At 48.6% G+C, this 57,829-nt stretch overlaps 6 protein-coding genes and 1 non-coding gene across 13 annotated transcripts; 3 read left to right on the top strand and 4 right to left on the bottom strand.

The window, feature by feature from the left end:
- Positions 1–1,041: 1,041 nt before the first annotated feature.
- On the bottom strand, positions 1,042–1,114 carry TRNAR-UCG. The gene has a single exon. It is a non-coding gene; the product is annotated as a tRNA-Arg (tRNA).
- A 2,113-nt stretch (positions 1,115–3,227) lies between these two features.
- On the top strand, positions 3,228–5,602 carry SEPHS2 (selenophosphate synthetase 2). The gene has a single exon (XM_043455366.1). The coding sequence runs from the start codon at positions 3,532–3,534 to the stop codon at positions 4,885–4,887; it is 1,356 nt and encodes a 451-aa protein (XP_043311301.1). The 5' UTR covers positions 3,228–3,531; the 3' UTR covers positions 4,888–5,602.
- A 2,127-nt stretch (positions 5,603–7,729) lies between these two features.
- Positions 7,730–19,202, top strand: DCTPP1 (dCTP pyrophosphatase 1). Of its 2 annotated transcripts, XM_043455370.1 has the most exons (5): positions 7,730–7,813; positions 15,626–15,691; positions 15,802–15,974; positions 16,656–16,766; positions 18,710–19,202. In XM_043455370.1, the coding sequence occupies exons 3-5, from the start codon at positions 15,877–15,879 to the stop codon at positions 19,008–19,010; spliced, it is 510 nt and encodes a 169-aa protein (XP_043311305.1). In that variant the 5' UTR covers positions 7,730–7,813; positions 15,626–15,691; positions 15,802–15,876; the 3' UTR covers positions 19,011–19,202. The 2 variants fall into 2 exon arrangements, with proteins under 2 accessions (XP_043311305.1, XP_043311304.1); XM_043455369.1 differs by lacking the exons at positions 7,730–7,813; positions 15,626–15,691 and having other exon boundaries at positions 15,786–15,974.
- Positions 19,203–22,599: 3,397 nt separating this feature from the next.
- ZNF771 (zinc finger protein 771) lies at positions 22,600–31,037 on the bottom strand. 2 transcript variants are annotated; one of them, XM_043455367.1, is made up of 3 exons: positions 30,944–31,037; positions 30,140–30,289; positions 22,600–23,659 (listed from the first exon to the last, which is right to left on the bottom strand). In XM_043455367.1, the coding sequence occupies exons 2-3, from the start codon at positions 30,278–30,280 to the stop codon at positions 22,856–22,858; spliced, it is 945 nt and encodes a 314-aa protein (XP_043311302.1). In that variant the 5' UTR covers positions 30,281–30,289; positions 30,944–31,037; the 3' UTR covers positions 22,600–22,855. The 2 variants fall into 2 exon arrangements, with proteins under 2 accessions (XP_043311302.1, XP_043311303.1); XM_043455368.1 differs by having other exon boundaries at positions 30,645–31,014.
- A 4,101-nt stretch (positions 31,038–35,138) lies between these two features.
- ZNF48 (zinc finger protein 48) lies at positions 35,139–40,347 on the bottom strand. 5 transcript variants are annotated; one of them, XM_043455361.1, is made up of 3 exons: positions 39,697–40,347; positions 39,021–39,147; positions 35,139–37,730 (listed from the first exon to the last, which is right to left on the bottom strand). In XM_043455361.1, the coding sequence occupies exons 2-3, from the start codon at positions 39,130–39,132 to the stop codon at positions 35,929–35,931; spliced, it is 1,914 nt and encodes a 637-aa protein (XP_043311296.1). In that variant the 5' UTR covers positions 39,133–39,147; positions 39,697–40,347; the 3' UTR covers positions 35,139–35,928. The 5 variants fall into 5 exon arrangements, with proteins under 5 accessions (XP_043311296.1, XP_043311295.1, XP_043311298.1 ...); XM_043455360.1 differs by having other exon boundaries at positions 39,316–40,346; XM_043455363.1 differs by having other exon boundaries at positions 39,054–39,147; positions 39,316–40,346.
- Positions 40,348–49,313: 8,966 nt separating this feature from the next.
- Positions 49,314–53,070, top strand: SEPTIN1 (septin 1). The gene is made up of 11 exons (XM_043454922.1): positions 49,314–49,558; positions 49,732–49,822; positions 49,915–50,001; positions 50,256–50,379; positions 50,681–50,815; positions 50,923–51,040; positions 51,674–51,775; positions 51,899–51,998; positions 52,181–52,346; positions 52,583–52,673; positions 52,768–53,070. Exons 1-11 carry the CDS (start codon positions 49,355–49,357, stop codon positions 52,852–52,854), a joined length of 1,305 nt encoding a protein of 434 aa, XP_043310857.1. The 5' UTR covers positions 49,314–49,354; the 3' UTR covers positions 52,855–53,070.
- Positions 53,071–53,257: 187 nt separating this feature from the next.
- On the bottom strand, positions 53,258–55,824 carry MYLPF (myosin light chain, phosphorylatable, fast skeletal muscle). The gene is made up of 7 exons (XM_043454927.1): positions 55,670–55,824; positions 54,961–55,056; positions 54,633–54,708; positions 54,305–54,409; positions 54,106–54,184; positions 53,548–53,596; positions 53,258–53,457 (listed from the first exon to the last, which is right to left on the bottom strand). Exons 1-7 carry the CDS (start codon positions 55,670–55,672, stop codon positions 53,353–53,355), a joined length of 513 nt encoding a protein of 170 aa, XP_043310862.1. The 5' UTR covers positions 55,673–55,824; the 3' UTR covers positions 53,258–53,352.
- Positions 55,825–57,829: the final 2,005 nt, after the last annotated feature.

The following is a 57,829-nucleotide window of genomic DNA, read 5'->3' as shown; positions in this document are numbered from 1 at the left end:
AAATTCTGAAATATAGCCTATTTTCTTCTTTTGAAAATGTTGAAATATATAGTTTATTTACAAAAAAGCATGGGAAAATAAATATATGTGCATGATTTAAAGAAAACCTATGTAACTACTACTCAATCCAAGGAACAGAATTTAACATAGCCCAAAAGTTCTTTCATTTATCCTTCCCCAGAAATAATTCTTATGCTAATCTTTTAATAACTCCTTTGTTAATCATTCATTCTTTTACCTTTTAAGAGTCTTTATCAAGTATGCATCTCAACAATATTATTGCTTGTTATTAATAAAATATTAATATTTATTAATAATAAAATATTATTGCTTGTTTATAAATGGTAGCCTAGTTTATGTTTTCTTCTATAACTTGCTTCTTCTTCTCAATATTCTGTTTTTGAGATTATTCATATTGATGATGCCTATACCTCATTTTTAAAGATAAATAATATTCCATTGTATGGTTACACCACAGCTTATTTGTGCACTCTTAGGTTAATAAGAACTTGGATCATTTCCATGTTTTTCTGTTACAGCTCTTCTTTTTCCTTTGAAAGATGCATGAATTTATTTTTGTAAAAAACTCTGGAAGATGTTATAAGATTTGTGAATTTAAATTTCAGTACCTACAACAACAATATCAGTACTATATGATAAAAGTTCTATCATTTATTTTGAGTTTACCATCAGCCAGGAACTTTACACACATTAAAAAATTTTAATTCTCTTAACATTCCTATTTGATATGTATTATTATCTTTTAGGCAGTGAAACTGAGGCTCCTGGAGGTCAGACAATTCGTACTGTGCTAAGTCACTTCATTCATGTATGATTCTTTGTGATTCCGTGGACAGTAGGCCACCAGGCTCCTCTGTCCATGGGATTCTCCAGGCAAGAATACTGGAGTGGGTTACCATTTCCTCCTCCAGGGGGTAACCCAGGGATCGAACCTGCATTTCCTGTGGCTCCTGCATTGCAGGTGGATTCTTTACAGCTTGAGCCACCCAGGAAGCCCTCAAAAAGCAACCCATCCCCTTGCGACTGTGGCAGGACTCGAACCTGCAATCTTCTGATCCGAAGTCAGACGCCTTATCCATTAGGCCACACAGCCACCTACTAGACAACTCAGCTAAGGCTATTAGGAGAGCCAAGATGACAGCGCAGACTAAATCTAACATTCTGGTTCCTTCTAATTCACTCCAGGACTTCATACTGTACTATGCAGTAATGAAAACTAAACGTAACGGTGGACTGTAAAATCTATAAGTATCTACTATATTTTTTATATTTGTGACTGTGGTAAAACACACATAACAGGGGATTCCCTGGCGATCCAGTGGTTAGGACACTGTGCTTCCATTGTAGGGCATTCGGTCCCTGGTCAGGGAACTAAGATCCCACATGCCTCTCAGCTCAGCCAAACAAACAAACAAACCAAAACACCACACACACGCATAACATAAAATTATCATCTTAACTACTTTTTTTCATCTGAAGTACTTTTAAGTTCAGTAGTGTTAAGTACATTCACACTGTTGTACAATCCTCTCCAGACCTCTTACAGTCATTCTTGTATATATCATCTGGGGCACAAGGGCAGTATTTTTCTCTAGGGCATGTCCTTGGGTGGAATCACATGGTTTGCATATGTCCGACTTTATCAGTTAAGGTCAGGCTCTTTTTCAAAATGTTTGCACCAATTTATACTCCCATAGGCATTTACTTTTAAGTATTACATTCAAATGTTAAATTTTATTTTTAAGTTCCAACACAAAAAGATAAAAAAGACAATACAATGAAAAAATCTCTGTCCCCTAATCATCTTATTGTCTCCCCAGAGATAATCAAAATTACGTTTCTGGTGATCATCCTTCCAGAAGTATTTTTTTGCATATATTTACTTGTAGCATTCTATACATACTTATCTGAAGTCTGTTTGTTTCTCTTAACAAACATTATAGGCAATATAATTTGGTGGTCTCTGGAGCAGATTGCCTGGATTCATATCCAGCTTCATGCTAAACTGGTGGTGATTTTGATTAGGTCATTTAATCTCTCTGTGTCTTATATTATTTATCTTTAAAATCTGGAAGGAATCCTAACTTTATGAGAATTAAATTAGTTAATTTATGTAGAGCATTTAGAATCCTGCCTATTAGAACTGTAACTATTGTCAGCATAATCATATCAATGCTTTCTCATTCTTTTTTATGGCTGTCTTATAGTCCATCATATAAATGTATCACAATTTATTTTAATCATAATTGATAAACATTTAAGTTGTTCAGGTATGTTTATAGCACAGCAATAAACAACTATCATTTCCCACTCACACAGGTGAGTATATCTAAAAGATAAAGTCCTAGAATGGAACTGCTGGGTCAAAGGTATTTAGTGCAGCTATCATTTTAACGGATATTGACAAGCTTTCCTTCATGAATACACCACACACTCTCATATATGTTAACTTAAAGGGATATAAAACATTTAGACTAGAAGAACCCTAGGTAAAGCTACTTTACTGTTCAGATGAGTCAGCTGATGCCAAGAGAGAGGAAGTGACTGGCACAGGCTTACTGGTGGAAATAGCACCAAAACCCTCGCAGGTGTCTGGATTTAAGAGTCCTAAAAAGACTTCCTTCGTGGCTCAGACGGTAAAGCATCTGCCTACAATGCGGGAGACCCGGGTTCAATCCCTGGGGTGGGAAGATCTCCTGGAGAAGGAAATGGCAACCCACTCCAGTATTCTTGCCTGGAAAATCCCATGGACAGAGGAGCCTGGTGGGCTACAGTCCATGGGGTCGCAAAGAGTCGGACACGACTGAGCGACTTCACCTTCAAAACGCTTTAAAGTCCTTGTTCAGTCGTTGTGCTTAGTTGCTCAGTCGTGTCCGACTAAGTCCTCGTTTAACATTTCATTATGTTGATGCTGCAGTTTGCTTACATAGTGGTAGTAACTTAATATCTAATTTCTCAATATTCTTTCCGATTTTTCCCCTGGGCTATTTTTCTACCCTGGATTGATCAGGTGCGCAACCAAGTGACCCTTGGACAAATCTGACCGGCTTGAGGTTGACCAAGTGACCGATCTGCCCTCGTCTTTGAGAATGCTGGACTTGGTAAACTGTCTCTAGGGAATCAGAGCTCCGCCAACCACTCCTAAGAGATCATTTAAATTACATCAAGGGAAGTGAACCAAAGGATTTGCTCAGTAATCTTGCCGAGACCAATTTCGTAAGCTGGTGGTTGATTTGTAGTATTTCTTTTAGACCAAAGGAAGCCCGCCCCTCGGTGGCGAAGCCGTCATTGGCTGGTACGGCTGTCAATCACCAGCGAGGTAAATACGGAGAGGCCGGCGGCTCCTCCCTCAGGACGTCCTGGAGCGCGTGGTGTGGCGGCAGTTGGGCTGCGCGAGTCGTGCCAGAGAATCTCTGCGGTAACGTCGTTACGCCTTACTAACTGGAGTGGAAAGTAAAAGGGACCTCTCCTCCTCCATCCTCTTTTCCCCCTCCTTGCCGGGCAGGCGTAATGGCGGAAGTCGCGGCGACTGGCGCGGGCGGAGAGGCTATGGCGGCAGTGGCGGCCGGGGAAGGCTCCTCGGGCCCGGTGTGCTCGCCTCTAGGCCGGGGCTTCTCGAACTACCGGCCCTTCGAGCCCCAGGCGTTGGGTCTCAGCCCGAGCTGGCGTCTCACCGGCTTCTCTGGCATGAAGGGCTGAGGCTGCAAGGTCCCCCAGGAGACGCTGCTCAAACTCCTGGCGGGACTGACGCGACCGGAGGTGCTGCCCGCGCCGGGCCGGGGCCTGGTCGGAGGCCTTGAAGAGACGGCCCAGGAAGCCGGTCTACCGATGAGGTCGGAACCCAGCCCTCCTTTCCCCACCCTGGGCATTGGGATGGACTCCTGCGTCATACCTCTGAGACACGGGGGCCTGTCCCTGGTGCAGACCACCGACTTCTTTTACCCCCTGGTGGAAGATCCCTACATGATGGGGCGCATCGCGTGCGCCAACGTGCTGAGTGACCTCTACGCCATGGGCGTTACTGAGTGTGACAACATGTTGATGCTACTCAGCGTCAGCCAGAGTATGCCTGAGGAGGAGCGAGAAAAGATAACGCCACTCATGATTAAAGGTTTTCGGGATGCTGCCGAGGAAGGAGGGACTGCAGTGACTGGTGGGCAAACAGTGGTAAACCCTTGGATTATCATCGGTGGAGTTGCCACTGTGGTATGTCAACCAAATGAATTCATCCTGCCTGACAGCGCCGTTGTTGGGGATGTGCTCGTGTTAACCAAACCCTTAGGAACCCAGGTTGCCGTCAATGCCCACCAATGGCTGGATAATCCTGAACGATGGAATAAGATAAAGATGGTGGTCTCCAGAGAAGAGGTAGAGCTGGGTTATCAGGAAGCCATGTTCAACATGGCTACACTCAATAGAATTGCTGCCGGACTGATGCACACGTTTAATGCCCACGCAGCCACAGATATCACCGGCTTTGGCATTCTGGGTCACTCTCAGAACCTTGCAAAACAACAAAGAAATGAGGTCTCCTTTGTCATTCATAACCTGCCCATCATTGCCAAGATGGCTGCCATCAGCAAGGCCAGTGGGCGCTTCGGTCTCCTGCAAGGAACCTCAGCAGAAACTTCTGGGGGGCTACTGATTTGTCTGCCAAGAGAACAGGCAGCTCGCTTTTGTTCAGAAATCAAATCTTCAAAATATGGAGAGGGCCATCAAGCGTGGATCGTCGGTATTGTGGAAAAGGGAAACCGGACAGCCCGGATCATTGACAAGCCTCGCGTTATTGAGGTCCTGCCTCGTGGGGCCACTGCTACTCCTCTTGCTCCTGAGAACTCCAGTGCCTCCTCTGAGCCTAGCTTGTGAGATGGAACAACAGAAGTTGTTTGGACTGTACAGCCTTTATACACAAGCATGGACCATTCGCTAGAGTTAATTTTAGGAAGAAATTTCCAAAGAAGGCTGCCTGCATAGTAGTTCCAGCTGCTCTTCCTAGGTAATTTGAATCAGCCCATCAAAAGCTGCACATTCCAAGGCCAGAAGTAACATTTTGGACTTCGGGGGGTCGGGGGTGTATATTTGGTCATCTCTTGAGTGGAAAAAGCGGAAAACCCCTTGTTTCCTCTTTCCAAGAGCAAGAGGAGATTACTCAGGTTTGAGATATATTTCTTGGCACGGGGTTAGTTGATTTCTGCACAGGGATTGAGATTATTTATTAAAATTACACCAAAAATCCAAAATGAAAAACACTTAGATCAGAAATAAGTTTGGACCAATATTGTTGATAAATTGAAATTGTTATGAGAGATTTAAATGCAATGTCAAATTCTTAGATTACTCTGAAACACTGGCTCTTTCCTACTCTGGACAAGAATTGAGCAGCTTGTCCAATGACTGGGAAAGGAGGACCTCCAACCACCTTACTTGGTCTCTGTTAATGACGTCTCTCTCTAAACCCCTTTAAGGACTGGGAGAGGCAGACCAAACCCCAGAGCCCAGGCCTTGGTGGACATTAAGATGTTAAATCTTGTGTTGAAAATTCCTGGTGATTTCATCAATAAAGCGATTTCTAGTGAAATAATTTTGTTGAAAATTCTTCTGGCAAATGTTTGTATCTTTGGAATTATTCACCTTTTACAGTTTTATAAAATGAACCAACTGTTAACATTTGATGTTGAGAGCAAAGGATCATGAACAGTCAAATCCCAAGGCCTAGAGGGTGGGAGAGGAAATGGCAAAGGAAAGGTGTCAGCCATTCTTGGAAGATGGAAAGTGGGTGTAAGAGGGGTAATTAACTTAGAACACAGGAGGCCAAAGTATAAATGCTTTCAGAGGGACTTTCCTGGTGGTCCAATGGTTAGACTCCAAACTTCCACTGCAGGGGGCATGGGTTCCATCCCTGCTTGGGGAACTTAGACCCCACATGCCGTGAGGTGTTAAGTTCAACTGCTCAGTCATGTCTGACTCTTTGCAACTCCATGGACTGCCGCATGCCAGGCTTCCCTGTCCATCACCAACTCCCAGAGCTTGCTCAAACTCCTGTCCATCGAGTCGGTGATGCCATCCAACCATCTCATCCTCTGTCGTCCCCTTCTCCCGCCTTCAATGTTTCCCAGCATCAGGGTCTTTTCCAATGAGTCTGTTCTTCATATCAGGTCGCCAAAGTATTGGAGCTTCAGTTTCAGCGTCAGTCCGTCCAATGAATATTCAGCACTGATTTCCTTTAGGATTGATTGGTTTGATCTCCTTGCAGTTCAAGGGACTCAACAGTCTTCTCCAACACCACAGTTCAAAAGTTGCAAGGTGTAGCCCCCCTAAAAAAATGCCTTCAGAGTTGGGGAACACTTAACAAGAAGCAAAGAGATAGGTTCCAAATACACCAAGGAAGATGGGGTCAAAGATACTGGTTAAAACTTTATGCATAGGATAATTAGATCTTCACAGTTCTCAAACTTCTCCCCGTACCGTGTCATACAGCCACATGACTGCCTCTCATCTCTGCCCTCAAAGGGCAGTTTGGTCTCTGGAAAATGTGAATTTAAAAAATACTATAAAGTCAGGGGCAATTAGCAGAGCAGAGGACAGGGAGCCTCACGAAAAGCAAGAATAAAGACAAAAATGAGATTGTCCAGCCCACTCTCTCAGCTAAGCTATTAGAAACACTGGGAAGCTTATATTGCCCCTGCCTGGCACAGGTGGAAGGTACTTCTCTGGAGAAAATACATCTGCTCAGGGGGAAAAAAAACCTATAAATACAAACATTTAGGGAACCCCCAGTGAAAATCCCTGTACCAGGAAGCTTCCCAGTTGGAAAGCTTCACTTAAAAACATTCTTTTTAATGCCTCATTGTCAAATAGGAGCAGTCAAGGATCACCAGACGTTTGAGGCAAGTCCCAACTGGAAAGAAGTCAAAGCAAAGAAGCAAAAAAAAAAAAAAAGACTCTTTAAAAAGGCTATACAGGGAGCAAAAGAAAAAAGCAGGAATAAAAGAAGAAAAAGCAGCCATTGAAAGATAATAAGAGAGCAAAGCACTTAGAATATAAAAATACAGCTAAAAATCTTTAAATTCAGAAGTTTTTGTTGTCATTTATTTGACTGCACCATAAGACATAAGGGATCTTAGTTCCCCCATCAAGGATTGGAAGCTTGGAGTCTTAACCACTGGACCACCAGGGAAGTCCTCAGTAGAAGATTTAGAAGGTAAAGCTGACATTTATCAGAAAGGAGAACAAAACAAAAAGATGCACAATGAAGGGGGAAAACAGGAAAATCAGAGATGGGCCAGGAGGTTTAACATATAAGAGTTCTAGAAAGAGGTAATAAAGCATATAAAAGGAAGAAAACAAAGAATTATACAAGAAAGTTTTCTGAAATTTAAAAGTTGTGTCTGTTAACATGCCTTTTGAGTTCCCCGCACAGGGAGTGGAAAAAGGCCTACATTCATTTTATTATTAACTATTGTGAAAATACCATGGATTAAAAGACCATAATAAAAACAATAGCAAATGCTTATGTAATACTCTTTGCCAGGCACTGTTTAACTTCTGTAAACTTCCAACAACCCCATTTTGCAAATGAGGAAGCTGAGGTGCAAGGAGATTGAGAAATTTGGTCAAGGTTGCATTGGCAGTCTACTAACTAAACAGCCTGGTTCTAAAGTCCTTGCTTCCAATCATGGTGAGCTCCTAAAGCTTCCGGGAGGAGAGGAGATCACAAAGGTCTGGTATCAGACTTCTCAGCAGTGAACTGGAAGCTAAAAGACAATGACAAAGTGCTTCCAAAATTCTGAGGGTAAGTGATTTTTCTCTGTAATTCTATAGCCACGTTTTTGTTTTTTTTTTTTAACAAATAGCCTAAAGATATTTTTAAGACATGCAAGGTATTGAAGTGTTTTCACACTCTTTCTCAAGAAACTGCTGGAAGATGTGCTCCAGCAAAACAAAGGAGCAAACGGAGAAAGAGGAAAAACACAGGGTCCAGGAAATACAATCCAGCACAGGTGAAAGGTGAAGGGAGCTCTCAAGGTAAGAGCTGTCCACCAGGCACAGAGAAGAACCAGCTCATGCTGGAGCAGAAGCTTGGAAGGCTTCTAGGAATAGGAAAATCGAAGTGATAGAGTGTTGATATGTTTAATTGTGTGAAAAATTGTATTGGAAGGTAATCGGAAGATGTAAAAAGAATTAATGACAATTAATAGGAAATTGGGGCTTCTCCAGTGGCTCAGCAGTAAAGAATCCATCTGCAATGCAGGCAACGCAGGTTCAATCCCTGACTTGGGAAGATCGCCTGGAGAAGGACATGGCAACTCACTCCAGTACTGTAGCCTGGAGAGTCCCATGGACAGAGGCGCCTGTCAGGCTGCAGTCCATGGGGTCGCAAAAGAGTCAGGCTCAACTGAGCAACTAAACTCCAGCAACAACAACATAGAAAATTAGCAAATTTTTTAAAAAATGAGGCAGTTATCCACTCTAGCCAAAAATAAAATGTATGTAATCTAACAATAAATAGATAAATTCAATCAGGTTTTCTCAGAGCTCAAAGCTCTCAAATTACTTTCCATAAAACCCCTGCTTCATCTCAAGGCACTTCATCTCAGCATACTCACTGCCTTTCTCACTGAACTCTAGCCCATTAGCCTTTCTGTGGTGCTTCAAACAAATTGAGATCCTTTGTTCTCTATCTCTCTATCCAACTGGCTAACTCTCAGTCCTAGCTCAGCTAGAATAAAACCTCTTCATAAAAGCCCTCTCTGAAAAAAAAAAAAAAAAAAGCCCTCTCTGACCTCAGCCAACACCCAGCAACTCTCCAACTCATCATCCTATTTATTAGCTTTCGCGTGTCTGCACGCTCGGTTGCTTCAGTCATGTCCAACTCTTTGTGACCCAATGGATTGTAGCCCACCAGATTCCTAAGTCCATGGGATTCTCCCAGGAAGAATACTAGAGTGGGTTGCCATACCTTCTTTCAGGGGATCTTCCTGACCCAGGGATCAAAACCAGGTCTCCTGCATTGCAGGCGGCTTCTCTACTGCTGAGTCACCAGAGAAGCCCTTTCTTGGCTTCTTAGATATTTTGTTTTTTTATTTGGCCATGCCAGGTCTTAGTTTGAGGTATGTGGGATCTAGTTACCCAACCAGGGATCAAACTTAGGGCCCCTGCATTTGGAGTTCGGAGTCTCATCCACTGGATTATCAGGAAAGTTCCTTCTTAGTTTACTTTTTAATTGTCCTTTTCTGCAAGTGTGTAAGCTCCAAGATGGCAGAGGATGTTCTATATCCCCAGGACCTGTAACAGTGTCTGGCCCACAGTAAATGCTCAGGATATACTGAATCAATGAGTGAGTGAGTGAGACACACCAGGGAGTCCTGCACTGTCTGTTTTCATACTTTCCTTGCTCTTAGTGTCTCCTAGTGGTGGAAGTTGGTACCACCAATCTCTCAAGACAAGGCTTTGGATAAGAAATTTGGGCCTTGGTTCTGCTTATCAATGAACACAACTCTCTAACTGGTTTATTTTCTTGCTTGGGCTGGACAGTAGAAAAGGGCAGGAAAACGATTGGATGCTTCCCTGGCCTTGGTCCTCTTAGTTAACCTAGGAAGGGTTAGGGGGTTGGAAGCGAGGTAGGCATCCAACTATTCCTTGAAGAGGGCCTGGGCAGCAAAGTGGAAGTAGCAGGTAATGGGAGGTGACAGGCCTGGGGTGGAAATCAGAACAGAATCACAGGTATAAATAGAGGTGTAACAAAGGTGAAGGAGGATGTCCCTGGTGGTCCAGTGGTTAAGAATCCTCCTGCCAATGCAGGGGGACACGGGTTTGATCCCTGATCTGGGAAGATTTCACATGCCACAGGGCAACTAAGCCCATGGGACACAACTGCTGAGAATGCATACCCTAGAGCCGATGCTCCACAACTAGAGAAACCACAGCAATGAGAAGCCTGCACGCTGCAACTGGAGAATAGCCCCTGATCACTGCAACTGGAGAAGGCCTGAGGGTAGCAATGAAGACCCAGCACAGCCAAAAATAAATAATAATAAAGAAAAAGAAAAAAAAGTTTTTCTTAAAGGGTGATGGAGAGAAAGAAAGAGGAAGAAAAAGGGAGCCAAAGAAAGAAAATAAAAAGGAGAGGAAATTGAAAGTAGAGAGAGATGAAGATGAAGAGTGACAGAAAGAAGGACAGAAGGAAAGGAGTGCCAGGTGACCTCAGCAGATACTCAGGCACATGTGAGCTGCCTCCTTTACTCCTTGCTGAAGAGCACTGGGGAATTCTGGGGAGCTTCAGCCTCCACCCTTCTGGATGATCTCAGATGAGTCTCCAGACCTCTCTGGGTCTCAGTTTCCTCGTTTGTAAAATAGACACAGCCATACTCACCTATGGCAGGCAAGTCATGGAGAGGATCCCATGAGATACCCTCCTCTAAATTAGTATGTATAGATCAACTCAAGTACCAGGTCCTGGGAAACAAAAGCCTGACACTGCTTTTGTTCTCCAGGAGACTGGACTGAGGGTGGATCTAGAACAGGGTCACCAATCTCCCCCAAATTAAAGTAAGAAGTGATAAGTGCCATGGCAATAAGAGTGAAGGAAGTACTATATAACACCAAATTCTGTCCTTTTGGAGGAAGTTTCAGAAGGCTTCCTAGAGGAGGCTTTGAAGCAGGGCTCTACAGGATGGGTGGAATTTGGATTTGGATATGCAGAGAACAGGGATGGGCATTCCAGAAGAAGGGAAGTGGGTGAGCAAAGGCAGGGAGAGTGGATTTCAGCCTGTGTGTAGGGGGATATGGCCAGATAAATAGGTTGGCGAAGGACTTCTGAGGGTGTTGGGGACTCTCTGGCCTGACAGGGCTAGGCTGGAGTTTCTGAAAAGGCTCTGTTATGACTGCCCCTGAAAAATTTACATGCGTGCATGCTCAATCACTCAGTTGTGTCTGACTCTTTGCGACCCCATGTACTATAGCCTGCCAGAATCCTCTGTCCATGAGATTCTCCAGGCAAGAATACTGGAGCAGGTTGCCATTTCCTCCTTCAGGGGATCTTCTTGACCCAGGGATTGAACCCATGTCTCTTGCACTGCAGGCAGATTCTTTACCACTGCACCAACTGGGAAGCCCATTTTAATTATAGCTTCCACCCCCAAGTTCAAAACCAATAAGGCCTATGGATCTACTTCCAATAAGAACAGCCCTGGGAATTCCCTGGCAATCCAGTGGTTAGGACTCTCTAAGTTTTTATTGCCAAGGGCCCAGGTTCCCTGGTCAGCGGACTAAGATACCACAAACTGCTTAGCGAGGCAAAAAAAGAAAAGAAAACAGAACTGAAGTAGATTATTGGGACCCAGCCATGGACAAAATACATATTGTCCTGGTCCTCCTAGCACACATATGAAGTGTCCTTGGAGGCCACCTAGGCCAGATCCCCATTATATAGATAGGGAAATCAAGGCTCAAAGATGAGAAACGGTCTTCTCAAGGCCATTGGCAGATAGGTTCCCAATCAATCACCTGAGTCCTAGTTTCCCATCTCTCTCTGAAGTCTCTGGGAGCTCTGACTGGCCCAGGTTCCCCTACCCTGACACCACCTTCGCAGTTTGCAGGCCTCTGCTGCTTTGTTCTCTGCTGCAGCCACTTCCACTCCAAGGTTCCCCAAAGAGCCTTACTGAGACCAGTTGCACCTGTTTGGCTCTAGTGGGGAAGGTGGCCAAACTCTTGAGTGGTTCAAGGGTGTATGTGTACATCTACATGTTTGCATGTTCCAGCAAAAACAAAGTTCTGTCCACTCTGCCATTACACATTTATTAGCTGGCAATGGAGAAACACCTTTGTTTGTTTGTTTTAGCTGCGCTGCCCAGCACACAGTGTCTTAATTTCCTAACCAGGGGTGAACCCAGGCCCCCTGCAGTGGAAGCAGTCTTAACCACTGGACTGCTAGAGAAGTCCCGGTTGGTCTTTAGAGGATGATGTCGTGGGAGCAAAGAACTTGGATGTCCCTGCAGGATGCTTTGGAAGAGCTTTACAGCTCTGCCAGGGAACCTCCTGGCGTGGGGGTGGGTGATGGGCAGAGGCAGTCTCAGGGAGAGTTCCTCCTCCTTCAGATCAGTCTCCAAGGACCATTTGTGAACTCTAGAAGTCCTGAAAACCTGACTCTTAAAAAATCTGCGATGTAGAGGACTCTTGAGAAAGTTGCTCTCCAAGTGGTGTTTTATATTCCAGTAAGAGTTTGTCTTCTGGTCTAGAGAAGCTGGGCTTCCCAGGTGGCACTAGTGATAAAGAATCCACCTGCTAGTGGAGAAGACACAAGAGATGTGGGTTCGACCTTGGGGTCAGGGAAGATCCCCTGAGTAGGAAATGGCAGTCCACTCCAGTATTCTTGCCTGGAGAATTCCATGGGCAGAGGAGCCTGGCAGGCTACAGTCCATGGGGCAGTAAAGTCAGATGCGATTGAACACACACACAACTGGAGAAGCTTAGTAAACACCAAGGAAGGTGCTAGGGGTGGTACTTGGCTCCTGAAACTTTCAGTACCCAGATCCATAGGGCAGCTCAATGCTTCAAACTTCAGACCTGTATATCCACCTACCTGCTGGACATTGCCTGGATGTTTTGCCTAGATCTCAGACTCAATCTGTCCCAAAGCAAATTCAGTATCTTCCCTCCTACCACAACTTCCAGGTCTTCTATGTCCTCATTTCAGCAAATAACAAAACTATTTATCTATTTACTCAAGCCAGAAACCTAGGAGTTACCCAGGACTCCCTCCTATCTCCCACCTCCCATATCTAAATTCCATGTTGCCTAATCCAGTAGCAAATTCTGTGCTTTCATTTTACCCAGGTGCTCAGCTGCATCATATGTCCACTCACTCTGGAACACTTTCCTCTCTTAGTGTCCATAACTTCACACTCTGTCAATTTTCCTCCTACCTCACCTTCTCTTCTCTTGTTGTTAAGTCGCTTGGTCATGTCTGACTGTGCAACCCCATGGACTATAGCCCGCCAGGCTCCTCTGTCCATGAGATTTCCCAGGCAAGGATATTGGAGCAGGTTGCTACTTCCTCTTCCAGGAGATCTTCCCGACCCAGGAATCGATCCTTTGTCTCCCGCATTGGCAAGTGGACTCTTTACCAATGAGTCACCATGGAAGCCCTTTTCTTCTTTTTGGCTCAACTGCTAAACATCGGAGTACCCCAAATCTTAGACTTACCTACTTAGATTCTTGTACTAGTTATTCTTCTTGAATTCCCTAACTTCAAGTAGTGTTTAATGACAGAGACTACCAAATCTGAATCTCTAGCCCTGATCTTGCTTCTAACCCTTAGGCTCATAAATCCACCTGCCAACTTGATATGGGTCTTCACCTTGCTTTGTCTTAAACCACACTTCTGATGCCTCTTGTGTTCAATCCTGCACCTCATCTTCCTCATCCCAGTATTAGTCACCATCCATCCACCAAGCTGCTCAACACTCAAAACCTGCAAGCCATGCTTGATTCTACCCTTTCTCCCATCTCACTAGTTCAAAACCAACAAAGTCTATAGGTCTGTCTCTAGGATATGCATCTACCTCTTTTCATCTTCACCCACCATCAGCCCAGGCCAACTCACCAACATTTCTTGCTGAAAAACTGCAGTACCTCATCTCCCTGCTTCTTACTCTTGCCCTCCTCCGGTTCATTCTTTTTAAAAGTATTTGCTTATTTATTTTTGGCTGCACTGAATCTTTGTGAGGGCTTTCTCTAGTTGTGGCGAGTGGGGGCTACTCCTTAGTTGCCGAATGAGAGCTTCTCCCTGCGGTGGCTCCTCTTGTTGTGGGGCGTGGTCTCCAGGGCATGTGGGCTTCAGCAGTTGCAGCACAGACTCAGCAGTCGTGGTGCACTGGCTTAGTTGTTACCCGACATGTGGAATCTTCCTGGACCAGGGATCGACCTCATGTCTCCTGCATTGGCAGATGGACACCACCTTATCTTCTTATCCACAGCACCACCAGGCAAGTCCCTCCTCCAGTTCATTCTTAATACAGCAGTAAGAGGGTTCAGAAATACAAAATATGATCATATGGCTCCCCTGCCTAAAATCCTTCAAAAGTTTCCCACATATTTAAAATATGAAATAAAATAAAATATGAAATAAAATCGATGGTTGATTGATCTGATCTCACCTCTTTTTAGTTCTTCAACACCACATCCCACCATTCTCCCCCTTGTTTGTTCACTGCATTCCTGCCACACTGGAACTCTTTTTGCATTTAGAACATGCCAAGCCTTCCCTGCTTTAAGCACTGGTGTTCTCTCTACCTAGTACTCTATTCCCCTTGATTTTTCTTTAACGTTTTTAAAAAAATATTTATTTGGCTGTGCCGGGACTTAGTTGCAACATGCAGGATCTTTGACTGTCATTGCAGCATTTGGGATATTTAATTGCAGCATGTGGGATCTACTTCCCTAACCAGGGATGGAACCTGGGCCCCCTGCATTGGGTGTGCAGAGTCTTAGCCACTGGACCACCAGGGAAGTCCCCTAGTCCCCTTGATTTATTAATAATTACTCAGGTTAAATGTCCAATTTCTCAAAGACAAGTAACAAAAACAAAACCCTAAAAGTGGTTTGACCAATAAAGGGATTTATTATCTTATACAACCAGAGTTTTAAATCAGGGCATCTCTGTAACCTGTTTAAAAATAAGTGGTTCAGCAGTATTATCAAGGATCCAGGTCCTTTCTATCTTGCTATCTACCATAGTACTTATCACCATTTGAGACAATATAGTGTAGGAGTTAATCCAGATTCAGAAGCCAAACTGCCTAAATTTGTAACCTGGCTACCACTTTACTAACTGTATTGTTAAATTACTCAATCCCTCAGTTTCTGTGTCTGTACAATGGAGATGATGATTATAATATTAACTACCTCAGAGGGCTGATTTGAGGACTGAATGAATAGCTGTGAGGATTAAATATGTAAAATTGAAACAGCTTCCCTAGTTCCCCTAGAGGATGATATGGTTGCATGGCATCATCGACTCAATGGACGTGTGTGTGTGTGTGTGTGTGTGTGTGTGTGTTAGTGGCTCAGCCGTGTCCAACTCTTTGCGACCCCACAGGCTGCAGCCCACCAGGCTTCTGTCCATGGGATTCTCCAGACAAGAATACTGGAGTGGATTGCCATTTCCTTCTCCAAAGGATCTTCCCGACCCAAGGATCGAACCCTCGTCTCCGGCATTGCAGGCAGATTCTTTACCTTTTAGGTTATAGAGAAGTCCTCAATGGACACGAGTTTGAGCAAACTCCGAGAGATAGTGAAGGACAGGGAAGCCTGGCATGGGGAAGTCTAGGGGGTCGCAGAGTCGGTCACGACTGACGGACTGAACAACAACCCTAGTTCTAGTTCATTCCTCAGGCTCAGTTTTACCCTGGAGACATTCTTGTATCGTTTTAACAAACTCCCCTATTTTAAACCACTCATTTCTGGGGTTCGCCACGAGGCTCCCCGCTCTGTCATTTCGCTTTGGCGCCATCTGGCGTCCCAAAGGGAAAGTGACGCGCCTGCGCTCTCCACCCTCTGCCCTTTGTCTCTTCCCCTGGTCCAAACTGGTACCTATATCTTTAAGGTTCTCGGTCAAGACTCAAGACTTCAGGGGCGGAAGCCAAGGAACGCCCGCTTGAAGTCCTCTCAGGTTGGTCCAGTCCGGGTAAGGGGAGGGATTTAGCGAACTCCACATAAATAATTGGTCTTTCCTTTGGCTCCGCCTCTGTGAAGCAATCACAAACGCCTGTGATTGGTCAGGGGCTGTGGAGGCGGGGGCTCCGAGCTTGACTCCTGGTTCTCCCGGACCATCCCGGCTGCAGCTCGGTGGGCGGCATGTCCGCGAGTGAAGAGACGCGTGGAGGTGCCAGAGGAGAGAGCATTACTGCTCCCGGCTCCTTCAGCTTCAGCTCGGAACCAACGCTCGAGGACATGTAAGCCGTCCTTGCCCAGCCTGAGCTGGGGAGATCGCCCTTACTGCCTCCTTTCGGGGAGGGTCCCTCCACGTGTTCGGAAAAAAAGGCTAGTAGCTGTGCTCAGGTTCTAGTTCGGGGGGTTGACCCCAGGCGAAACTTCTAACCTTCTCCTCTGCAAAATGGGCTTAACTATACACATCTGAGGCAGGGACATACCGGAGTACGGTGATGCTTCTGCCCTGCCTCAGTCCTCCAGGAGCGGGAGGTAGGATGGGAGCAGATGTAGTGTTGAGACGTCGAAGACATTTCTTTCTGGAGGAAATCCAGGAGGGCTTCTTGGGGGAAGTGTCCTGGGGCTGCATTCTGTAAAATCAATAGGATTTAGATATGCAGAGACAGGGTTATTCCGGGTGGAGGAAAACTGCAGAAGCAGCAACAAGAAGTGGAATAATGAAAATGGGGATATTATTAGATTTCGATAGTTTCGGGTCTGTAAGGATGCACCCATTTTACAGATGAGAAAACCAAATCCTCTAAAAAAGAGATGACTTGTTTAGGCCAGCCAAAGAATTAGTTGCAGAATCCTCTCTGACTTGCATGCTCCCATTGCATCTCACTGAGTACCTGCCAGGGCCTTACATCTCCTCCCCCATCCCCTAACCTTGGGACCTGGGCTTCTACCCCTTTCTCCCATTCCAGCCGCCGTCTCCATGCTGAGTTCGCTGCTGAACGAGACTGGGAGCAATTCCATCAGCCTCGGAACCTCCTCCTGGCCTTGGTGGGGGAAGTGGGGGAGCTGGCAGAGCTCTTGTGAGTAGATGACAGGCTTTCTGGAAGAGTCTGTGTTGAGGAGGGGAGGGGAGGGGAGGATTCATTTGACCATCAAATATCCATGGATCCAGTTTCTGCTCCTCACTACCAGGCTCTTCTGTACCTGGTTGCTGGGCATTCAGAGAGATGACTTATGGGTCTGCTGCCCTCTAGGGGCTCCCAGTCTCCTGGGGGAGAAAGGTGTAAAAACAGCAAGGCAGACCCAGGTCTGAGAAGGGGTGGTGGGAACCTTCCTTTACCTCTGCCTCTGGGGTAGAAAGGCTGGTCTTCTATAGAAGGCATTCCAGAGAGGGGGAACCACATTTGCACAGGTAGTGAGATGGAAAAGGGCAAGTTAAATTCAGTGAGAATGTAGGATTTCAGTGATTATGTAAGATTCCTTTAGTGTAAGTTTCTTGACAAAGGGCAAGGATTTTGTATCTGTCTTGTTCTCTGGTGTGTCCCAAGTACCTGACACATTAAGTACTCAATACATATATCTCTTGTGGCTGCGGAGGAGATGGGTAGGATAGGAACACAGAATGGTAGGATTTGGCTGGGAAGTAATGGAGTTCTGGACAGAACACCTGACCCGATTTGAGTTGTAGAAAGATCACTGTACCTGCCGAGTGGATTTGATCCCCTAGGAGAATTGTGTCAGGGGAGATCAGTGAGGAGACTGGTGTAGATGAGGCAAAAGGTGGTGAGGATCAAACCAGGGTAGTCTCAGGGGCATGGAGAAATGAGGGCACAGATGTGTGGGAGGGCAATCCATTCATTCATTACAAGTCCATGAGCACCTTCTGGGTGCTAGGTCATCTAGAATCAAGATATGGCCTTGAACAAGATGGATACCCTCACAGTGCAAAGAGACTGACAATAAATAAGTGAACTAACTTTAAAAGATATGGAACTGTGACAAGTTCTAGGAGGCAAATAACACGAGGTGTTGAGAAAGAAGGAGAGAGAAGAAAAAGAGGGAGAAGGCTGTTCTGAGGAGGTAACATTTGAGCTGAGACCTGCTGGGAAGCATGGATGGAGGAAGAGCATTCAAGGTTGAGGGAGCAGTAAGTGCAAAGGCCCTGTGACAATTTGGCCTGTTTGCAAGACAGAAGAGGCTAGAATGAGTGGCTTTAAGGCGGGGTGAGAGGGAGCGTGGTGGATAATGACATTGGCAGAGACAGGAGTCATTTCATGCAGAACCTGGAGGGCGTGGTAGGAGTTTGGATTTTATTCCAAGCACAGTTGGAGGAGTATCATTTTTATTTTTGATTGTGCTGGGTGTTTGTTGCTGCATGTGAGCTTCCCTAGTTGCGTGAGTAGGGTCTACTCTGTAGGGGTGGTGGCTTGTCTTGTTGCAGAGCAGGGACTCTAGGGCGCTCGAGCTTCACTAGTTGCAGTGCATGGGCTCAGTAGTTGTGGCACACGGGCTTAGCTGCCCCTATGGCATGTGGAATCTTCCCGGACCAGGGATCGAACCCGTGTCCCCTGCACTGGCAGGCGGATTCTTAACCACTGGACCACCAGAGAAGTCCAGTTGGGGGAGTTTTAAGTAGGGGAGGGATGAACTGTAATTTGTTCTTTTAAAAGATGGTAGGGTAAGAAGAGAAGATGAATTAGCAGACTTTTGCAGTGGTCCAGGTCTAAGGTTTAGTCTGGGGTAGAAGTAGCTGGGGGTTGGCAGGTAGGACTGGGTCCCAAAAAGTGAAATGTCCTCTCCTTGGCTTAGGTAGGGACACAGAGGTCTGGATGAATCATCTGATGAGGTCTCTTCCCCACCATAAGGAGTCCAGGGCCCAGATGAGTTGACTTGTCCTGGAAGAAACTTCCTAGGAGGTGGGAGTTCACTGCTTCAAGGTGTGGGCTGCTCCTAAGAGAGGTGGAACCCACTGTCCTAGCTAGCATCTATGTGTGTGTGCCTGTCTTATGTGTTCTGTCCCCAGTCAGTGGAAGCCCGATGAGGAGCCTGGGCCCCAAGCCTGGTCCCCCAGGGAACGAGCAGCCCTTCAAGAGGAGCTCAGTGATGTCCTCATCTACCTGGTAGCATTGGCAGCCCGCTGCCGTGTAGACCTGCCCCAAGCAGTGCTCTCCAAGATGGATATCAACCGGCGACGCTACCCAGCGCATCTATCCCGTGGCTCTGCCTGCAAGTATACAGACTTGCCCCACGGGGCCACCTCTGAAAACCAGGCCATGGGGCCTACAGACCCTGCCTCTGAGTCCACAGGTCAGGTCTCAACCTAGAAACATGGGCACAGAACCTGCAGCTCAGCATGGCCTCTGAGGAGCAGAGGGTGCCTGGCCAAGGTACCTCTTTCTAGTTCTTTCCTAAGAGATCACAGACCTGGGGGCTACACTTCTTGAGGTCTAAGGGCCCAGAACCTCCAGAAGATAGCCTCCTGTTTTTTTCTCCCTCAATAAAACTTTCGGTTACCAGCTTCTAGACTCTTCCTGGGGCAGCCAGGGAGGCTCTGTCTCAGTCCATGCTGGAGAGGGGCACCCAGAATGCCTGTGAGCCCAACTCCCATGTTTTTCTATTGTACCTCCCACCTGCAGAGCAGAGAGATCTGATTTCTAGAAAGTTCCCTGTCTGATCTCATGTAAGTCCCTTCCCCTTCTCTAAATAAGATCAGAGGCTTTATGTAGTGTTGGATAGGAGCCCAGATTCTGGGGCCAGGCTATCTGGGCTCAGATGCCATCTTTGGTACTAGATGATGTTCATTATGGGGCTTCTCAGGTAGTGTTAGTGGTAAAGAACCCGCCTCCCGATGCAGGAGACATAAGACACACAGCTTTGATCCCTGGGTGGGGAAGATCCCCTGGAGGAGGGCATGGCAATCCACTCCAATATTCTTATCTGGAGAATCCCATGGACAGAGGAGCCTGATGGGCTACAGTCCATAGGGTTGCAAAGAGTTGGACACAACTGAAGCAACTTAGCATGCAACACGATGTGCATTATATTTTTATCTCTCTGTACCTCCATTTCCTCATCTAAAATGAAAATAATGGTATCTACTTAGTAGGGTTGTAAGGTTTAAGTAAGCTATTATAGAGTGCTGGACTTCCCGGGTGGTCCAATGGTTAAGACCCCACACTTCCAATGCAAGGGGCCTGGGTTTGATCCCTGGTCGCGGAACCAAGATCCCACATGCCACGCAGTCAAAAAAAAAAAAAATGTAGAGTGTTTAGGACAGTGTCTGGTGCATAGTAGGTAGTTGTTAAGTTTGCAGTTGTTGTTATCAGTTTGCTTTTCAACTCAAAACTTTCAGGGGCCCAGGGCAGGAAATATGTTAAGGCCGGCCTGGGCCTGAGTTCCAGGCCCCAGTCTTGTCCATCAGACCCCAGAGCTGTGAGAGCCCTCTGCCCCTCTCCCTTGGCCCCCAACACAGATCAGGGTCAGGTCTGTCTGGTGTGGAGCAGAACAAGGCTTATTTTCTTTTGGACCTTGGAATACCTAACACTTCCCATCCCACCCCCCCACCCCCACCCCGTCACAGCCTTCCTTCCCAAGGCAAATTTGTTTGTTCCACTTCTATCTAAAGATATTGTGGGGAATGTATGATTCACACGTTGTGTGACCTCAGGCACATCACTTCCTTTTCAGAGATAACCTGTGGCCTGCCTCCTTCACCCTGTTTCCACATCAGTGAAATGAAGCTTTCCACTTTACTGGCCTCAGTCCTCTTATTAACGGCCTCACTCCCTCTTAACCAGTGACCTCTCTTACTTCCCTGGTAAGAGAATCCATCAGGTTGGAACTGCTTTAAGTTCCAAACCTTCCCGTCAGTGATAGCAAGAGCTTTATCTTATTGATCTCTTATTTCATCCTGTCTCCTTGATCAATTATCTCCTCTCTCCTCTATATAATTAAGGTCTCTTCCTTTCCATTAGCCCTTCCCACCAGCCCATAAAGCATAATCAAGCCTCTTCCCTATTGATAAGGCAAAATCAACAAAACTCCAGCTACTTCCATCATGATTTTCACAGCCAAGCCACCCACTCTGCTTCCTTATTCTCTCATTTCTGCCCTAACCCACTCAAGGTTGGCTTTCACCCCCACCCCTTCCCTGGAGGGGTTTCCCTGTTGGCTCAGGGGTAAAGAATCCACCTGTGATACAGGAGGCGCGGGTTCAATCCCTGGGTCAGGAAGATCCTGTGGAGGAGGAAATGGCAATCCACTCCAGTACTCTTGCCTGGAGAATTCCACAAAGAGAGGAGCCTGGCGGGCTACAGTCCATGGGGTCGCAAAGAGTCAGACACAACACGACTGAGCATGCACACACCTCAACTGAAACTGTTCTCTTTGCTTTCCCTGAATTCATACACACACACTGGTCACCAGAGCAGCATCTGACAGCTAAATTTCCTCTGTGAAACACTTTCCTCTAGATTTCCCAGACACTTCGGTTTTCTTTCTACCTCTGGCTGTTTATTCACAGATTCAAGTTCTTGAGTACCCTCTCTGGATGTGGTGCCATAGCTTCCAGACCTGACACCCCTGAGCTGTTACTTCTATCACCTCCCTGATGCCCCCACATTTTTGTGTCCAGACTGGGCTGCAACAATGGCTGCCACTTAACTCCCCTCCTGCTCCTCATCCTGTGTCCCCATCTCAGGGACACTGCCTGCAGTCCCCCAAGCTAAGAAGTGAAATCAGCCCAGCTCTCCTGTGTCCCAGGTCCACTTTAACTCCTATGAAGTCTAGTTCTATAATATGTCAGATCCCTCCCTCCCCTCTAATCCCCCAAGGCTTCTGTGTGGCCTCTAAACCATTCACCTGGCTTTCAGTGTCCTTAGTGGTCTGTCTCCTGCCAACCTCCTTGCTTCTTGTCTCTACATTCCACCCCCGGGGATGTCTGCAAGCTCTAACAAGTCTGCCATGCAGGTTCTGGGGCTCTCTTCATACCTCCCCAACCCCAACTCTCTTGATTTTAAGACTAGCTCAAATGTCACCTCTGAGGGAATTTCCCTGGCAGTCCAGTAGTTAAGACTCCACGCTTCTTCCAATGGAGGAGGGTGCAGGTTCGATCCCTGGTCAGGGAACTAAGATCCTTGCAGGGCACAGCTAAAAAAAATGTCACCTCTGAGAAGAGCTTCTCTAAACTCCAAGATTGCACTGAGGATCTCTCCTATCCAATAGCTCCACCATCATTGTCCCAGTGACAAGGGACTGCTGTCAGTCCCCCAAGGGACTACTGACTGGCTGTCAGTACCTATCTGCTTATCTGCAGAAATAGAGGTAAAGTGAGTTACCTAACTTTGGAATGCTTTGAGGATGAAAATGAGCTAGTAATAATGTAGCACTGAAGGCCTTTAAACTCAGGTGGTGCAGCGGTAAAGAATCCGCCTACCAATGCAGGCAAGTCAAGAGACATGAGTTCAATTACTGGGTTGGGAAGATTCCGAAGGAAATAGCAACCTGCTCCAGTACTCTTCCTGGGAAATTACATAGCCAGAGGGGCCTGGTGGGCTACCATTGACAGAGAGACATGACTGAGCATACACCTGCACACAAAGTTGCCACTATTGCTTCTCTGCTAGACTGAGTTGCATGATGTTCATGCCCACTCACCAAAGTTCTGCAAAATGCATTACCCGTTGATCACGAATGTCACAAATTTATGAACCTTTCTAGATCTGAGTTCATGAAGACATAGCCAAGGAGCAAGTGTAGAATGACTCCACACCCACAAACCCAGTTCCTGGAACTTCCCTTTTGGGCTTATAGCCCCACTTGAATCCATGCCGATTCACTTAATTCACCTAAGCCTAGGGAGACCCCCAACTCCCCGCCTCTCCCCGCCCACCTCATTCACAGGCACGGATGGGGTGAGGATATAATACTTTATTCACTCTAACATGGGCCGAGGGGATGTAATGAGGGGGAAGTGGGCACGTTTCCAGGGATCCCGGTAGGGGAATCCTGTCTCCCAGTTCCAGGGCAGCCAGACCTGCCAGTCCCATCCTATTCAAGACGCTGGTGGTGGGGCGGGGAGTTGTCCAGGTTAACGCAGCCCCAGGTTGGAATCCCAGAGTGCCCCTCCCCAGCTAGAGGCTCGCACCCCGCGGAGAAAAGAGACGGCGGCTCAGCTGCCCTCACAATCTGGGCAGCGCTCGGTGGCAGTGGCTCCAGCTGGTAGCTTGAAGTCCCGGCCGCAGCCGGCGCAGATATAGAGACGGCGCCGCATATGCGCGCGACGGTGGCGGATGAAGTGCGAGCTGAGGCGGAAGCGCCGGCCGCACTCGGAGCAGGGATAGGGCCGCTCGCCGGTGTGCGTGCGCGCATGCTCCGCCAGGTTGGAGCGGTGGCCGAAGCCGCGGCCGCACACGGGGCAGCGGTGCGGCTTCTCGCCCGTGTGCACGCGCCGGTGCTTGGCCAGCGCCGAGCTCTGGGCGAAGCGCGTGCCGCAGTCGGCGCAGGCGTACGGCCGCTCGCCCGTGTGCGTGCGTCGGTGGCGCGCCAGGCATGAACTGCCGCCGAAGGCGCGTCCGCAGTCCGGGCACGCGTACGGCTTCTCGCCCGTGTGCACGCGCAGATGCTGTGCGTAGTTGGAGCTCTGCGCGAAGCGGCGGCCGCATTGTGCGCATGCGTACGGCTTCTCGCCCGTGTGGCGCCGCCGGTGCTGCCGCAGATTCGAGGCGGCGGAGAAGCGCTTGTCGCACTCCGGGCACTCGTAAGGCCGTTCGCCCGTGTGGGTGCGGCTGTGTTTGGTCAGCGCCGACTTCTGCGAGAAGCGCCGGCCGCATTCGGTGCACGCAAAGGGCCGCTCGCCCGTGTGTATGCGGACGTGCTTGGCCAGTGTGGAGCGGCGTGCAAAGGCGCGGCCGCAGTCCCGGCACGCGTGTGGGCGCGCCGGGTCTGCCGACGGCGCTGGCGCCTCGCTCGGGACCTGTGGGGAGAGGGGGGACAGGTCAGCCCTGACGGAGAGACCTGGGAGCCAGAGACCTGGGGCTCCGCCAGCTGCAGCCTCCCCGTCCCCAGTTTGTACAGTAGTTAAAGCCAAGGGGTGCACCTCTCAGTACTGTTGTGTGCGTCTAATGAGAGAATTAACGCACATATCACAATGCCTGGTGTCGTTCCAGCTATTCTTTATTAATTCAACCAAAATTTATTGAGCGCGTAATGTGCCAGACTCTGTTCTAGGAACTGGGGATTCAGCATTAAATTTTTTTTAAACTCATAATTTCAGGAAGAATGGATAAAAGGGGTGCTGGTACTGGGGGGATGGTGTAAATTTAAATAGGGTTAAGAAACCTCACTGATGTCATCTGAGCCTTTACCTAAAGGAGGTGAAAGAGCAGCTTCCGGAAGGGAAAAGGGGAAAACAAGGTCCTGAGGCAGGAGTTTTTCCGTTCCGGGAATGGCAAGAAAAAGTGCCTAGGGCAGAACACAGTAGGGGAGGAGTAATCCATGGAGTGGTCCTTAAGGCGCGTTATCTTAGCATAGATCCTTGAATGAGAATCTGATGAGGAACCAGTAGAGGAGATGTCGGAAGGTTCTGAGCAATGAGGGACAGATAAGACTCATATTTTAAAAGGTTCCACAGAATGAGGGAGGGGAAGGGGCAGAAACCCACCGAGGAGGCCCCTGTACTGCAGGCCAGAGAAGACAATGGCTTGGACCCAGGTGACAGAGGTGGAAAGTGAAAGTGGTGAGAAGTGGTCTGCTTCTGGATATATTCTGCAATTGGAGACAGCCAACCTGATGATAGATTATACATGAGATACAAAGAAAGAGAGGCGTCAAGATGACTCCAAGGATTTTGAGCTTAGCAACTGCAAAGGCAGAGTTGTCATCTACAGAATGGTGGGGGGAGGGGGGGCGTGTTGCGGGGGGAACAACGAGTTGGTACCTGTGGTCTGTTTCTGATCCTACCCACAGTTGTCCTGGACACATCTGGAGCTCAGGGGAGAGGCCCAGGCTGGAGATGTAAACTGGGAAGACATCAGCCTGCAGGGGATTTTTAAAGCCTTGAGACTGGATGAGTTCAGGGACTAGAGAGAACTGGGAGGCAAGATGTGAAGCAGCCAGCAAAGGAGATTGAGCAGCCAGTGAGATCAGAGACCCAGGAGAGCATGGTGTCTTAGAGCCAGGCTACAATCAAGTTTAGACTCTTTAATAAACTTTTAAGAGCAAGCACCTATCATTTTTTAAAGCTGCACAAAAGGCAGCAAGCATGAAACCCAAATACTCTGAGGCCTGAAATGAAAAAAATTGGAGAATATGTCAGTTTCATGAGGTCTGGGTCTCTAGAGATAAAATCAGAAAAAGAAATGCTTTATAAGAGGCAGATGAAGGGAAAACAGTTTGCACTAACAGTCAAGAGGAGTACTGAGGACACACTGCTTCCTTCATAGAAAAGAGAAGGCTCATCCTAGCAAAAGTGATGTTGAATCTCTACTATGGACTAAGCAGGGCTTCCCTGGTGGCTCAGATGGTAAAGTGCCTGTCTGCAATGCGGGAACACGGGTTCGATCCCTGGGTTGGGAAGATACCCTGGAGAAGAAAATGGCAGCCCACTCCAGTACTCTTGCCTGGAAAATCCCATGGACAGAGGAGCCTGGTATGCTACAGTCCATGGGGTACTTCACTTTCACTTTCATGGACTAAGCAAATAGAATATTAATTCATGACCAAGTGAAAAACCAGGCGTGTATTAAGGATAAGACAGCATTAGCTTCTGTCTCCCCATATTCCTTCTCTACCAAATAATTATCATTATTCTTTTATAGATAAAGAAACAGTTTAAGAGAGGTGACAATTAGGGAGTATTAAGGCCTTTTTCTGAAGTTGTAAGGAGAGCAGCTTCAGGGCCTTCAAGATCCTTTGTTAAAGACAGTAGCTTAAAAAAAAAAAAAAAAAAGACAGTAGCTTTTTGGGACTCCCCTGGTGGTTCAGTGGCTAAGCCTCCATGCTCCCAGTGCAGGGGGCCCAGGTTCAATCCCTAGTCAGGGAACTAGATCCTACATCCCACAACTAAGACCTGGCACAGCCAAAATAATTAATTAATTTTTAAAAGACAGCAGCTTTTTGTTAACCACCTCAGAAATGTGGGGCTTCCCTTGTGGCTCAGCTGGTCAAGAAACTGCCTGCCATGTGGGAGACCTGGGTTCGATCCCTGAGTTGGGAAGATCCCCTGTAGAAGGGAAAGGCTACCCACTCCAGTATTCTGGCCTGGAGAATTCCATGGACTGTATATAGTCCAAGGGGTCGCAAAGAGTCGGACATGACTGAGTGACTTTCACTTTCACTTTTTCAGAAATGTGGAAACAAAGCAGTTTGAAAAATTAGTCACCAAGCAAGGCAACCCTGGCTACAACAGTTTATACAATGATATTAGTGATAACAACATTAGAGTGTAAGATTTGACAGTGTTGTTATGTATAATACATTATTGTATTAAATCTTCCTGTCACCCCTCTTCCCCCACCCCTACCCCCAGGATCAGGCATTATCTTTTGGAAACTGAGAAAACTGAACTGAGAGAGATTAAATTGATATAGCCCATGGGAGTCAGGACTGACTTTATAGAGTTCTCATCCTTCAGCAGTAGGCTACACTGCTTCCCTGCACTCAGAGTGCCAAGATGTGCCAGCGGCTGGATTCCAAGTGCCTGGCACTCTCCAAGAGGGATTCAAGGTTAAAATACAACTTGATACTTTAAATTGAGAAACTCCCCACAGCAATTTGGCACAGTCTGAATTCAAGGTCACACTTTCCAGTCTTGCCCTGGTTTTAACAACTATGGGGTTTATATCGTGGAAAGAATTTTTCTCATTATATCTATATTTTTCTGGCCCCTTTTTTTTCTTTGGCACCCTTCTTTTAGGTGACCGACCAGCCTGAGGACTTTCTTAACCCTGGATTCACTAATTTGGGAAAAAGAAATTCTTCACACAAGTACCCTTGAAATCTCCAACTCCAGGAGGAGAGGCCTTGGGTGCCCCAGGAAGAATCTTGGTGAGGGGTTGAGTCTAGCTCATTAAGACCCCAGGCAAGTCCCTCCCTCCCCCTGCCTCACTGAACCAAGGAGGGCAAGGTAGGCTAGGTAACATTAAGTATTTCCCGACTTGAAGTATGCACATCACAGAATGCAAAAGGCTTCTAAGTATTATGTAGGCTTACTTTTATCATCATGATCATCATGTATTTATCTTCATGGTTATTAGAAAAACAACAGATCACATGAAACCCACAGTTTTATCAGCATTATTGTTCAGATGAAGGTAAATTTATTTATCAAAACAACGTGAATCTATTTGAAGGCAACTAAATAAATGAGCACAACAGGTGAGCAATAGACACGTGAATGAAGTTTGGCAAATACCAGACTTACATGTCTTTTCAATTCTATGACTGTCAGATTTTAAAATTAGAATAATGGGTATCTGCACTCTTAACATGAGAGCACTAGGGGGATATGATGTAGTTTAATAATGTGATAATCCAAGTATTTAAAGTTAGTGATTTTTGCCTTTCTGCTTAAGTTTAAAAAAAGAGCAAACGTTCCAGTTTCTTCTTCAACCATTACTTTTCTAATTAATAAATAACTACCATTTACTAAGCACTCACTATGTGCCAGGAACTGCAATAAATACTTTTCACCCATGTTCTTGTTTTAAATTCTCACAACCCTTTGGGTTAGGTTGTATTAGCTCTATTTTAAAATAAGGATAGAAGACTCAGAAGTAAGTGACCATCAAGGCCCTACAGCTGATCCATCAGCAGGGCCAGGGTTTACACTGGAAGGCTGTCATTGTCCAAAATGCCTTTTCTCTCAGCCATGATGCAATCCTATCTCACTGACAAGTTTGAGGTCACCTCCGCAGCTTGTCTCCCTCCCCTGGATTCTTTTAGCTGTCCAAATCTCCCTTCTTTGGAGTACAGAGTATATAATACAATCCTGACCTGAGTCCCTCACTCATTGCAACAAGAAGGGTGGTCCATAGACCAGCAGCGTCACTGGCAACTTGTTAGAAATGCAGAATCTCAAATCCCACTCCAAACCTACTGAATCAGAATCTTCACTTTAGCAAGATCCCCAAGTGGAATGTATGCATGTTAAAAATGAAAACTGATCTAGAAGAGAGGCGCACTACTCCCAGAGAAAGCAGATGGGAAAAGTAAAGAGCATTTTACAGGCTAAATGACCACACGGGCAAAGTCTTCGAGGTCAGGTGTACTTGAAACTGGGGCATGGGAAGGATGCTGACCGACTAGAGATGAAGCCATGAGGTTGAAGGATGAAGAGTTTGGAATGCCAGGCGTGGGAGCTTAGGGAAACAAAACCACTCAAGGTTCGATTTTAAGCAGGAAAAGACAGAATTGGATGCACATAGAGCCCTCTGGGAAAATCTTTCTATTAATTAAAGATAGTTTGGATTTTGATAGGAGGTGAGACACTGCTCTAATCCCTGTGTGCACCATAATTAGGGCCTGTCCTGGACAATGACTGGCCACGTGAGAGCTGAGACTCACAGAATGTGGACACTGAGCTTTGGAGACCACTATTTCATAAGAACCCAGACTCAAGGAGACCACACAGCAAGTTGATGAGCTATTTTGTGGGCACAGTGCTAAATCTTTGTGGGATGTGTGTGTGTAACTCATATTTCTACTCTCCTCCAAATCCAGTCACCCACGTGATATTTACTCTGGATTTCAAGGATCTTACTTTCATTATCTCATTTTATAGTTGAGAAAGCTGTTGAGGCAAAGCTGGTAAATGTGGTCGTCAGGATTTGAGCCGATGCTTTTAACCACTAAGTGACACCATTCAGAGTGTAGCCCTACCGCCCTTTCATGACTAGCCATGCCGACCCCCACCCTTCCCATCCTTAGCTCCAGCCACTCCAAACAATGTTCCCAAATATCTCCTTCTTTCCACCTTCCCTCCACTGCTGCCAGTACCTTAGAGCAGGCCATCAGCCTTACCTGACCTGGTCTCCCCATAACAGCCAACGATTCTTCTAAAAAGGAAATGTGATCATGCCTCTTCTCTGATTTGAAGCTTCTCATGGCACTGCATAACCTAACACAGTAGGTACAAATCTATAGGCTGACTATACGCAAACACCTTTTACTCTCTGGTCCATCTGTTTCTCTGGCCTTATCTTTTCTGAGCACTTGCTGTGTCCTCATCCTGGAATGCCCTTCCTCCTCCTCTATTTGCCATATTCCCACTAAGTTTACAAGGCCCATGTCAAAGTTATTTCCCTGAAACGTTTCCTACTGCCTTGAGTTATTTGCCTTCACTCCTCTGTCTAGGCCTCTATGTTGGTTTCCCTGTTCACATCCAGCCCCAGGATTCAGCCTTATTGAGGCCTTGATAAAAATGAGTTGAAACATCTCCAGAAGGATGACCTAGCCCAAAGTCCTGAACTTTAGGAGGAAGAATGAATAATAATAGCAACAAATATGTACAGAGTGTTTATTGTGTGCCAGACACAGTTCTAACTCTTTACAAGTATTAACTCATTTAATCCTTCCAATCCCAAGAAGTAGGTGCTATTATGATTTCACTTTTACCAATGAGGAAACTGAGGCACAAAGAGGTTAAACTTGCCACAGGTCACACAGCTGGTAAGTAACTGATGGAGTTGGAAGTCCACCCTAACTCTGGAGTCTTTTTCTTAACTTACAGGCCAAAGGAGACCAGGGGATTCACAGGGCCGGAAGAGGCAGGCTGAGCTAGGAGGATGGGCCAAGGAGGCCTGAGAAAAACAGAACTAAACGGGCCAAGGCAGTGAAAGCATGGAGTCCTAACCACTGAACCGCCAGGGAATTCCCTAAATAGTTATTTTGACTGGAAGAGGAGGCCACAGAAGCCAGCCCCCTCCCCCTAGGCCCCACCACACCCACTAGGGGGCAGCAGAACTTTCTTTTCCTGGGAACTGGCCACTGTGCAGGAAGAAATCAGGGAACCCGGGCCCAGAAACCCTGCATATGGACACAAGGGCTGCTGTGGCTTGGGGTGGGAGTCTTGTAGAGTTCTGGGAAATAGAAATATACCTAGTGGCAGCTAGGGTCCCGAAAGGGGAAATCTAACTCATACTTTGATCTGCTTAAAACTCCCCTCTTTAAACCTTCCACGCCCTTGTCAGTCTAACCCTGCTATACATCAAGCTCCACGAGAAACCGAGGAGGGCATTTACTCTCCAGCACCCAGCACAGAGCCTGGCACAGTAGGCGTGACATCTGTATTGTGGCAGCATGGACAATGGGACAGAAGGATGGGTGGCCAACTCTTGAGATTCTAAGCCTGAGAGTCCAGGGAAAGTAGGGGGAGGATCCCTGGCTTCTGACTGAGGGAGGTTGGACCTGCACCAGATTTAGGGCCGATGGGACCCCCGTGGTGTGGGACACGTACCTCCTTGTTGTCCATAGGGATCTTGAGTTTCACCACTTCATACTTCTCTTCACCCTCTTCCTCCTCACCCTTCACCAGCAGCACCATCTCCTCTTGCATCTCTTCCTCCTCCTCCTCCTCCGTCTGCTGTTCACCGGGCATCTTGGTGTCCTGGGGCAGGGAGCTGAGTCAGCTCAGGACCCGCCCCCCCCCGACCATGGCTCTGGCCCACACAAGGCGATGCAGCCGTGGCTTCTCCTCCCGTGCCCAGATCTGTGTCTGACCCTCTTCCCTGTATCCCAACCCGGCCCTAGGCCCCAGCCTTGTCCCGGGACCAGCTCGAAAGACTCGTTCACGCTACTCATCCTGGCATTCAAGGCCCTGAACACTTCGAATCTCCAGCCCCGGTGAGACGCCACCCTCCCCGCGCTGAGTCACTCCCAGGAGCCTGGGTCAGCGGCCCGGAGCTCTAGGGCACGGGCTGGAGGCGGGATCGGGGCGGAGACCCTGGGGGGTGCGCACTCACCAGCCGCAGGTTCGGGCGCTCGCGCTGCCCCAGGCCAGGGCGCCGGGCGGTTGGGCACTCTGCGACGCCGCGACTCCGGGGGCGGGGCGTGGGCGGGGCCTCAGAGGCAACCGGCCATTGGTTCAGAACACAAACTCCGCCCCCGAGGGGGAGGGGCCAGAGGACCCAGGCGTCCGGCCCAAACTGCCCTGGGAGGGTGGCAAGCCCACACCCAGCGCCTTCAGCTATCCCCTAACTCCCAAAGACCCCAGGCCGGCCTACTCGGTGTTCAACGTCCTCGCAGTCTAGTTGTGACCTACCTTCAAAGCTCGTTTCCTTTGGCCGGCTCGGAGGTCTCCGTGGCGGCCAAGCGCGTCTGCTCCGCCCGAAATAGGCCACGTGCGCTCCCGCCCCTGCCTGGGCCTCTCGCTGGCGCCCCGCCTGGAGGGCGGACCCTGTTGCCTCCTTACCTCTCTCCTTCCCTCTTTTTGCCTCTTCTTCCATCTTTTCTGCTTTCCCGGCATTGCCTTCGGGTTTCCTGGTCTCTGGGATACCTTGCCCCTTTAGTACATACTTACCAACAGGCACCCCAGTTATCGCTGCCATTTATTGTGTGGTGCGCCTCTTGGGCGCCATCGTTATGCTAAGCCTTTTTTACACCCCTGATCTCCTCACAAAGGTGGGTCCATTTCACAGATGAGCTAACTGAAGTTCAAGGAGGTAAACTGATTTACCTAAGTTCCACAGTAAGTGTTGTCATAGCATCTCTGACAGCCCAGTAGCCTAGGTGGAAATTTATACCACACAGACCAGATCCAGTCCACAGAAGTATTTTGGCCCTCAGGTTTAAAAGTAAACTTCAAAAAAAGCCTGAGAGGTTTTACAAATTTTAATTCCCAACATTTAAAAATTAAGATAGTTCATATATAAAGATCTGTATTTTCCCACTTCTTGTATTTCCCACTTGAAAAAGATAACCTAATTCTCGCATTTTATGAATGGGGCAATGTGGATTCAGAAATGATGAAAGAAAAGAGAAATAACATTCAGTAAGTGCTTACAATCCCTAGTGTCCTTACAACAACCCTGTGGGGATCAATAATATTATCTTCCTTTGACAAATGAGGGAACTAAAAGCTTAGAGAGCTTAAGTAATTTGCTCAAAGTCATATAGCTGGTAAGTAACAAATTCCAAAGCTCATATTGTTTCTGTTGCACCAAATTATCTCTCAGAACTGAGGTTACATGAGGAAAATGGTAGCAGAGCCAGGAGTGAAGCCTGATCCTCAGTCTGCAGAACCCAGAGCATAATTTGGATGTTGGGATTACATCTCGTCAAAGTTTTGCTCTTCCTCAGAGCTGTGAAAAGAAGGTAAATGAGTATGATACAATCAGGATCCCCCAAACCACTTGTGTTCATTCTCTCATCAAATATTTTTTGAGCCCTACTGTGTGCCTGACACCATTTTAGACATTGGAGATGCAGTCTTGAACAAAAGAGCCGAAAACCTTGACTACTGTGGCACTTCTCAGGGTGTACAAAATGTCACCAAGTAAATAAGGTACTTTCAGCTAAGGATAAGTATCAGAAGGAAATAGGACCAGATGGTGCAACAGAGGGTGGCTATGGTTGGGGGCTTCTTTAATGTGAGCAGGGAAGGCATCTCTTAGGAACTAATACATGAAATGAAACTTGAATGGTGAGAAAGGGTTAATCATTTGAAAATCTAGAGGAAGAATGTTCTAGAGAGAACTACAGAAACTTTATAGTGAGATTAAAGTTGGCATGTCTGAGGGAAAGAGAGAAGACTTGTGTGGCTGGAGCCAAATGAAGAGGAATATCATGTGGGAGTTGGAAAAGAGGCAGGCAGGGGTCAGATTATGGCTGGAAATCTAGCAAAAGGCCAGACGTGCTTCCCCCTGATTCAGAGAATCAGTGAGGAGACTCAGCGGGGAGCAGTGAAAGTCCCCACTGGAAGGTCCTCCTACTGTGGGAGGATTTGGGAACAGACACTTGCAGAAGGAGGATCATGAACAAGTATCTACCTGGAATCCGAGCTAGTTCCTGAGAATCTCTTAGTCTAGTAAAGAAGATAATGATTTTAAAAAAAGAAGAAGAAGAAGAAGATAATGATTTTAAAATACACACGTAGGGCTTCCCTGGGGGTTAAGTGGTAAAGAATCTCCCTGCCAATGCAGGAGACATGGGTTCGATCCCTAATCGGAGAAGATCCCACATGCCATGGAGCAACTAAGCCGGAGTGCCACAACCACTGAGCCTGTGCTCTAGAGCCCGGGAGCCGCAACTACTGCAGCCTGTGTGACTACAGCCTGTGCTCCACAACGAGAGAAGCCACTGAAATGAGAAACCTGCGCACCGCAACTAGAGAGTGGCCTGCGCAGCAACAAAGACCCAGCACACCCAAAAACAAATAAAAAGTTTTAAAACCCAATAATATATTCTCCAGGGGGATCTTCCCAACCCAGGGATCGAACCCGGGTCTCCTGCATTGTAGGCAGATTCTTTACTGTCTGAGCCACCAGGGAAGCCTAGATAATATTTTATATATAATATACATATGAAAAGGAAATAATAGGTGTTCTGGCAGGAAAATAGTGGGGTGAGTGAATAACTCCCTGGAAGGGAGTGGATATTGAGTGCAGGCCTCACTGAAGAGATAAAGGACCTTCAAAGATGAGTGGGGGGTTGCCAGATAGACAAACAGGTAGCAGTTGGTGAGACTGTGAACTCTTGTGAAGGGCACATCATGTTCAAGGACATCATTCACCAAAGTATTGAGGGAGGTCTATTGTGTGCCAGGCCCCTTTTAGAATTAGGCAGTAGGAAGTTGAATTTGGAAAAGTCTTTACCTTTCTTTTCACTATTCTGCATTTCACTATTTGCCTTCAGCCTCAGTAGAAGTTTACTTGAGCTTCTGAATCCCCAAGGACTTGGTACAGAGAACACACCATCCGCTATCCCATCTCTCACCTCCTCCTTTCTTAGCATGTTCCACATCATTGTTTACGTCTTAACATAATTGCCACTTCTTTGACGAGGCATTGGATCATATAGGATTCTCTCCTACCTGCAAGCTTCCTACCACACTTGAAAATATTTGTTCAATGTCTATCTTCTGCATAGAAACTGAGGGCAGAAATTTTATCTTGTTCATCTTTCTATGTCCAATACCCAGCACGCAGTAGGTAGTGCTGTTGTTGAATGTCTCTTTATTCTAAAGAAGCTCTTGATGTGTTAAGGGCTCAGAGGAAGAGGGTACTAACCCAGGCTGGAAGTTTAGGGAAGGCTTCTGGGAGGAAGTAACGCTTAAGGTATTTGGATAGGGGGTGGGGAGCATTCCAAGTTACCAAAACAAAACATTTAAGAGGCACAGAGCTGAAACCACACACGTGGAAGGTCTTGAATGCCAACTAAGGAGTTAAGTTTTACAGACAGGACATGCTGCTATACGGCAGGGTTTTTAATAGGGGAGTGATGTGGTCAGATTTTTACAAAGTTCACTGCAGAGTAGCTTGGAAGCCGACCTGGTAGGGTGGGGAGACACGGAAACCAGCAGAAACGATCTTCCCAAAGGCCTCCATTAAGGTCTTTGAGGGGTGTGTGCATCTAAGGACAGAAGCCGCAAAGAATCCCGCGACTGAAGTCAAAACACTGGGATTTCGAGTCTGTATAACAACTTGGTAGGGGTGGGAAGGCTGGGAGGAACCGCGCTGCAGCAAGCTTTCATTGGTTTCTAGGGAAGCCCGGCCAATGGTTAATGTCGCGAGAGCTTCTACCCAGGGACCGTTCCCGCACGCAGATTAACTGAAATGCCAAGCCAGCGAAGTTGCAGAGCAGTCTTGTACTTCGTTTCTTAGATCGGTGAACCGCCCTAGTCTTTTTGGTCCCTGGCCAATCAGGTCAGTTCCTCTTCCCCCCTTCCTCCCTACTGGCGCCCTCCTTGGAAAAAGCTGGGAATTAGAGTCCAGCATCTAACGACGCACGGATGGCTGGGAAATATGGTTGCCTCTTCCAGGGGATAGAGACATCGCCTTTGGGCTATGCAGCCTAATGACCCGTTTCTCGACAAATAAAAAGGGGTCGTAGGGAGGCGGGGTTTCCCTGAAGGCAGAGCATCAGCGTCGGGTCTTACCAGACTGGTTGGCCACTTTTCTCCCGGGTACTTGTCGCCATAGCAACAGAGCTTGCCTAACACCAACCCCTCTCGCTCCCACCCGTGGCGTCGCGTTTTACCTTTTAAGGGTCGCGCTAGATCCTGTGGCGTAGGTGGTGCCTGTGGGCAGCCAGCTCTCAGGTCTAGGGCATCAGCTGACAGACCTGGTGGCCGTTTTTTAACCCGTTGCCAGAGCTAAAAAGCAGCTTTGACGACCCAACTTCTTTGACGGGCTCAAAGAGGGCAGGTTTACACATGGCTTGTGGGTTTTGTCTGTGGTGACCCTTCAGCACCTTTCTCACCCCTCACGATGCACACACACGCACACACCAGTCCAAGCCTCAGATAAGAAGCAGTTTATTGGCGAGAAGACATATGGAGATGTGGCTGTCAGGCCTTGGTGCTTCCCTGGCCTTTCCTCACTCCCATACTGCCCTTCTCCCAGCCAGTGTGTCTCTGCTGCCGTCCACCAGGACCTGGGCTTGGTGTCCAGAGCAAATGAGTGCTCATTGTGCTGTCTCTCACCTATTCTGTTGTGTCCAGGTGGTTGCGCAGTTGGGTCTGGACTCACTCCAAGTGTCCTCTTCCTGGCTCCGACCATGTCCAGTGACCCGAGGCTGGGTACTGCCTGCCTACCAACAGTACTCTCCCCATCAGGAGGATGGTCAAGATGGCCCTGTCTCACACTCTAACCCTTAACCTCAGAAGTCTCATTGCTCCTAGGTCTAACAAACCAGGTTCACGATGCCGGTCTGGGTGGGGGTGGGGGGGAGGCAAAGTTGGGAGGGGTCAATTTACAGGTTAAGAGGCAGTAGGAATTTAGAATTCTTTAAGGGCCCTCAGGCTAAGGCTAGTTTATCAACAAGTATTTATTGCCTATTGTAGTCTAGGCAGTGTTCTAGAAGCTAGGGGTATAAACCACATTGGCAAGGTCCTGACCCAGCCCAGCCAGGACAGTTTCCTGAGCTTCAAGATCATTTGTCTCCAAATCTCTATCTATTCACTCCTTTCTCCCCTTGGTTTCTTCCCTTCCTTCTCCCTCCCACCACTTCCCAGGGCCCTTTCTTCTCTGCTTAAGCAGCAGATACCCTCCCTTTGGTCTCTTGGGCCTCCACCCTCCCTGGACCCCATCATTCCAGTCCCGTTGATGGCTCCTCTTTGAGGGGCTTTGCCCGACCATCTCCTGTCCCAAAGGGCCTCAGGATCAGGTGCCCACGCTGGTGCTTGATACGGGCAGAACTGTCACCAAAGCCCTTGCCACACTCCGCACACTTGTATGGCTTCTCCCCAGTGTGTGTGCGCCTGTGTTTGACCAGGTCTGAGCTCCGGGGAAACTCCTTCCCGCAGAAGCCGCACACGTGGGGCTGGCTGGGTCCAGACGGCTGAGCCCGGACTCGTGATCGAGGGGCAGTGGGTGCTGGGCCAGGGGGGTTATGTGGCCTCAGGAGAGTGGATGGTGGTGGCGGCCTAGCCCGTTCCCCACGATGGGTGCGGAGGTGCTTGACGCGGGCTGAGCTGTCGGCAAAACCTTTGCCGCATTCTGGGCAGAGGTAGGGTTTCTCCCCCGTGTGTACGCGATGGTGTTTCACCAGGTCCGAGCTCCGGCGGAAGCCCTTGCCACACTCAGGGCACTTGTGGGGCTTGTCACCCGCCAGTGGTGGTGGCGGCTCTCCAGCCTGTGGGCCCCCGGGCTCCGGCTCCAAGCCAGGCAGGCCAAAAGGGCCATCCCCTGAGTGTGAAGGGCTTCGAGGCGTCAGCGGGGGGCTGGTGCCTAGAGGAGGTGGGGGTGGGCTGGAGCTGGGGGGCGGGCTGGGGATCAGGGGGGCCAGCGGGTAGCCTGGGAAGCTGAAGTCCTGGGGCTCCATGTGAGTGAGGCGGTGGCGGAGGAGAGTGGAGCTGAGGCTGAAGGTACGGGCACACTCGGGACAGGCGTGAGGCCTTTCGCCACTGTGGGTGCGGAGGTGCTTGACCCGCGCAGAGCTGTCAGCGAAGCCCTTGCCACACTCGGGGCAGAGGTAGGGCTTCTCTCCCGTGTGCACGCGCAGGTGCTTCACCAGATCTGAGCCCCGGGCAAACTCCTTTCCACACACATCGCAGCCAAAGGGCTTGGGCCCCAGGTGACTGCGCTGGTGGCTCAGGAGGCTGCAGCTGAGCACAAACCTTTTGCCACAATCGGTGCAGATGTATGGCTTCTCCTGGGCCTTAGGTCCCTGTGCAGCCGCCGTGGCCGCTCGAGATGGCTGCCGCCGGGGCACCACGGGCCGGGGGGGCTGCTCCCCTCGGTGCGTCCGCTGGTGCTTTATGCGGGCAGAACTGTCGCCAAAGCCCTTGCCACAGATGCCACACTTGTACGGCTTCTCGCCCGTGTGTGTCCGCTGGTGTTTCACCAGGTCCGAACTCTGCCGGAAGCTCTTGCCACATTCACCGCAGATAGTGGGGCGCTCACCAGCCGGGATCCTGGACCGAGGAATCTTTGGGGGCCCCTGGGCTGGTGCCCGGGCCCTGTAGGGCTTTTCGCCACTATGAGTTCGCTGGTGCTTGATCCGGGCAGAGCTGTCCCCAAAGCCCTTGCCACAGACCCCGCACTTGTAGGGCTTCTCCCCGGTGTGGGTTCGCTGGTGTTTCACCAGATCTGACATCTGCCGAAAGCTCTTGCCACACTCACCACATACAGCAGCCCGATCACTAGCCTGGCCCCAGCGTGGTTCTCCTAGGAGTCGAGGGCCTCTGTCCCGAGCCTGAGGTTTTCCAGGTCCCTCCCTCTGGACCCACAGGTCATCCCAGGTCTGAATGCCTTCAGGTTTGAGAGAGGCATTTCCTACTTCATGACCTGGGGCCAAATCTTCCTCTTCCTTGAACTCCAAGTCATCCTCCTGTGGGGCATGTTCAAACTCATTTGGCTGAGAAATCTCCGCATGCTCATTCCCTAGACCTGGGGAAAGAAAAAGGAGCGGTAGACCCTGCCTTTTGGCTCAGCCTTCCCTCCGAGGCTCAGACGGTAAAGAATCAGCCTGCAATGTGGGAGAAACAGGTTCGATCCCTGGGTCAGGAAGACCCCCTGGAAAAGGGAATGACCACCCACTCCAGTATTCTGGCCTGGAGAATTCCAGACAGAGGAGCCTGGTGGGTCCATGGGATTGCACAGTCGGACATGACGGAGCGATTAACACACTATCTTCAATAGCAACCTCCCCAGAAAGGCATCCTTGATGATGTGTGGTTGCAAAGATCTCTCTCCTCTGATTTTCCGAAACCCTTATATTGTTTGTGCCTCTCAGTAACAGTAACCTCCTTTTACCATTCCTTTCATATGTGCCAATCACTTAAGTAAGCATTACTGAATCCTTGCAAACATTCCTATGAGGTAATACTATTAACTGTCCCCATTTTACAGACATGGAGTCTCGGAGAATTTTAAGTCACTCACTCAAGGTTATAAAGTAACAAAGCCAGGTTTCTAACTCGGGTCTGATTCCCAAGCCTGCTGTTAAGCCCTACCTTATATTCTATTTGGAAAGCCTAGTATTTACTAATTAGATTTTTTTCTTTTATTAGCCCAATCTGTAGTTTATTTCTTCAATCATCTTGTATGTACCTGAGAGGAGCCAGACACACAGCTGTCCCTCAGGATACTTAGCGTTGGTAGGAGAGATAAGATAAAACACAAATAATTATAATTGCAGGCTCAGAATGAACTGTGCTGTCGTGAGAGAGAGAGGACATTAGAGAGGGGGCTAGGCTTTCAGAGCGGAGAGAAAAAGTAAACCATGGAAAGGAATGTGTGATAAAGCTGGAAAAGGGATGTTGGGACTAGATGAAGCATGGAAGATGTGAATTGAACGCTAGACTAACACTTTTAATTAGTAGCAGAAGGGAACTAGGGAAGATTTTTGTGGAGGGAGACAAGATTAGACCAGGACTCAGATCAATGTGGCTTGTTGCACAGTGAGTGCCACACTGGAGAGAAAAGGGCTGAGGGGAGGCCGCTGCATTTGCCAGGATGAGACTGAACGGGGCCTGAAGTAGGACTGAGCAGCGAGAATGATGATGACTGCAGGGGACGGGGAAAGAGTCCTTGAAATGATGCCCCTCAAGGCGTGTCGCCTAGTAGGTGCTCAGAAACACTGGTTCCCTCCCCTTCCCTGGAAGCACAGTTCACGTCCTATTTTTCTGGGTCTGGGCTAGGCAAAGCCCAGAACCGGGGGCCCCACCCGGTCATTACCTGCCCATGGAGGTGCACCGCTTCGGCCCTCACCTGTGCGGGCGCCTCTCAGCTGCTCTCTCTCCTCTGAGCCACGGAGATCCGGACCCCAGGGCCCCACCGCGCGTTCCATCGCCGGCACGCCGCCCTGAGCAAGGAGACAGACAAAATTTCACGGTCACACAGCCATGTGCAGACGGCGGCGCCCTGCCGCTGCCCTCTGCCGGCCGGCACGGGCACCGGACAGCATTCCGGTGTCCGAGGTACGGGGCGCGGCTCCGGTGACCCCCACCCGCGCCGCCGGCCGCCCCTGCACCTGCTGCTCCTTCCGGCGCGCAGACGCCCCCTTCCCCTCCCGCCGCTGCCGCCGCCGCTTCAGCCGCCGCTTCCGCCAGTCCGGGGCCCTCCGGAGCTCCTCCGTGGGGCTCCGGTGCCCGTGCCACCAGTGGCTCGGGGATCGGGCTCGGCGCCAAACCGGGAGGGGGCTCGGACCCGGGCGTCCCGGGGGCGGCCGCTGGGGGCGGGGACGGGAAGCGGAAGCGCCGGGCGGCACCGTGCCGCTCTAGGACCCTGGAGGAGCTGCACGCCTGTGGGGGCCGCCCGTGTCCTCTGGAGCTCGGTGGCCGGCGGGCAGCCGCGTGCCGCGGAGAGGGCTACTCTGAGCCGAGTCCAATTGCCCGAACTCGGTGGTATTAACCGTGTGCTTCCTGGGCTGGAGCTGGATGCGGAGGGCCGAAGACTCTTCCTAATTGTCGCTGTGTCCGGCCACCCGCGCCGACCTCCGGAGGTGGCAGACAGCTCCAGCCACCCCAGCCTGGAGAAACAAAAAGACAGCCAAAGACAGACCCAGGGAAAGGGGTGGGGGAAAGACCAAGGCAGACAAAGGGCGGCAGAGGGCGGCGGAGACCCCAGACGGGGCGGGGGCGGGGCGCCGAGACGCAGGAAACAAAGCCGGGCTGGTCGGCGAGGCCGAGGGCCGGGGGTGGGGGCTGGGCTGGGCTGGGCTGGGGGAGACCGAGGCAGGATCGGGAGCTAGTGGCAGACGCCAGATAAATGCTGGGTAGAGGCAGGCCGATGGACTTAGACTTGGATTCGGGGACTCACAGAGTCGTAACCCTAAGAGCCCCCAGTCAGAGAGGATGCAAAGGCAGAGAGACCGAGAGACTGCAGCGGACCAAACACACAGGAGCAAAAGATTGGCCTCCTGAAACAAAGACATGTAGAAACAGATAAGAGAGATATCAAGTCGCTGAAGCAGAGTCGGAGGAACTGGGCAGGGCACCTGGCGAGAAACAAGCCCGGAGGCAGAGGAACAAAGAGTGAAACTGGCAGAGACAAAGACAGACGCAAAGAAAAGAGGCCACGGGAAGACTAGGGACAGGTCTACGCCGCTACAAAAGGAGCCGAGGGAGAAGCTAAAACATTAAACCTTGTTTCTCAGCTTCGTGCGGCCCTGGTTGGGGCTGTTTCAGTGGTCCCAGGGGTGTGATCCCCAGTATCTCCTCTGGGCATGTTTGCCTTTGGGGAGCAGGTGGGTTGCCTCTGCCGCTCATCTGATGATGGAGAGGGTTAATTAAGATTTGTATATTAATCAGCACTTATTAGTGCCTCAGTACTATGCCAACAGTTTGATAAAGAGATAAAACACATGTAAGAGTTGTCTTTGGGGTGCTACCATTTTAAAGGGGCAAGCACACAATTCATGATAAATAAGAACTGTAAGGGCATGAGAGTTATGTGGACTAATCCAAGATATTATAGTATGGGAAACCAGGAAGAGGTCTTATTTGTGGGAATGAGCACGAATGTTTGTTGTTGTTTAGTTGCTAAGTCATGTCCAACTCTGTGACCCCAAGACAAGCTTCCCTGTCCTTCACTGTCTTCCCGAGTTTGCTCAAAGTCATGTTCATTGAGTTGGTGATACTATCTGACCGTCTTATGCTCTGTTACCCGCTTCTCCTCCTGCCCTCAATCTTTCCCAGCATCAGGGTCTTTTCCCATGAGTCAGCTCTTGCATCAGGGGCCAAAGTATTGGAGCTTAAGCTTCAGCATCAATCCTTCCAATGAATATTCAGGGTTGATTTCCTTTAGGATTGACTAGTTTGATCTCCTTGCTGTCCAAGAAACTCTCAAAAGTCTTCTCCAGTACTGCAGTTTGAACGCATTAATTCTTTGGTGCTCAGCCTTCTTTATGGCCCAATTTCTCACATCTAGAACATGGAGACATACAGATGTTGTGGACAGAGTCTACATTGACCTAATGGACAAAGATATGATAGGAATGTAGTACAGAGAGAAACCTGTAGAGTTTAGTGGCTGCGGACATTATCTTTAAGGTCATTCATGCAGAGTTTTATTCCTGATCTTGTCATTTACTCCCTTTAACCTTGGGAAGTTACTTCTGTTTTTTGAACTGTAAAATGGAGATACTACCTAACTTGAATGGTTGAGAATAATATGTGTAAAGTACTCAGTAAAAAAATATCAGTTGTGACTCTTTGGGCTGAAGTAACCAAGGAAGAGTGTGGTGTTTTCAAGCTGATCCTTTCAATCAGCTAAGATTTCAGCGAAGTCCAGAGCCTCGCTGAAGGGGACCCTGAATGAAGAACTCCAGGCACAGTCGCTCACAAACTAATGGAAAACCTACTATGCGCTAGAAGCTTGGGGATCCAAAGATGATTAAGGGGACTTTCCTGGTCGTCTGATGGCTAAGACTCCGAGCTCCCAATGCAGAGGACACGGATTCAATTCCTGGTTGGGAAGCTAGATCCCACATGCTGTAACTAAAAGATCCCTGATGTGCAATGAAGATTGAAGATCCTTCATGCTGCAGCTAAGACTTGGAGCAGGCAAATACATACATATATATATGAAAAAATGAAAGTGTTAGTCACTCAGTTGTGTCCAACTCTGCAATCCCATGGACTGTAGCCTGCCAGGTTCCTCTGTCCATGGAATTCTCCAGGTAAGAATAGTGGAGTGGGAAGTCATTCCCTTCTCCAGGGGATCTTCCCAAACCAGGGATCAAACCCGGGCCTCCTGCATTGCAGGCAAATTCTGCAGATACTTTACCGTCTGAGCCACCAGGGAATCCCTATATAGACTGTAATTATGTATATTAAATATGTATAATTATAAATATGTATAATTATGTAATTATATATAAATATATATATCCTCCATGATTACAATCAATCCTCAAAAGAGGAAAATAAATAATAGCTCTGATTAATGTGTCATAAGTTTACATAATAGGAAAATAGTGGAAGCTGCAGATAAGATGGTAAGTTAATGATTGATTCCACAAACATTTCCTGGGGGTCCAACATGTACAAGGCACGTTGCTGGGAAACTGAGGTAAGAGGGTTCCAAAATGGCAAAGAGCCAGCCCCTCTTGGAGGGAGCCCCCCAAAGGCTGGTCAGCCTTCATGCCATAGTCACTTGTAGAAAGGTCTAACTTTGAGAAGACGAAACCTGGAGTTATTGGGTCTGAATCTGAATTCATGTCTAAAAATACAGAAGGGACTTCCCTGGTGGTCTAGTGGCTAAGACTCTGCACTCCCAGTGTGGGGGGCCTGGGTTCATTCCCCGGTCAGGGAACTAGATCCCATATGCTGCAACTAAGAGTTCCCACAACTAACTCCTGCATAGCCAAATAAATAAATAAAATTTAAAAAATAAATAAAATACAGAAGCCCTTCTAGGGATGTCTGGTAGGGCCATAGGTGGTTATGAAGATATGATGGTGAGATGAAAAAGAAGTAATCCAGGTGATTATGAAATGGAAAGACTGCTGTCTACCATTCACTGCCCCATAGAAACTTGGGGCCCCAAATTTTATCATTATAAAGTCATTATCCCAGGAATGACTTAAGCATAATTTTTGGAATTAATAAGCATGTAAATGAAATATTGTGTCACTACTAATTCATGTCATTTCTGAACTTAGCCAAGCCACCAACCTTTTTTGAGGGCGTTTGTTAATATGCACAAATGCCTTAAATATGTGGCTTCCTTTGACTCAGTAATTCCCCTAATAGAAATGAGGCCCAAGGAAATGGTTTGGACAAGTGCACAACGATAGCACCACATAGTCATCCCAGCTCAGTGTTGTTTATCTCAGGGAAGAGTGGGAGTCAACCTAAATGTGTGTGTGTGTGTGCGCGCGCGCGCGCGAGCTAAGTCGCTTCAGTCACATCCTACTCTTTGCAACCCTATGGACCGTAGCCTGCCAGGCTTCTCTGTCGGTGAGATTCTCCTGGCAAGAATACTGGAGTGGGACTCTCCTGGCAAGAATACAGCCCAAACACTTTCACTCCATTTCCTCCTCCAAGGTATCTTCCCAACCCAGGGATCGAATCTGCATGTCTTACGTCTTCTGCATTGGCAGGCAGGTCCTTTACTGCTGCTGCTGCTAAATCACTTCAGTCGTGTCTGACTCTGTGCGACCCCGTAGACGGCAGCCCACCAGGCCCCCCCCCCCATCCCTGGAGTTCTCCAGGCAAGAACACTGGAGTGGGTTACCATTTCCTTCTCCAATGTGTGAAAGTGAAAAGTGAAAGTGAAGTCGTTCAATCGTGTCCGTCTCATAGGGACCCCATGGACTGCAGCCCACCAGGCTTCTCCGTCCATGGGATTTTCTAGGCAAGAGTACTGGAGTGGGGTGCCATTGTCTTCTCCGGGGTTCTTTACTAGTGCCACCTAAGCCCATCAACCTAAATACTAAGCAGCTATGAAAACGATAATGTAGGCTGAGACGCCACACTCCCAATGCACGGGGCCCAGCTTCTATCCCTCATGCCGCAATTAAGACCCGGCACAGTCAAATAAATAAATAAATACAAATGAAATATAAGTATATAAATAATAATGAAATAAAATTATTAAAAATGATAATGTGTCTTTTTCTTTATTTTTCTTTTTTCCTTTTTAATTTATTTATTTTTATAAAAAAATTAAAAAATGATAATGTAGATGTGTGTTTATGATTATAGACTTACAGGACATATTAAATGACAAAAACAGGCTTCTAAAATTATAGTATGATCTTAGTTTTGTGAATATATATTTATTCATATGCATAGGCATATGAGAAAATCCAGAAGGATGAAAATCAAAATGAGGTTATATCAGTAATGATATTAGATGTATGTTTTTCTAACCATTTGCAGTTGCTCATTTTTCCATGAGAATATGTATTGATTGTACAATAAATAAATGAATATACATGTCATTTTTCTCTTGTTTTCTTTTTTTGTTGAGGTATAGTTGATTTACAATATTATATAAGCTTCAGGTATATGACATAGTGATTCACAATTTTTAAAGATTATACTGCATTTATAGTTATAAAATATTGGCTCTATGTCTTGTGCTGTACAATATATCCTTGTAGTTTATTTATTTTACACATAGGAGCTTGTATCTTTTCATCTCTCAGCCCTATCTTGCCCTTCTCCCCCACCAACTCCCTACTGGTAACCACCAGTTTACTCCCCAGATCTGTGAGTCTGTTTTGTTATATTCATTAGCTTGCTTTATTTTTTAGATTCCATATGTAAGTGATAATATACAGTATTTGTCTTTGTCTGACTTATTTCACTAAGCATAATACTTTCCAAGTCCATCCATGTTGTTGCAAATGGCAAAACTGTATTCTTTTTTATGACTGAGTAGGTAGTATTCCATTGTGTGTGTGTGTGTGTGTGTGTAACACCACATATTTATCCATTCATCTGTTGATGGGCACTGGTTGCTCCCACATTTTGGCTGTTATTGCTTCCATATTTTGGACATTGGCGTGCATGTATCTTTTTGAATTAGTGCTTTTATTTTCTTCAGATTCATACATGAGTGGTATTGTTGGATCACATGGTGAATCTATTTTTAGTTGTTTACAGAACCTCCATACTGTTTTCCACATTGGCTACACCAATTTACATTCCCACCGAGAGTGTACGAGGGTTCTCTTTTCTCTACATCCTTGCCAACATTTGTTATTTGTGGTCTTTTTGATGATAGCCATTCTGACAGGTGTGTCCATGTTATTTTCTTAAAGATTGTTGAGTAATTCAGGGAAGAGCCTGATCTGAGTCTGAAACCAGGGCAGGGGCAAAACAGTGAGGGATGTAGGCAGGAAGGGCTGCTTTTTCTCATCAGTAGAAAGGACTTGGAAATCAACTGGATATATTTGCAGAGGGCAAGGGAGGGAGGCGTTCAGAGTTTTAACTAAAATGGTAGGGCTGCTTAGCCTGATGAGAAGTGCAGAAGAAAGGGTTGTGGTGCAGGAAAAGGGTGTAATTATCCCGTCCCTCGGCTTCTCAGAGGACTCTGTTTATCTCCTTATTACACTACATTTTTAGCACCAGTGCTGTGTGTCACACTTGTGGCTGTCTCCGTCTCCCCAGAGGGCGGCAACCCTGACTGATTCACTCCGTCTGGATTCTCAGCAACTGATCCAGAAGAGCAGTCACTAGGTTGGAGTTACTGGCATTGTCACACCTCTCAGCTCATGTCATAGCAAGAGCTAGCATTCAAGCTCATCTTTTAGGTCAGGCCCTGCTAAGAGTTTTATGTGTATCAGATATATAATCCTCATCATGGCCCTATGAGGTGAAATTATTAATGAATCATTTAACAGATACAGAAACGAAGTCACAGGAAGGTTAAAGTAAGATGCCCAAGGTCACACAGCTCTTAATCCCTATATGTTTTTATAAGCATAGGAAACTTGAACAACTTCTGTGGATTCAGTGTGGCAGGAGCATGCAATCCCATACGCTAGATGAGGAAAGTAAGGCCCAGAGGGGTGGTTTTCCCAGGGTTACAGAAAGGAAGTACTAAAAATGAGGTTGAAGGACTTCCCTGGTGGTCCCAGTGGTTTTGAATCTGCCTGCCAAAGACATGTATGTGTTTGATCCCTGGTCTGGGAAGATCCCACATGCTATGGGGCAACTAAGCCCATGTGCCACAACTGCTGAAGCCCGCACTCTAGAGCCTGTGCTCAGCAACTAGAGAGTAGCCCCCACTCGCTGCAACTAGGGAAAGCCTGCGTGCAGCAGCTAAGACCCAGCACAGCCAAAAATTAATAATTTGAAATATACATATATAATAAAAATGAGGTTGAAACAAGGGTAAGATGGCAGCACGGATGGATCTTAAAAGATAATGCTAATTGAATCAATTAATAAGTAGAAACATATATTAGCACATGTAACTATTTGTGGCTCAACTGGTAAAGAATCAGTCTGCAATGCGGGAGACCTGGGTTTGATTCCTGGGTTGGGAAGATCCCCTGGAGAAGGGAAAGGCTATCCACTCCAGTATTCTAGCCTGGAGAATTCCACAAACTGTATAGTCCATGGGGTCGCAAAGAGTTGGACAGGACTGAATGTCTTTCACTACTACACTACTATTTGTGTAAACATTTGTGTACTATTACATACATAGTGGAAGTCGCTCAGTTGTGTCCAACTCTTTGTGGCCCCATGGACTGTAGCCTGCCAGGTTCCTCTGTCTATGGAATTCTCCAGACCAGAATACTGGAGTGGGTAGCTGTTCCCTTCTCCAGGGAATCTTCCCAACCCAGGGATTGAACCCAGGTCTCCTGCATTGCAGGCAGATTCTTTAGCTTCTGAGCCACCAGGGAAGCCCATTACATACATAACATATATATAACACATATGTAAACACATAAACTATTTCTGTAAACATTTGTGTACCGTGAACTACACATTTTTCAACATATATACAAACCCCCCAAAAATTACACATTGTGCACGTTAGAGTGGTTGCCTTAGGATAAGGGGAAAGGAGGGTGCTATGAGGCTGTATTAACTCAGGCTGGCATAACAGAGAACCACAGACTAGAAGTCTTAGACAACAGATATTTATTTTCTCATAATTCTGGAGACTGGAAGTCCAAGATCAAAATGCCAGCAGAGGCGGTTTCTGGTGAGGCCTCTTTTCTTGGGTTGCAGACAGCCACCTTCTCACTATGTCTTCACATGGCCTTTTCTCTGTGCATGCGCAGAGATTGCTGGTGTCTCTTCTTATAAGGACACCAGATCTATCCAATCAGGGCCCTACCCTCCTGACCTCATTTAACCTTAATTACCTCCTTAAAGGTCCTACTTCCAAATATAGTCACATGGGGGTTAGGGCTCCAACACATGAAGGTGGGTGGGGGGACACAACAGGGGCTAAATGGGAAATGATAAATAGAACCACAAGGATTGAAGGACGAAAATGGAGTTGGAGCAATAGGCAGGATCTAGACCAAGCAATGGGCTTCCCTGGTGGCTCAGATAGTAAAGAATCTGCCTTCAAAGCAGGAGACGTGGGTTCTATCCCTGGGTCAGGAAGATCTCCTGGAGAAGGGAATGGCTACCCATTCCAGTATTCTTGTCAGGAAAATCTCATGGACAGAGGAGCCTGGCAGGCTATAGCCCATGGGATTGCAGAGTCAGACACGAATGAGTAACTAACACACACACACACACACACACACACAGACCAAACAATGCTTTATAGGTCATATTAAGGTTCAGAGAGGTCATTCAGTTCATCAGTTCTAAAGCTGGGATGTATATATATATGTGTGTGTGTGTGCGTGCCAAGCAGGAGATGCAGGTTCGATCCCTGGGTCAGGACGATCCCCTGGAGGAGGAAATGGCAACCCACTCCAGTATTCTTACCTGGCAAATTTCATGGACAGAGGAGCCTGGCGGGCTACAGTCCATGGAGTTGCAAACAAGTCAGGCACTACTTAGCAACTAAACAACAACAATATGTGTACATATATATTAATATATATGTATATATGGTATGTTGTATACATAAATGATTAGCTCCAAAGCCTCTGTCATCCAAAACCACTCTGATTCCTGATAAAAAGTCTAAGTGTGTGCATTTCATCTTACTCTGAAAAAAATGGAGTTCAGAGAGGGCAAATGACTTGCCCAAGATCACACAGCAAGTGGTAGAACTGAGGTCTGGGAAGTTCTTTCTGACTCCAAAGACAAGCTCCTTTTACACATTCTGCAGCCTCCCTGCCTTTTCCCTAACTAACTTCAATCACTCACTCTTTCATGCATTCATTCATCTGGTATATTATTTATTGGCACCTTCTTGGTGCCAGGCCCTGGCACCAGGGATGTAAACATTAGGAAGACATAGTTCCTGCCCTCAGAAAGCTCAGCCAGGAGTAGAAGAGACAGCCAGGTAAGCAAAGGTGGGCAATGGAGGGGCTATGAAAGGTGCTGGGGAGTCCAGAGGATGGAAAATGACTCTACCTTTTGTGGGTGGGGAAGATTTCATAAAGGAGGAAGAAGAACCCTTTGAATCAAACTCTTGAAAGATAGAGTTCACCAGGTGCAGAAGAAGGAAAAGTCCAATATAGACAGAGCCAAGGGTGGTATCCTGGTGACTCAGTGGTAAAGAATCCACCTGTCAATGCAGGAGACATGGGTTCCATCCCTGATCTGGGAAGATCCCACATGCTAAGATCCCACATAACTAAGTCTGTGCACCACTACTGAGACTGCTCTAGAGCCCAGGAGCTGCAACTACTGAAGCCCTTGCCCCTAGAGCCTGTGCTTTGCAACAAGAGGAGCCATCGCAATGAGAAGCCTGTACATCCCAACTAGAGAGAAGTCCTTGCTCACTGACACTAGAGAAAAGTCCTTGCAGCAATGAAGACCCAGCACAGGCAAAAATAAAATAAACAAAATTGTAGACAGAGCCAAGGGCGAATCAAAGAAGAGGTGATGAGGTCAGATGCAGGAGGCTTTGGCCAGGACTCTCAGACTTGATTCTAAGATCACTGGGAAGTCCGTGAAGGGTTTTGAGCAGAGGAGTGCCTTGGCTAGGATTCTGAAGGCAGGCTCTCTGGCAGTAGTGTAAAGATCTGAAGTCCTTTTTTAAGAATCCAGTGTGAAAAAAAAAAAAAAATCTAGTGCATGAGCTGGGGAGGAAAATTGATGGTCCCTCCCACCCTCAATCTTGTTATTGCTTTTGGTCTACTCAGACCCTTGGAAATTGTTTAAAATTTTATTATTTTTTAATTGGAAGATAATTGTTTTACAATGGTGTGTTGGTTTCTGCCATACCACAGCATGAATCAGTCATAATTATGTATATATCCCCTCTCTTTTGAGCCTTCTTCCTACCCACCCCTCAAGGTCATCACAGAGCACCAGGCTGAAACTTTTTTAAACTATCTTTATCCAAGTCTTCACCTCACTTGCTAGAGAGACCAACCCACTTCCTTCCTCTCTGCTTAAACCCTACCTTCCATCAGGGTGATGGGGCCACAGCGGGGCTTGGAATAAAGGTGTACAGAGAACAGAGGGGTTATGGCTTCCTATCGGGGTGATGGGCAAAGGGACCCAGGAATCGAGAACCAGCTGTTCTCGATCTTGGTTTTCCCCACTTCTTTGGGCCAGTTGGAGCATCTCAGCTCCTATAGTGCCCGCCCCTTGTTTGCCGCCCTCAACTTCCTGCCCCACCAGAGGAAGTGGGGAGAGCCATCAGGTGCAGCAACAGCTATCGGGGCCATGGTGAGTCCTTAACGCCCAGGAATCCACGCATCTCTCCATCCCCAGCCCTTAGGGTAGCCCGGCCCAGGTCAACCCACAGTCGGCTGACTTCTCCTAGCCTCTGAGATCAGGTCACACTGGGGGACCCTGCCTGCCGCCCCCAGCAGCCTCATATCGTCCACCCTCACCAACAGGACAAAGAGTATGTGGGGTTTGCCGCCCTCCCCAACCAGCTGCATCGCAAGTCTGTCAAGAAGGGGTTTGACTTCACACTCATGGTGGCAGGTCTGAGGGTTTTGGAGAGGGGCCTGGTAGGGGGTCCTCAAGAGACCTTGGCTGTCCCCTCACCTGACCAGCTGGGCTTGACCTGTCCACAGGGGAGTCAGGCCTGGGAAAATCTACCCTCATCAACAGCCTATTTCTCACCAACCTCTATGAGGATCGGCAAATACCAGAAGCCAGTGGTAAGACGCCCCTCTCCCCACCACACTGCCCAGGCCCTCTGACCCCTCTCCTTTCATGTCCCCAGACTGCACACCCTTCCTTTCCTTCTGGGTCTCCCATGACATTCTGGGGAACTCAGGCAGCTCACTGCTTTTCTCCGAGACTCAGTCTCCTCCCCTGAAAAATGGGTGGGGTGCAACTGTGAGTCTGAGAAGGGAAATTAGTCCTGCTTCAGACCCCTCACCAGCTCCCTGACCTCTCCCCATCCTCATAGCTCGCTTGACGCAAACGCTGACCATCGAGCGCCGGGGCGTGGAGATTGAGGAGGGGGGTATTAAGGTGAAGCTGACTGTGGTGGACACACCTGGCTTTGGGGACTCAGTGGACTGTTCAGACTGGTGAGGAATGGGGGAGAGCCCAGGGCTCAGCTTCCCAATGTGGCTACTCTGTGGAGACCGAGGGGTCGGATTCAGGGCTGGTCTGCCCGGCCCTACCCACGCCCCCGCAAAAGCGGGAGCTGTTTCCGGTGGTCTTGGGGCCCAAAACGCCTTGTGCTTCCCAACATCTCGCCTGCCAGTTTCTTCTGACATTTTTGGTTGGAGCCAAAGACCCTGCTTCTCACCCCCACAGTCCCGGCTAGCCTTGCCCCCTTCGCTCCCCTGCGGTCCAGATCTCTGACTGCTCTCCCCACACCCCCAGCTGGCTGCCTGTGGTGCGCTTCATCGAGGAGCAGTTTGAGCAGTATCTTCGGGATGAGAGTGGCCTGAACCGGAAGAACATCCAGGATTCCCGCGTCCATTGCTGCCTCTACTTCATCTCACCCTTTGGCCGGGGGTCTGTGGGACACCCTAGGGGGTTGGGACATTTGGGGAGGGCCGGCAGTGGGGGGGGCGGGTCTCTCTGTACCCTGAAACTGAGCCCTGACCAGTTTCTGGGTGCAGGCTCCGTCCCCTAGATGTGGCCTTTCTCCGGGCGGTGCACGAGAAGGTCAACATCATCCCAGTCATTGGCAAAGCAGATGCCCTGATGCCGAAGGAAACACAGGCCCTCAAACAGAAGGTATGTGGTGGCCTCTGACCTTTGGCCTGCACATGAAGCCAAAAGTCAAGACAAAAGCTGAACTCAGCTTTGACTTCTTTGATCTTGGGGTAGCCTTTTTGGAGTGTGACATGTCAGGCTAGACTGGAAGAAAGTTTTTGAGAAAGGTGGGTCATAAGCTGCCTCAGGAAGCCACATCTCTGGAGGCTCAGAATAAAATCCCTGGACTGGATGCTTGGCTAAGATCTGTCTGAGGGCAGGAGTGTGGACATAACCGCCCATTTTATCTGTCTGGCCCCAGGATGCTGACCATGCCCCCATCTCCCCACTTCTTCAGTGCCCTCTCCCACTGTTTTCACTTATGTCTCTCTCTCCTGGTCTTTTGGTGTCTGCTCATCTTCAAAACTTCCCAAACATCAGGCTTTCCTCTTAGGGTAAGGTCTCAGTTTTTCATCATCTATGTCTCTGTCTCTCATCGTCTGAGATTGTGTTTTCAGTCTTCCTGGATGCCCATCTCTCACCATCTATGTTTTTCATGCCTTCCTCTCTGTCTCTTTCATCCCGTGTCTGTATCTAGATCTCACTGTCTCTGGTGAGGCAATGTCTTTGTGGCTCACAGCCTTTGTGTTTCTGTCTGCATCTGTCTCCTCCAAGATCCGGGAACAGTTGAAGGAGGAAGAGATCAACATCTACCAGTTCCCCGAATGTGACTCTGATGAGGATGAAGACTTCAAGAGGCAGGATGCAGAGATGAAGGTACAGAGGCAAAGCAGGACGGGACTGAGAAGCCAGGGGAGGCGGATGTGGAGGTGGAAGCTGAGAAAGGTTTCTGTCCACGGGGCGGCGAGAGGATGGAGATCGCTGACTCCCCCCCTCTAGGAAAGCATCCCTTTTGCGGTCGTCGGTTCCTGCGAAGTAGTTCGGGACGGCGGGCCCCGACCGGTGAGGGGACGTCACTACTCCTGGGGCACTGTAGAGGGTGAGTAAGGCCGGGTACGAGTTCTGAGGCCAGCAGGGAGCCCAGGCCTCCTCCCAGCCAACCGTACCCAACATGTGAAGTTGGGGAAAGTTCTGGTCCCAGGGGTCCTAGGAGCCCAAAGAGGGGTCCTTGGGCAGCCGACCCGATCCAAGTTCCCTGACGCTCGCGGGTCCGCCCCCCAGTGGAGAACCCACATCACTGCGACTTCCTGAACCTGCGACGGATGCTCGTGCAGACACACCTGCAGGACCTGAAGGAGGTGACACACGACCTGCTCTACGAGGGCTACCGGGCCCGCTGCCTACAGAGCCTGGCCCGGCCTGGGGCGCGGGATCGAGCCAGCCGTAGGTGAGAGCCAGCGCGGGCAGTTAGGTGCTTCCAAGGCCCCGCCCTCACTCTCCATGACCTCGACCTTCACCTTCTCTCCCAGAGCCTTTCTTTCCCCATCCCCTTTGCTTACAGCCCTAACCTAAGGATATGGCCCCGCCTTCTAAACTCCAAACGAACTCCAGATCCTGTCTCGCGGCGGTGACTCAACCAAGGCCCTCGCCTCTGATTCCTTTCCTTCTCTCCCATCCCCTTAGTAAGCTTTCCCGCCAGAGCGCTACAGAGATCCCGCTGCCCATGCTGCCTCTGGCCGATACGGAGAAGTTGATCCGCGAGAAAGACGAGGAGGTGAGCTTTCCCCCAGACCAAGACCCCCAAGTCCTCTTCGGAGCCCCTCTCTGGCCGCGCCCGGACTCAATGCCTGCAATCTTTCCCCGCACAGCTGCGCCGCATGCAAGAGATGTTGGAGAAGATGCAGGCCCAGATGCAGCTGAGCCAGGCTCAAGGCGAGCAGTCGGACGCTCTCTGAGGCACCCATGGGGGTTTTCTTTACCTCGCAGCCTGTAAGGCCCGCCCTTCTAAGGGGCGGGCTCTCAGGATCTCCCAATCCTGGAATTTGTAGCCCCGCCTTTGGCTCCGCCCCAGCTCACTTCAGGAGCGCGACCTCCTCTCCCAACCCTGAACACCTCCATCCCCTCCCCACTTCTCCCAATCATGACTTCAATAAAAACTGAGTTTCTCTGAGGCCATACAAATCTTCTCTTTCCCAGCGGGAATAAGTGGCGGGCGTAGCGGGCGGAACCGCTCCACCCAGGCCTCCGGGCCACTATTTATTCATTCATTTGCTGGGCACCCGTTTCGTGCCAGCCGGTGTTTCTGCCCAGCCTCCCACCCGAGTCCCACTCGCACAAACGCACTGAAGGCGCCGCGGATAAGAAACGAGACCCTTTCGATTTATTAGGAGTCTGGGTGGGGAGGTCGGACTGGCAGGAAGGTGTTGACTAGCAGAGGCCGAAAAGGGTCCGCTCTACTCCTGGTCCTTGGCGTCGCCATGCGTGATGACGTAGCAGATGTTCTTGTAGTCTACGTTGCCGCCCACGTCGGGGGGGAAGGCAGCCCACATGTTCCTCATCTGCGGAAACCAGGCCGGGTATCGCCAACTGGTTCCTTACATTCCCCTTCTCCCGTCCCTCCGCTTCTCCCAGACCCCTCCTCCACTCACCTCTTCCTGGGAGAAGCGGTCACACTGCGTGGTCAGCAGCTCCTCCAGGCTGGAGAGAGGTGATATAGGGGAGGTTTGAGATTGGACTTCGTGATTCCTTTCCACGCCCTCCCACCTCATCCCCCTTGCCATTCCCAGTCTCGTCTTGAAAACCGGGGTCATTCTGGATTCCTCATTGGTCTCCCAAACACTCTAGCCTCCCCTTTTGCCCTTCTTTCTGTGTTCCATCGCCCATTTCCACAGTCCTGATTTTTCCCTTATCCCTGTTCTATGCGGTGCTTAGTCGATCAGTCACGTCTGACTCTTTGCGACCCCAAGGACTGTAGCCTGCCAGGCTCCTCTCAAGAGCTTCTCAAGGGATTCTCTAGGCAAGAATACTGAAATGGGTACTATGCCCTCCTCCAGGAGTTCTTCTCAACCCAGGGATCAAACCCAGGTCTCCTGCATTTCAGGCAGATTCTTTACTGTCTGAGCCACCCTTATCCCTGGCAGTGCCTAACTCTTGGTGGGAATTGAAAGAAGCTTTCTGTGTGGGAGCAGCTGGAGTGTGTCACTTACAATTGCTTCTTGATGGTGCCTTTCCCCTCAGGGTCTAAGACCTTGAAGGCTCCAGTGATCACATCCTCAGGGTCGGCACCTGGAGGGGGGGTGGTCAGAGGGCACATGTAGCTGAAGGATTGCTAAAGGGTCAGTCCCTGAAAGTTCTGAGGCGAGGCAGCTGAGGGGTTGGACCAAGGACACATCATACTTCATTCACCTTTGAGCTTCTCCCCAAACATGTTCAGGAAGACAGTGAAGTTGATGGGCCCACTGGCTTCCTTCATCATGGCGTCTAGCTCCTCATTCTTCACATTGAGACGCCCTAGAACAGGGTTGGGGAAGCAGGGGCAGGAGTGGGGTCTTGCAGCCAGAGAATAATGCTTCCTATAAATTCAGATCATCCCATCCATTTTTTTTTATCCCATCCATTTTTTATCCTGGATAGACTGAGTCCCAAGTTGGACCTGGCAGGACTGGGACCCACAGCTGCTGAACACCCAGGACTCTGCAGCCTTGAATCTTTACAGGTAGAGGAGGCAGCTCACCCATGGCTGCAAAAGTGTCCCGCAGGTCTTCCTTGTCAATAATGCCATCCCGGTTCTGGTCAATTACTGTGAAGGCCTGTGGAGGGCAGAAGCAAGGAGAGATTATGTCTCCCGTGACCGAGTTTCAGCATCCTTACTCCAGGCAGATCAGATTCTGAGATTCTGGTTGCCAGTCAAAGGTCCTCTTACACTCCAAGCAGGGAGGGGAGTAAGGAATCTAAGCCCTTCTCCTTCCCCCAAACAGGTGCACATTCCAGGGAGGAGTGGGGGGAGGGGCAGCAAGGGGTGCCTTTGGTCAGCCTTCAGTCTCCCTTCTCCCCACACTTACCTCCTTGAACTCCTGGATTTGGGTCTGATCAAACATGGAGAAGACACTGGAGCTTCCGCCCTCTGCCGCTGCCCTTCTCTTGGCCTTCTTGGGTGCCTGAAGGATGAGGGTTGGGCAGAGGGGTTCGTGAACCCATCCTTACTCCTCTGGAGGCAATGAACTCTTAGAGTTCATTCTTCTAAAGCAACTCTTCTGACTCTAGGCTTCCCCTTCCTTACGACTCTTTGCTGAGGGGACTTGTTTCAGTTGGATCGTCAAATTTCTATCTGAAGCCCTCAAGTGCCCATCCTTCCACCCTACCCAACAAGTGAAACGTTTCTTGCCTTCTCAGTGCCCTGAGCCTGGCTCCTCTGAGTCCTAGACTTGCTGTGTGTCCCTGATCCACTCATTCACCTTGTCTGAACCTCTACCTTCTCATTTATAAAATGGGAGTGTGAATCCTGGCCTGGCTGGTTCCAGGGGATTTAGAAAGGTGGAGGAGTGTGCTTTTGAGAGGGACTGGGCTCCTTTGAGTGGAGTGTCTGGGCAGATTATCCTTGGTTGGGTCCTTTAGGGTATCATTCTATATATTCCCCATTAACGATACCAAGAAAGGGAAGATTCATCTTTTTTCCTCTTGCCAGACTTGGAATCAGCTCCTTCCTTTCAAAGGGTGAGGCTGCCCTGAGGTCTGAGAGATCTGAGCTTGGGCTGGGGGATTCTCACTCACCATGTCTTGGGTCTCCCGGGGGCAAGGCAGTGGCTCTGGCTGGAAAGGAGCAGAGAGTCCGTCTGGAGCACTCCCTCTGGAGTTATATAGTCCAGCCCCAGGGAGCCCTTAACATACCACTGTAACCTTAGCCCTGTGGATGCCCACCCCAGATACCAAAATAGCCCAGCTCAAGGCTCCTTTCTTGGAGGGCCAGCAGCAGCTGGAGCCTAGGGAGGGAGAGAGAAGGGAGGGTGTCTTGGGCTGCATGTCTCACTAGGCCCTGGGCAGGAAGGGATGTTCTTTCTCCCTGAAAGAGGCTGGAATGTGCCAGAGTTCAGAGGGGGCCCAGGCTGAGACACCGGACTAGGAGAGAGACAAACCAGGCTCTTGTATCCCTGCAAGGTTTAAACCCAGTAAATTTATTAAGCATCAATAGTGTACCAGGCACTGGGCCATACTTCAGTCTCCCTTCTCCCCATATTTACCTCTTTGAACTCCTGGATCTGGGTCTGATCAAACATGGAGGCGTTGGAGAAGGGAGGCTGAAGTCTGACCAAAGACATCCCTTGCTGTCCCTCCCTCCACCATGTGGGTGCACTTGGACAAACACAGTCCCTCCATTGTGGAGTTCACAGTCAAGAGTATGTATGTGTTGGGGTAGTGACAGAGGTTAAAAGTGGGAGAGAGCTATCTGGGGAAGCTGAAGGATCAGGAAGTCTTCTATATCCCCTTTAAGGAGAGGGAGGAGTTTGTGAGGGAAGATATGGGGCATGGAATCACTAAGTATGAAGAGACTAGACAGCCTGGAGCAGAGAGCCTGCTCTGTGACATTGGGTTTTGTGCTCCAACTCTCTGGGCCCTGGTTTCCCCCTCTGTAAAATGGGAAGGTAATTCCCAGGCCAAAGAACTTGTGGATGTGAACACTATTGGAAAACAATTAGTGATGTATGATCATTATAATTTTTTTTTTTTTTTGGGCAGCACTGCACAACTTCTGGGATCTTAGTTCCCCGACTAGGGATTGAACCTGGGCCCTCGGCAATGAAAGCCTAGAGTCCTAACCACTGGACATCCAGAGAATTCTTACAATCATTACGATTAATATACAGGCCCTGCCTTGGTAGAACTTACAGTCTAGCTGAGGAGAGAGGGTAAATGCAGAAAATGACACACTAGTTGGAATATAGATGTAGAGGGCATAGTGGGCCTGTGTAGGAGTACTGAAATGACGTTATGAAGGCCACTAGAAGTGTCAGGTGGAAGTGGAGGAACAGACATGCTAAGTGGAGGGCAAGGATGGGCAAAGGCCTGGAAAAATCAAAGATCAGAAGTGTTCAGCTCACCAGAATTGGGATGGGGCTTGAGCAGAGGATACAAGGGGCTGGACACCGGAGATTGGAGAGTCTTCAATGCCAGACTGAAGGCTGAGACCTTGGGAGCCTTGAAAAGTTTTGAAACAGGAGAAGGACATGGTCTCGTGTGAGTCTATAGTCACTTTTTTGGATATGGATGTAAAAGTTGGAACTCAAGAGGAGGGGAGTCAAAGACACCAAGAGAGAAGTTAATTAGTCACCTCCACCTTGGTGGCTGGATGGCCAATGACTTCTCTCTCCAATCTGGGCAAGAACCAGCTTGGTTGACTGTGATTTTGAGGTCCCCTCTCCCAACCCTCTGGGCCTCAGTGCCTCAGTCCATTCCATACAGTGGAGGTCTGGGGAAATAGTGGCTGAGGAAGCCCCAGGAGGTTCAAGGTTGGCAAGGACACCCATGTCTCCTCCTCCTCCTGCTCCTTTTGGGACCCGATGTCCTGAAGAAGTTGCCTCCTCCCCGCTCCCTCCTCCAGACTCATGCCAATGCCTCTAAGACAGTTTCTTTTCTGGGCACTGAGGTCAAGCCACCTGTTGTCTCTAAGAAGGGAGAAGGAGCCACCCTAAACTTAGCAGCTGCCCTTGGCCTCCTGCACTGGCCCCTCCCTGCCTCAGTCGACAGCTGCCTCACCTTATAAGGTTACCATGGGGGTCCAGGCGCAGGGAAGAGCCCACTTCTTACTGGGTTGTGGGAGGGGAGGAGAACTCAATAGAAGGGAATGGAGGAAGTGCTTAGAAAGCTTGGGCCTAATGGAAAGTGGGGAGTTTGAAGAGAAGGAGATCAAGAGCGGCAGATCTCAGACACTGGAGT

Source organism: Cervus canadensis, chromosome 32 (genome assembly GCF_019320065.1).
Source record: "Cervus canadensis isolate Bull #8, Minnesota chromosome 32, ASM1932006v1, whole genome shotgun sequence".
Lineage (NCBI taxonomy): Eukaryota > Metazoa > Chordata > Mammalia > Artiodactyla > Cervidae > Cervus > Cervus canadensis.
The sequence above is the reverse complement of the archived record's forward strand: the minus strand, read 5'-3'. Positions and strand labels throughout refer to the sequence as shown.

What these genes read in the sequence shown, in the direction of transcription:
- ZNF48 (XM_043455361.1), bottom strand. Translation starts at nt 39,132, where the DNA reads ATGGAACGCGCGGTGGGGCCCTGGGGTCCGGATCTCCGTGGCTCAGAG. An exon ending in CGGTGCACCTCCATGGGCAG is followed by an intron (nt 37,731 to 39,020) that starts GTAATGACCGGG and finishes TTCTTTCCCCAG; the next exon opens with GTCTAGGGAATGAGCATGCG.
- ZNF771 (XM_043455367.1), bottom strand. Translation starts at nt 30,280, where the DNA reads ATGCCCGGTGAACAGCAGACGGAGGAGGAGGAGGAGGAAGAGATGCAA. An exon ending in TCCCTATGGACAACAAGGAG is followed by an intron (nt 23,660 to 30,139) that starts GTACGTGTCCCA and finishes CTCTCCCCACAG; the next exon opens with GTCCCGAGCGAGGCGCCAGC.
- SEPTIN1 (XM_043454922.1), top strand. Translation starts at nt 49,355, where the DNA reads ATGGCTTCCTATCGGGGTGATGGGCAAAGGGACCCAGGAATCGAGAAC. An exon ending in TCAGTGGACTGTTCAGACTG is followed by an intron (nt 50,380 to 50,680) that starts GTGAGGAATGGG and finishes CCACACCCCCAG; the next exon opens with CTGGCTGCCTGTGGTGCGCT. An exon ending in CACAGGCCCTCAAACAGAAG is followed by an intron (nt 51,041 to 51,673) that starts GTATGTGGTGGC and finishes GTCTCCTCCAAG; the next exon opens with ATCCGGGAACAGTTGAAGGA.
- DCTPP1 (XM_043455370.1), top strand. Translation starts at nt 15,877, where the DNA reads ATGTCCGCGAGTGAAGAGACGCGTGGAGGTGCCAGAGGAGAGAGCATT. An exon ending in GAACCAACGCTCGAGGACAT is followed by an intron (nt 15,975 to 16,655) that starts GTAAGCCGTCCT and finishes CTCCCATTCCAG; the next exon opens with CCGCCGTCTCCATGCTGAGT. An exon ending in GGGGAGCTGGCAGAGCTCTT is followed by an intron (nt 16,767 to 18,709) that starts GTGAGTAGATGA and finishes TTCTGTCCCCAG; the next exon opens with TCAGTGGAAGCCCGATGAGG.
- MYLPF (XM_043454927.1), bottom strand. An exon ending in GGCACCATCAAGAAGCAATT is followed by an intron (nt 53,597 to 54,105) that starts GTAAGTGACACA and finishes ACCTCTCTCCAG; the next exon opens with CCTGGAGGAGCTGCTGACCA. An exon ending in ACCGCTTCTCCCAGGAAGAG is followed by an intron (nt 53,458 to 53,547) that starts GTGAGTGGAGGA and finishes TGGTTTCCGCAG; the next exon opens with ATGAGGAACATGTGGGCTGC.